General features: G+C 39.2%; 3 protein-coding genes across 4 annotated transcripts; 1 reads left to right on the top strand and 2 right to left on the bottom strand.

Moving 5' to 3' along the window:
- Positions 1-329: 329 nt before the first annotated feature.
- On the bottom strand, positions 330-5,219 carry tent5aa (terminal nucleotidyltransferase 5Aa). Its single transcript, XM_038288639.1, has 2 exons — positions 4,090-5,219; positions 330-3,433 (listed from the first exon to the last, which is right to left on the bottom strand). Exons 1-2 carry the CDS (start codon positions 4,513-4,515, stop codon positions 2,654-2,656), a joined length of 1,206 nt encoding a protein of 401 aa, XP_038144567.1. The 5' UTR covers positions 4,516-5,219; the 3' UTR covers positions 330-2,653.
- Positions 5,220-30,125: 24,906 nt separating this feature from the next.
- On the bottom strand, positions 30,126-57,552 carry ibtk (inhibitor of Bruton agammaglobulinemia tyrosine kinase). Of its 2 annotated transcripts, none has more exons than XM_038288603.1 (30): positions 57,388-57,552; positions 56,273-56,683; positions 55,795-56,238; positions 55,087-55,183; positions 54,741-54,865; positions 51,896-52,006; positions 50,260-50,430; positions 50,021-50,138; positions 48,505-48,685; positions 47,937-48,060; positions 47,547-47,724; positions 46,811-46,964; positions 44,637-45,021; positions 44,201-44,457; positions 44,036-44,122; positions 43,855-43,937; positions 42,958-42,995; positions 42,770-42,866; positions 42,587-42,688; positions 41,006-41,123; positions 40,714-40,774; positions 40,322-40,449; positions 37,963-38,075; positions 37,659-37,804; positions 36,591-36,721; positions 36,338-36,433; positions 36,064-36,219; positions 34,510-34,701; positions 31,705-31,837; positions 30,126-31,365 (listed from the first exon to the last, which is right to left on the bottom strand). In XM_038288603.1, the coding sequence occupies exons 3-30, from the start codon at positions 56,116-56,118 to the stop codon at positions 31,240-31,242; spliced, it is 4,032 nt and encodes a 1,343-aa protein (XP_038144531.1). In that variant the 5' UTR covers positions 56,119-56,238; positions 56,273-56,683; positions 57,388-57,552; the 3' UTR covers positions 30,126-31,239. The 2 variants fall into 2 exon arrangements, with proteins under 2 accessions (XP_038144531.1, XP_038144543.1); XM_038288615.1 differs by having other exon boundaries at positions 55,795-56,174; positions 56,582-56,683.
- A 3,889-nt stretch (positions 57,553-61,441) lies between these two features.
- Positions 61,442-63,500, top strand: tpbgb (trophoblast glycoprotein b). Its single transcript, XM_038288628.1, has one exon. The coding sequence runs from the start codon at positions 61,877-61,879 to the stop codon at positions 62,969-62,971; it is 1,095 nt and encodes a 364-aa protein (XP_038144556.1). The 5' UTR covers positions 61,442-61,876; the 3' UTR covers positions 62,972-63,500.
- Positions 63,501-72,089: the final 8,589 nt, after the last annotated feature.

Genomic DNA, 72,089 nt, shown 5'->3' with positions numbered 1-72,089 from the left:
TGCTGCCGGTAAATGCTGGGTGGCTGGCTGTTAAAAGAGAATTTGAAGTTCTTTTTTTTTTTTTTTTTGGGTGCATGCAAATCCCCGCATTCAACAACTGCTGTTTCTGGACAGCGTTCTGGCTGGACCTCCTGGACCCAGAGACTTGCTGTGTGGATTTGCTTCCCATGGCAGAAAACCCACCTCAACAATCATTGCACAATTTAAATCAGCAAAAAAATCAATCAATCAATCAAACAAAAAAAACAGCACAACGTCTGCTGTTAGGGAACAGTGTGGAATAAGCCAAATTTAGATCCAAACAGATGACTAATAAAAGACATGATGAATCAGGTTTTTAGATTTTTTTTTAATGAATAAAACATCTTGTACCTTTTGACCAATTGAGCACATGACATAACATAGCAAAAAAAAAAAAAAACCCAGCTATTTAGAACATATCCTTTGAAGCCCAATCACAGATTCAAAAGCACCGCAACATCAGCAGTGTCCGATACATTTATAAGAAGTACGATCATAAAAAATATACATACAGGACAGGGATCTTTCTGAACATGTGTTCTGTAAAAGTCTGCAAAAAATAAACAGAAACTTGAAACCCACAATCTTAAACACAAGTTAGCAACCGTTAGGTGGCAGGCAAACCGGAGCTAGCTAATTGGACTTCATTAAGTGCAGACTGACGAACATCGCCTTTACAATCTATCAACATGGGCAGCAACTGAGCGGAAGTAACTGAGATCAGAGCTGAAATGTAAACATAGAATAAATTGTGGTTTTAGAGGAAACAATTGATGCAAGTGGAATAAAACCTGCAACACTGTGGGTGATTTTTGCGGAATGTGAAAATCTGTTTTCACATTCCGCCATTTTGAGAAGTTGCGATACAGTTCCTCCTTTAACCTGAAGTGCCTTAGTTCCCTCGAAATATATATATATATATATATATATATATATATATATATATATATATATATATTGGAAGAATACTAAAATTAACATAAGGTTAGGTTGCAACTTGAGATCTCCTGTGGCTGGGGTGTTCTTCAGCCTCCATCATTGTTTTTTTATTTTGTTTTTTAACATTCATTATAGCAGATAAAATAATGTAAATAGACCATTTTAGTTTTGCCATGAAGTTTGCAAGCTGCTAGAAGCTAATGTGAGCGTGCAATGTAACAGGTTCTAAAGCAAAGCGCGGTAGCCCTAAAGAGATAAACCCCATCACCAGCTGCACCCATATCTCCAGAATGATCACTCCTTCCCCCCACCCCACCCCAACCCCGGGGGTTTCCACTCCTTCAATCGGGTCAGCACTCCCATCGGCGGTTTATCAAACTTTAGGGGTATAAATGAAATGTTTGGCACGTAGTTTCCTGAACCTGTGGGCCCCGACCCTGGCTGAGTTTTTTCCATCCCTCCAGCAGCAGCTGAGGAATTCCCTTGGAGGTTGTTACAGCAAACTGAATTTCTAGATCCAAGGTGCCTCTGGAAACGTCCTACTATTATAGGATGAAGCCTGGGGACCGCACACAGCAGGGTATCTGTCAAACCCTTCTGATCTGCTTTTATTTCTTAGACTAGGGTAAAGAGAAGCACCACTGTACGAGTTCACAGAAGATAAGATACTAGTTGGGAGTTGTTTAGTTGTTGCTGATGATCTGACCTTTCTCCCAACTGCTGCAACAGTACTCAGATAGGATATCGCTGGTTGGAGGATAACATTTCAATCTGAAGAATGTAAACATTACAAAATACCTCTCAATCAGATGCTTGGCAACCACTTTAATGAAAACAACCACACCAAAGCACTGGGCTCTTTTTTTTTTTTATCTCAACTCCGACTGTGTGATATCACATATACATTCAGAAGCATATGGGGGTGTTACCAGATTGGGGTCACATGGCTTGCTTACTGCTTTCCTTGTCCGCTCAGAGGCTAGAGGCACTTAGAAACTAATGTGTTCACATAAACAAACCAATATGACTATAGTTGTTTTCAGTTTTCCCAGGTCACAATCGGGGTTGTAACGTTTAGAAGCGGTCCATAAAGATTCTTTGGTTAGAAAGGTGCAAGGCGGACATAGTTAACCAGTCAAAAGGCAACCGGCTGCGGTTCAGATGATGTAAAACAGGACGGTTTTCATCCTGAAACTGTGTGTGAGTGTGTTAATTTGCACTGAGAAAGACCACCCATAAAAGCTTTTGCTGGAGTAGCTGTCAGCTTCAGGACTCTGATGCAGCCGCTCGATCTGCAGCCTAATTAGTTTGTGACAGATTCAATCAGTCTCTGTGACAGTTCTGCTACACACTTCGAGGCAGGCACTAATTTCCATTCAGCCGTCGCTTCCAATGCACCCAAAATTAACCACTTACAACCCCCCACCCCCCCAAAGTCTGGCCTCGGTAGGATGAGGCGAGGTTGGGGATTGAAAGTAATGTGAGATTCACTTTGAAACACGGCAGCTGTTTTTGGATGTATCATTCATACATTATGTATGAACTAAAACAGAAGCTTTGATGCAAAACATTAAACAGAGGACCTGATTCTGTCAGCTGTAAAATGCCGTGGACAGATCTGAGGCCGTAACAGTTGCGCTCGCTCCTGTTTAAAGAAATCAGACTCTTGCCCTCCTCCTTCCCTTTCAGGAACTCAGTTACAGGGCAGCCATGTGGAGTAGGCAGGCTGCTGGCAGGTAAACACCGGCTGCACCTGCGCTATGTAATAGTTACTGAAGTTACCGTCTGCTACATAAGGAGCAGGCTGATAGTAACATGTCACGTTAGCCACATTTGGGATGACGTTCTGATCTGCCAGGAATCGCACTGCCAGCATGCCTATGAGCCCGAGGGTCTGTCGCCTCTCATGTCCCATCAGGCACACGGTGCTTTCATTGACCACTCCATGGAGGGTCGTTAGGTAGTCATACTTGCGGTCCTCCAGGCCTACAAAGTGGTTCTGCAGGTAGGACTCCAGCTTCCGCTGCTGTTCTCCAATATCCGAAAAGTCAATGAAGAAGCGGGAGCACATGTAACGCTGCAGGGACTTCATCTCAGACTCCGAGGCTGGTCGGAAACCCCTCACCAGCAGGTGACAGTACTTCAGGAGGCCCCCGCCTCGGATCTCCTCAGGGTTCCTGGTGCAGATGATCTTGTGACGTAGGTGGTCCAAGGCCTCGCTGAAGTCGCCGTAGACGCTCTCGCCCACGATGGTGGGGTGGAAGGTCTCGGACATGGGGTTCTCGGAACATTCGTAGAACAGCAGCAAGGAGTCCAGTTTGATCTGGAAGGAGTCCACGCTGAACTCAAACTGCCGCCGGAGGGAGTCCACGAACTTCAGCTCCACATTCTTTCCTCGGTTGTTGGAGAGCGAGATAAGGCTCCAGCGGTCCGAGTCATTATTCACCTTCACCATCTTTTGCACGTAGGCTTCCTGCAGGTTTGTGTGACAGGATGAGAAAGAAGAAGGGAAATATTAACCATTATCACACAATCAAAATTCCATAAAACAATCCTAATCACCTCTCTATGTTTTATTGTAATAACTTTTTTATAATCATACACAAAATTGTGCCTTTACTGATAGGAAATCCCTTTCATATAACACACAGTACATGTGTTTCTGAGAGGTAGGGAGTTTATCTCTATCCTTTCAACTCTTATTTCACTACTACTTACAAACTCTCTGCACTCTTCATCCAACTAACATATTACAGCTTTTATAGACTAATTTCTATTAGATTATTTTAAAAGAAAAAAGACCAAATCCTACAAACCAGCTTGCACATATGCCTGTAGTGACATCACAGAAGTTAAATGCAGACTAGGTTTATCTTTTTATCTGTCAGTTAAAATTAGTTTCCTCATTAAAATATTCTCTCTGTGCAATTAAAAAACTTTTGAAGGCAGGAGGACTTTCTTTTCATTTTGGTGCCATTTAATTAAAAAAAATGTGAGATCCTGCTGGAGAATTTAACATTTAATTACACTGCTTTTTTATTACTTTTATTATATGTGGTAATATTATAGTGATATTTTTTTATTACCGCTTAAAAAGCAGGAAGCAGACACAGGTAAAGTGGGAAGTACCTTCAAAGTCAGAGGGGTTATTTTCTCTTTGTTGACACAGTCGGGTAAAAAATCCAAGAGGCAGTCCAACACTATGTCTTTAACTGTCTGAAATTCGCTCTCGCCTTTCATTTCAGCGCAGAATATCAGGTCCAGGTCCTTGTAGCCCAACCCGCTGTCCTCATGTAAGACATGGCTGGCAGCGGATCCGTTTAACCGGACGTCCCGGACGTGGATCTGCTTCTCCTCCATCCTGCTGCGCACCAGCTTAACGATCTGCTGCGGCTGCATCTCCAGCGTGGGGAAGTTCCCACGGCCGTGGATGGGGATGGTCTCCGTGAGGATGGCGTCCAGCCGCTGCACTTGCTCCCAGCTGAGGACGCTGACGCTGCTGTCCTCCGTGAGGCGCGCGCAGCCGCGGCTGGAGCGGCTGTCGTCATCGGACATGGTGCTGAAAAGAAAAATTTAAACTAAAAAAAAAAATCCTTAACGGGTTTTAGAAAAAAATTTAAGTTTTCCCAAGAAAAAAAAAAATAATAATCTTTAGGCGGAAAAACTTGTAAATAAAGGCATCGGTAGTATAAACTGCATCAGGGCTACTAGAAATGATCCAGAGTTGGTTTAAACATAAAAAAAAAAAAAAAATAATAAAAAAAAATGTTGATAAATGAAAGTGTTTAAGTTTTTAGTAGTGATCCAACTGAAGTGAAGCAGAGTTTTAGCAGGAATGTCTGCAGAAAGTCGCTTTAAACCATTCGCCCCTGCGTAGCCCTCAGTGCGTCCGTGAAACGCGCTTCACCGTCTTTGAATGTCGCGGATGATCCAACTGAGGGGCTTTTCCTTTCTGGCTGTGACTCCATCGCCCAAAGGCACGCCTATTATTTCACGAATTTGCATGAAAAAGCTTCTCCTGGAGTTTGGCCCAGTCCTTCATCCGTCGGTCAACCCCTCAAAGGAATCTTGTGGATTTTTACGCGCAGTCCATGCATCATTTTAATGTCTCCCCCGCTGTCAGGTAAAATAATCCCTGTTATACAACTCGTGTGCGCTCCGTCTGCTGCAGTCTGCTCTCCTCGAACTGTAATCAGTCTAACCCCCTTTTTTTCTCGCCCACAGTCTCGCTTGACGCTCAGCAGCGCTCTGGAGGTGCTGGGTCTGAAGGCTGAGGATATGAGCTGCGCCTCTGCCCGCCCCAGTCTCCACATCATAATACCTGATAAGCAGCTGCAGGATTTAATGCTTTTTATTAATACAACGAAGGCTCACTCAGAAAGAGGGGGCATTACAGAGTCCCCTCTGTCTAAACAATTCAAGGAAAATCACATAAAACATTTCCTACGTTTTCATTCTGATATAGCCCAATAAAATAAAGTTATGTATATTTTTTTAAATAAAAAAACTCTCCAAATGTTTGAACCTAATCTGTGTTGCTTTTTCTACAGTCTAAGCCATGTTCTTATGTCGCCCCCTGTGGGCTTGCTTTGGTCTTGAAATAAGGCATTACTACCACCATACTCTACGATGTAACAGATTAGGTGTATAGTCACAAAGTCTGGAAAAAAAGAACTAATACATTTTACCATTTCAGTCAGGTTGTGCTTTTGATATACAAGTCTAAAACAGAGCACAAAATCAGATAATCAAGTCTAAAATCTACTTTTCTATTTAGGAAAGATAAAACTAAATAGAAAATTCATATGTAGAAAAATCTACTGCAACGTTCCTACTTCAGCAGCAGCATTTGCTAATTAAAAAAAGATTGATTGATTGATTGATTGAACAGGTGAAAGTGAAAAAGTTGGGTGTCTGAGTAGTTTGTTGGTCTGCAGCATTAGCCATTTTCATGGCACCATCTAAAGGCACTACGGGCACCAACCTCAGTTCAGGATTAATCTACAGCAGGGCTAACCGATTAAAAATTAGTGGGGTCTGAATAAAGGAAATCATCAACCAGTTAAGATCCAGAGACATTTTTAACCATAATCTGTTACTTTAAACAGAATTAAACACAGAAATAAAATGAGGTTTTTCTGCATCCATGTCATACATTGACTTAAAAAAAAAAAATAATTTATATATATATATATATATATATATATATATATATATATAAAATAATATTTTTCCATTTTAAAATCTAAAGTGTTTTTGAACTAGAAAACAATAATTCAGTTTGGTATATAGACAATTTCCTGATTCACAGATTTTTTAAAACACCTCAATTGACCGTTTGTTTGTTTTTCTTTCTTTTTTCTGTCTTAATGAGAGCAGTGGGCTTTAGGCTGCCCTGCAAGGCTTTAAAGGAATAGTACACCCAAAACATGATTAGCCTTCATTTTCTACTCACCCCCATGCTGAACAACACTCTGGAGAACTTTTTTGATATCACAAATGCATCTGGAGATCTGGGAGGCTTCTTGCTGTCTGCTGACATTCAAATAATGGAGGTCTATTGTGCCCGAGGCAGAAAGGTCCATAAAAGTCCACAAAAACGTGTCAATATTCCTCCATACTGCTCGTCCAATGTATTCCAAGTGTCCTGAGTGGGTAGCATCCAGAATTTACTCGAAACGAAGTCATTTAGAATGTTTTTAGAGCATAAACAGTAGTGTATAGGATTTCCTGAAAGCGCGCACACGCGCGCTCACGACGCTACGGAAGCCGGCAGACCAAACCAGCGCATTCAGCTCGGCAAAGAACTCATGTTCTTCCTCAACACTGAAGTCCTCAGACATTTTTCTTTCGTTGTTTCTTTCTTTGCACAGGTAAACAGCACATTTCTTCTTCTACGCTTGCATTATTGGCAGAGCAGACGCTGAATGCGCACTTTCGTCTGGTTTGGTCTTCCGTAGCGTCGTGAGCGCGCATGTGCGCGCTTTCAGGAAATCCTATACACTACTGTTTATGCTCTAAAAACATTCTAAATGACTTTGTTTCGAGTAAATTCTGGACGCTACCCACTCAGGACACTTGGAATACATTGGACGAGCAGTATGGAGGAATATTGACACGTTTTTGTGGACTTTTATGGACCTTTTTGCCTCGGGCACAATAGACCTCCATTATTTGAATGTCAGCAGACAGCAAGAAGCCTCCCAGATCTCCAGATGCATTTGAAATATCAAAAAAGTACTCCAGAGTGTTGTTCAGCATGGGGGTGAGTAGAAAATGAAGGCTAATCATGTTTTGGGTGTACTATTCCTTTAAACCTGGGTTTGAATGGAGACAAAGCCATTCTCAAGCACATATCAAGCTCATTTTGGGCTTGGATCCATATTTATTTTTGATTCTGTTCATGGTGGAGAATCCTGCGTCACAGCAGCAGGCTGAGCCAAACATACTCAAAATGTGTAGGGTCATCTTTGAGCATTTCACTTTTCTTTCACCAGTTCACCACACTTCTTCCAGCAGTCCACACTTTCTTTCACTTTTTTCTCATCGTCTTCTCCTTCTTTCCCATCGCCCGGTTTGCCACAGGTTTGCCTGCTGTGTTTAAAAGTAGCAGCAGCAGCAACCCAGACTGACAGCAGCTCATTGGCTAATTTGTATCACGTGCAGCCTGGTGCGGTACGCTCCGGAGGACTTTACCGTATTAACAGGAAAAGCGGCACAGGTGAAGTTAGACCCTGGACAACATGCAGCAATTTATAAATGTTTTGAATCAGATTGGGTCCGGATCGGGACCACGGTCCGCTGATCCGTGACCTCTGATCTACACTGTACCAACAAGAAAATTAACCAGCACTTCTGTATTATCTGTATTTTCTAAATAAGTGACAGAAGAAAGACCAGCTTTCCTCAAGGCCCTTGCTAATAAACACATAGTCACACATTATGCTATCTGAATTAAAGATATAGTAGATGATCTTCTTTAGGCTTCGAGTTCCATGGGAGGATTATCTTATAAAAACATGCACTAATGCTTGCTGTAAATGCTAACTTCTAGAGTTTATTTATCCAATTAGGTTTGATTGTGGAGTGATTGTGGTCCCAGAAGATATAAGTTTAAGTCCAGAGTTTATTTGGGAAAACTACTTTATGACGGAGATGAAATATGAGAGTCCTAGACATGCATCTTAAAGTCTAAATAAAAACTTACAAATGCATGAATTTCCACTTGATGGTATCACTGCTGCCACCCTCTGGTTTAGAGGGGAGCTGCCTGTTCAGAAGGCGGTGAATTAGGGGTGGCGCCAGGGGTGGCCAGTGAGTGGCTAAGGGTCTTAGCTAGACGTCCCCCCGTCAAGCTAAGCTCCTGGCATGCATGTGTGTATTAACCAGCATGAGCACAATGCCAGGATGGAAAGACATTAGCAGTGCTCAAAGTTATTGTTCTGTTCTATTCTGTTTGTTGTACATCAGCAGGTGTCATATCATAGCTAACCAACAAGTATGGTAAACTGATATGGAGTTGCTGTTCAGTTGATCATTCATTCAGAGCTGCCACAAAGTTTTCTCTAAAAAGATACATCAAGTCACTGGATGTCACACTGCAGACATCCATCCTCCGAAGCAAGCATGCAATGACAGTGGACAGGAACAGCTGGTTGCCAATGCAGCTTGAGGTTATCAGTCCATTTCCAAACAATGTAACATACAGAGGCAAAGAATAATCACTATCTAAACATTCAAATCAGATTGGATCTCCTTACAAATAAACGTCCTGCAAATTCTCCACAAAGTCAGAACCTACAAATCTCAGAGAAAGTTTTTAAATAAGCCAACGGTTACCTCTGAAGCTCCATCCTCGGTTAGCATATTAGATATTAAAGTTTACAGCAAACAGACAAATGTGGCTTGTTTTGAAATTTTCCTTTTTCCACTAAAAGATTAAAGCTGAAGTCTGTAAGTTTTTAAAAATCACTTTTTTTGTCATATTGGCTAAAACTGTCCCTATGTCCAGACAGCAGTACATGTGATATGTAACCTGTAAAAAAAAAATGCTTCAATTGGTCCCGCCTACTGCCTGTATTGCAATCTGGAAAGAATATTTCGGGACGAGCCAAAACAACCAATCACAGCCAGAGGAGCGTCTGATGGAGTGTCAATCACAGCTCACACACGCTGAATTCCGCCCCCTCCCTCTCACCGCTGAACCTGCCGCTGCCACCCGGCTGCCGCAGTCAGGAGGACGCGCGTGGAAGTCATGGCGGAGCGACAGCCACCAGCGAAAGAGAAACTGCCCTTACTGCCCCTGCCGACAACTGCTTATACGGCAAACAGACTGCAGACTGCAGACATTGAGAGAAGACATAGAGAGAAGTCTGCTGAGACTTCGAGAGCAGACTTCGACAGAAAATTTGAAGAAAAACAGGTTTCACGCCACTCCCCCGCCCTCTCTGCTTCACTCATGCCCCACCTCCAAGCTCCACCCCTCTCACAGCATCTGCGCGGCTACCGCATGCGACCAGAAGCGTCCAAGCAGAGTACGCGGCATGGAGTGTGAACCGGTAAGAGCGATGTGGCTGTGATTGGTTGTTTTGGCTCGTCCCGAATTATTCTTTCCAGATTGAAATACAGGCAGTATGCGGGACCAATTGAAGCAGTTTTTTTCACAGGTTACATATCACATGTACTGCTGTCTGGGCATAGGGACAGTTTTAGCCAATATGACAAAAAAGTGATTTTTAAAAACTTACAGACTTCAGCTTTAAGGAAGGAGAAATTTGGAAAGTTTGGTTTAAATGAACCAAAACAAAAAACAAAATAAATACTAAAAAAAAACAAAAAAAAACAAACAAAGCACATTGGCTCAAAAAGATCAATGAACTGAAGAACTGTGAAGATGACCTCCCCTGTGCAACAAGGTGCCTGAAAGTTTGGCCCAAACTGGCTGATTGAAGACAATGTACACCAGATCTGTGACAAAGATTAATATAAACCTCTCCAAACCCACCTGATCGCCGGCGACCGTTTTTATAGCATTTACAATTAATAACTCAGAAGATTTTTATGATTATGATTAAGATTATTATGGTTGTGATATATTTTTATCTAATTTTAGGTTTAGTAATGTTACATTTTGTGATATACACTGATTCTAAAAAAAGTGGAAAAATACTTGCTTCATACATTTTCTGTGGCCATCAAAATGCTTCAAAATGTTATTCTATGGGTCAAATAGTAATGAGTAAAGCATTCGGCACAATCTGGCACATTTGGAGAGGTTTGGAGATGCAGGTGACTCCAAAAGTTCAAAGCCCCACAGCTCTGGAACTGTTGTAGCTAGAAGTCTGAAATATTCTGCATTTACGGTTGACATGATGTAGAATAAATGTAATTCAATGAGACATGCTGATTCTCAAGCATGTCTTTATTACTGCTGTTCAAAATAGACCTATTATTTTCAAGAGAAAAAAACAACAACTTTGAGTCACTTTTTTATTTATATTTGCTTGTCCTTTCAAATGATATATCACACATATAATTTGGGTTACAGTTCCTCGCTTATTTGCTTTTCCATTTGGGTATGCAAAATAGGCGAGGAGTACTTGAAATTAGGTGGGTTTTAAGAGGATAAGGATCAATTAAGAAACGATCTAGTTTTGATAAACAATTTATCTGTCATGATGTGTTTAAGAGGTCTGACCCAAAATGCAGAGAACCACTCAGAGAGCAAGGCAAAAGGTTAAACAGGTTTATTGAGGTAAGGGTAGAGGGGGTTGGATCTGGAACTCAGAGGGCTGCTGAACAGGAACTAGAAAGTCTGAGAGGATATCACAAAGATTAGTTCAGGGACCGTGGGAATCTTGGATGCCGCAAGGTTAATGCTAGTGAGGGACTCCCGTCTGGGGGGGTTCTTCTCTCGCTTTGAAATCCAGTCAGTGTGGGTTGATCCAGAGAAGAGGGGACTCATTGGAGAGTGGACAGGTAGACATTTGTTGGACCCGGAGGAGATATAGAGCGGATTGCCACTTGGAATTCCAAGAGAACTTGAATGAGATGTGTGGAGGTTAATCCCCTGCTCAGTGTGAAACACAAAACAATCCCTCCAGGGGAAGAAGGCCAAACATCCAGGTTGCAGGATGGCTTCGCAAAACTGCCAAACACTCTGGCCACAAGGTAGTGACAGTCCATGGCTTAAGTACTCCTCCAGATAATGATCCAAGGAGATGCAGGTGTGCAGGGAGGACCAACGAGGACGGGGCGCCACCTGGTGGTGGAGGGAGAGACTAACACAAACAACAGACAACCCAAACTGGATTCCTGACATTATCAAAACTAGATATGGGAACTAATACAATTATAAAGCTTTATGTTGTATTATTTCATGTATCTATTTAGGTTTTCACATCTAGGTTGTGTTTTCAAATAAATGTGTTCTCTGATTGAACCAAATAAAAGCCTGGTTAAAAAAAACCCGACAATTTAACTTATAAAATAGAACTTTAGAGTCATAAAAAGTGTTTTTTTCATGACTGTAGTTATCTAACAATCTGCTTTAGTTGAAATCAGCTTGAAATCCTGGGGTTTGATGACATTTAACCTCTGGGATTTATCTCACTAACAGGAGGGAATTCTCGCTGCACCCAGAGGATCAATAAGTGTCCAAAAATAGCTAAGATGTAAACAAACATGAGATATAATTCCAAACAAAAATCTCCTCTAAGTTTATACATTTAAAAACACAGAACCAAGGAAGTAGTGACTGAGACATGAAGGCTTCTGTATCATAAAGAGGAAACAAAGCAGCCAGCTTTCTGAAGATCTCATCAGTGGGAAAATAGTTTCATGGGTGCTGTATGTCATTAAAGCTTAGACTTGTGAGATACTTTTTCCATCAGCTGGATTAATTAAAACCTTGCTTTTCCAGAGTCATTCCTTTGGGGGTTGGTCCTCCTGCATGTTTTAGTTGTTTCCTTCATCTAACGTGCATTAAGTCTGATGAGCAGTTAAGCAAAAGCCTTTATCAACCATCAGTGGAAACCAGTTGTGCTGCAGCTGGGACAAATCTAAAATTAGGACACCAGAGTTGAACACCCCTGTAATAAAGCTTTCCAGACAGACTTCAAGTCAAGTTAACTTTTAGCCTTGCTAGTGAGATTTAGGCTTAGGTGACAACCGGATGATCAAACATCCTAATCCCAAGATTTACTTCTTGGGAACAAAATAAAAAAATTAATCTCATTGCATTCCCTCTACGACTCTTTCTGCACTTCCCTCCGTCTCTCTTTGCTGTCACCACTGATTCTGACTAGGGATTTTCCTCTACAGAACTTATTGTCATATTGATGTAAAATTGTGTCTACTTATTAACATATAGTGAGTCAGCGTAGTCTCAGGGCAGCAAAGCCCAGCCAGCCCACCACCCTGTGCTCACCATGTTTGACAGTTACCGGTAGATTGTTTTTTTTCCTCTAAAATATTTTGAGTTTGCAGTGACAAACACACTTTTTTAAAGGTTCTGCTTTTGACTTGTACATTTTTCCTAAAGTCTTGCTTTCTGTTTTGATCAGCAGTGTTTTTTTGGTGACGCTTTCTTTTACAGTACATCAATAACCATGTAATAACATGGCAATAACATAGCATGTCACACTATATTACTAGGTAACAATAAAAACTTATTTTGGGGCTAATTACCCCAAAATTAAGGTAAATAATTTCAAAATAATAATCTGCATATAATTCTTACAATTGTATGTGACTTTGTAACAATGGAGTCTTTTGGTGCATAATTACCTTTAGGTTACCACAGTTTCTGTTATTGGCCACAACCTACCAAAGGCTTACCAAGTAATTTGGAACTTATGATCAGGTGAATAAAGCATTAAAAAACTGAACTTAAGTTACATAAGAATAAGAGTTTAGTTTAGAAGACTGGATTGCTGTATTCTAGGTTTTTGTTTTCTGTTACATAAAAAGTAATGGATATGAGTTAGCTGGTAATAATGGTTTGAAATGTAAGACATCCAACTTTACCTTGCCTGCCTAAAATTTGGGGCACAGTGTTTACCAAAATTTTCCTTATAGTTTTTCTTGTTACCTAGTAATGTAGTATAAATTCATATGTTATTAACATGTTATTACATAGTTATTGACCTACTGTAACAGAAAGGGTTACCTGTTTTTTTTTTTTTGGATTCCCAATAGATAATATTCCCTTTCTTTATTATACACTAATGACATTGTGAAGTTTGCAGACGACAGCACGGAGGTGGGCCTAATCAGAGACGACAACAACCAGAACTACAGAGAAGAGGTGGAGAAGCTGGTGAAATGGTGCAAAGACAACAGCCTGATCCTGAATGTGGAGAAGACGAAGGAGATAATCATCGACTCTAGGAAGAACCGGCCAAACCACGCTCCACTGGTCATCAACACTTTAGCTGTAGAGGTGGTCATCAGCACCAAATTCCTGGGGGTGCACATCACAGACACCCTCCCCTGGACTGTAAACACCACCTCACCTGGTCAAAAGGACACAGAAGCTCATGTACTTCTTGCGGAGGATGAGCAGAGCCCACCTGCCCCCACCCATCCTCACCACCTTCTACAGAAGCTCCATAGAGAGCATTCTGACCAGCTGTCTCACTGTGTGATGTGGAGGCTGCAGCGACTCAGACTGGAAGAATGTTAGAAGAGTGGTGAGAACAGCAGAGAGGATCATTAGGGCTCCTCTTCCCTCCATTAAAGACATGTTATCCCAGCGCTGCGTGTCCCGAGCCCGTAACATTATAAATGACCCCTCACACCCCCACCATGGACTGTTCTCCCTGCTGCCATCTGGAAAGAGGCTTCTCAGCATCCAATGAAGGACCAGCAGATTCTGCAGCAACTTCTTTTCCACCGCCATCAGACTGTTGAACTGTTGAAAAAACTCTAAATCATGTCACAGACTGTATCACACTGACAACACCAAACCAAATATTCTGCATATTTGTACCATATATATATTTATTACTCTGAACTCCCATACCAATTTGCTTTTTTTTTTGCACCATGATTTTTTTTTTCTAACACTGTTTACATTTGATCACTGTCTAAGTCATTTTTTCATAAAGAATCAGGCTTTTAAGGCCTTCAGGCAGCAGTTAAGATATGCTCTGGGTTCTTTGTGGAGGAGTGGTTAATGTTCCCTTGAGGTGATGTTGAACCTGGGTAGGTTCATGTTCTCACTGTGGATAACATATCTTACTGCAGTTTGAAGAACCCACTAAGCTTCAGAGATGGTTTTGTAACAAAGAAGATGAATATCTGCAACTTTTTAATTTGTTCCTGTTGTACTTTAGCCTAATTTATTGATTTATTCGAGTGATTTCTTGATTCTACGGGTCAGACAGTGATCAGGGCTGTGACTAATGAGATTGACAGTGAAAATCTTTCACAGGATCCTCCTTTTCTTGAGATCTGTATTTTTTTTCTGACTTTATCTTGGCTTGTGTAGGACAGGTTGAAAATAGGTCTCTGAAACTGAATCCCACATCTGGAAATGTACGTGGAACTATTAGTCTGATACATTGGACCTAAAGGAGGCTCATCAATGTGTTTCCCAGGTGTGGAGGCACGGCTGCTCTGGATTGCACCCAATCCCACAGCTACCATCAGCTCAGAGCCAATAAACAGTCACAACCAGAGACGCAGAGCAGGTACACAGGCAGAGCCCCACTGCTGAGATGTTTTCCGTAAACACAACTTGACACCTCATTACTTATTGTGAAATGGGTGCTTCATGTCTTGCTTATTGTTGATAGACAGGAATGAGATGATGTTGTCTGGAGATGAAATGAAATCCTCACTTTTTCCTCTCTGCCAATATATAAGCAAATGAGTTTGTGTTTTTCTACAAGAGAAAAGATGGAAAGACAACATCAAAAAAGAGAATAACTTTCCAAAGCTAAAGTCAGTTTTATTTTCCCTTTGTAGTGAGCATTGCATTATTCCTCGTAAAACATTTACAGTTAGACAAGATTTGTCCCCTGAGTCTAATATTGTCTGGACAGTTTAGTCCAGCAACATTGAAAAGAGGAAAAATAAAAATCTATCTTCTTATTTAAGTTACAGTTGTTGACCTTGAATTTCTGTGTCCTGCTTATTTGAAGTTTTTTCTACAGATCAGATCTGCTTCCCTATTATTGATGAACAAAAGTCTTTGATCACTTTGTCCATTCGCTGCCAGTACTCTGGTAAAATTAATGTTAAAAGTCATTTTTCACTCTAAAATGTTCCCATTTTCTTTGAAAAACATTTTTTGTACTTTGCATAAAATAAAGAACAGGGTTCCTGTTAGGAATCGAGCTTGTGTAGGTTGTGTTTTTGTGTCTTTCTCTTCCTCCGCCACCAGGTGGTTCCCTGTTCTCGTTGGTCCTCTCACACACCTGCGGCTGGTTGGCTCATGACTGAGGACTGCTTAAGCGGTGGACTGTCACTACCTCGACGCCAGAGTGTTTGCCAGTTTTCGGTACCCTAGCCAAGCTGAGATTAGCTGAGTCTAACTGAGTCTTTGTTTCTCTGAGTCTAACTGTGTTTTTTGTCTTTGCCTTTTGGCAGGAAGCCATCCTGCAAGCTGGATGTTTTTGGCCTTCTTCCCCTGGAAGAATTGTTTGAGTCTCACACTGAGCAGGGGATTAACCTCCACAAGTTCCGTTCAAGACCTCCTGGATTTCAAGTGACAGTCCACTCCATAGTACCTCAGGAACCAACCAAGTCTAAACCTGTCCGCCCTCCAACGAGCTACTCCCTCTGGTTAACCCACACAACACTGAATTCTGGGAAGAAAGTTTTCTCCACTAACGTGAGTCCCGTTTTCTCTGTTTACCCAAAGTCATCGTTCAAAGTTCCCACGGACCCTGAACTAACCTCCGATACTTCCCTTCCCACTTCCAGTTCAGGTTCCAGTACCCTGAGTTTTCTGAATCCAACCCCGTTCACCTCCATGGTTCATTCAAATAAACTTGTTTAACTTTTCCCCGGTCTCTCTGAGTGGTTCTTTGCATTTTGGGTCAGATCTCTTAAAAACATCATGACAGTTCCCTCTCTTGGCTGCCACCTTAGAATGGGGAAGGGTTCGAGTGTCCCATTGATCCTAGGAACTATGCTGTCAATCGCTTTTATGCCTCAAGATGTTATGATCTGGCTCTCTGGGGTTTTTGGTTCTTTTTCGTTTTCATTTTTGGTTTTCAGTTAGGCTTGGATTTATGTTTTTCTCTTTTTACTGTTAAGAATTATATATTTATTTTGATTAATTGTTATTACTTATATTCCTGTTTTTTTTCCAGTTATCTTCTGTTTGGCAGTCCTTAGTTTTATTTAGTAATTTATTGTATAAAGTTATCTTTATTTCATGTTTCCCATTTAATCTTTATTGCCTCCTAGAGTCACCTTCCTTCCCATTTGGTTCTCTTCTAGCTCTTCCTGAGCACAACTTTTCCTACTCAGATCCTTATTCCAATCTTTGTCCTCCTCCTTAGTGTATCTAAACCCCTCCTTTGCAGCTGGATCGTTATCTTTATTTCATATCCTCATCAGCTCCTGCCTGTCACCTCCTGTTTACTCTATTCTGGTTCCTCTGTTTCTTGCCTGATTACATTTGGATTTATTGCTTTTATCATTAAATCTACAAGGAAACTATTTCTTCCTCTCCATTTTGGGTCCAGCTACAACCTTTTCAATTTACTGACACTGAAACACTGATCTCTGTGTATTCACTGGATTGCTGATTGCCCGTTGGCAGGGGCGTGCACACATAGACACTAGGTGGTGCTAAAGCACTAGGAAGTTTGCCCTCTATCAAAGAAAATGCCCTTTTGAAACTCGTTTTTTTTTTTATTATTATTAATATTATTAAGATTTTACTGAGGTCGGTTTTGAAATGATCCTTTGAAAACCTGAGCCATTAAAAACGACTGAAACAATGCCCCGAAATGACCGACCTACTTGCGCACAAACGACCAGCCTCTCTCTCTTCCTTTGTCACGTGAACTCGCTCGGTCGCCCGCAGGGCATGCCAGATGCGCAGCATCATAGCAGTTTTCAGATAGCAGGAACGGTCGCTGACAGGCTGCTTCTCCCGTGCCCCATTAGCCAGGTAATATACAGATCAAGCAGAATCATTTTGTTGTGCATTAAAATGTCTCATTCAGCAGCACCAAACACGCATTTTGCCGACTGGTCACCTGATAAACTAGTTGTCTCCTTGTAAGATGCTATTTTACTTTTTATATTTTGTATCCATATTTTTTATCTTAAGTGTATACATTAGTCTATTTTATTGCATGACGTATACCCACAGTTTTTAGATATTTTTATAATTTTATTTACCTATTCCATATTATATGTTTCATGTTGCACGAATGTACCATAAAAAATTCCTAGTTTGTGAACTCCTTCACTAAATAAATAAACCTGATTCCGATTCTGAAAGTTTTACACTGTAGCCCAAGTCAATGACAGATAACGTGAGGACGACCACATAGGCCACAAATAATTTTGGTACACTGTAAAAACGAAAAAGTTAGTTCAACTCAAAATTTCAAGGCAACCGGCTGCACAGAATTTTTGAGTTGAAGGCATCAACTTAATTTTTTAAGTTTTGTAGAACTACACTTATTAAGTTGTGTCAGCTAAGTTTTTCAAGTTCTGCCAACTAAGTTTTTTTAATTCAAGTTACTGGAACTTTCAAGTCTGTAAAAACTTATTATTTTAAGTTGAGATTATCTGTAAAACGTTATTTTAAATTCAGATTACCATCCCCTGTAATAACTTACATTTTTGAGTTTAGTCCCCCCCCCCCCATTAAATCATCCACCCTTTTCCTTTCACGCTTGTCCCAAGTGGGGCAGGGTACACCCTGGACAGGTCACCAGACACACAGGACTAACAACCATTCATGCACACACTCAACAATTTAGAGAAGCCAATCAACCTAACAGTCATGTTTTTGGAGGAGCCCGGAGTACCCAGAGTCACCTAGTTACCCAGAGAGAACCCACACATGCTCAGGGAGAACATGCAAACTCCATGCAGAAAGACCCCAGGCCAGGAATCGAACCCAGAACCTTTTTGCTGCAAGGCAGCAGAGCTACCCATTCTGACTTTTTTCCCATGTTAAACTGAAATAAAATTTAAAAATCAGTTAACTTTTTTTTTTTTCAGTGGCCCTAATCCTCTTCTGTACAAATCTATGTGTTAAGACAAACGTTTTCTGTTGTATAGGTTTTGTTAGGCAACATAAATTAACACATTTTGGTCTCTTTATTGTCTTAATTGTATATTGATTTAGTAATTGCAGCACAATGCCAAGAAAGGAGGGTTAATCATATTGAAAAATCTTAAAAGCTGTTCATATTTTATTTTTAAGTGGTTTGTGCAGCAGGTATTAAAATAGCTATTATTTTGTAGGCTACCATAAGTCATATCCACGTGACAAGACTTCCAGTCATGTTGCCCTAATAGCCCATTATTTAAACTAATGTGGCATATTTGTTAAAGCTATTATTATTATTATTATTATTATTATTATTATTATTATCATTATTATTGTCATGATGGTTATTATTAATATATTGTAGCCAGTCACAGCAGGGAAGCTGTATACCATCAACATATAACAGGACAGGAGATGAGGAAGAGTTCAGGGAAGAGACAGAGACAGAAAAAGACCAGGATGGGGGAGAGCAGATGGGTGAGGGAAAACAGGGAGATGAGCCAGATGAAAGAAGTATGCTTTAGTCTGTTCTGTTGGTGATGTGACTTTTTTCCATTGAAAACTCACGTTTAGAGAATGTTACAAATAAAAGTCAAATTTCATTCAACATGCGTTTATTTTTTTTTATAATTAAGTGTTACACGTGCGCTAAAAAGTGCCCCCCCCCCCCCCACCCCTCCCCCCACCCCTCCTGAGCACCCCCCAAAATGTCTGTGCACGCCTCTGCTTCTACTCTGGAGTTGCCACTTAGTGAGAGGTGCAGAGCAAGTGTGGGCATACTTGTTGCTCCTTATCTTAGCGCCTCCCTCCAACCAGTGTGGGAGGATGGCTTCTGACTGTTTGGGCTTACTGAATGCACCAAGCAGCAATTCAGATGACTTGCCTTTCTTAGAGTCTTTACCTAAAGGTGAGCCTGGACCCCATTCAGATTCATCTACAAGCATCTAATTCTTTACGTTGATGAAAATTTTCATAAAAAAAAAAAAAAGTTGTTCATACAGTTATAAAAAATAGGAAACATTATTTTTGTTTAAGAAAAATGTATTTCCTCTAGTAGGCATGGCTTTTGTTTTTCAAAAAAAAAAAAAAAAAGAAAACAAGACAAGACAAGGAGCCACTGTATAGCACCAAGATGCATTTTTAATAATCTTTACATCCATTGTGATGGCAGCTTAAAGCTATGTGGCTTTTTTACAGCTTTTGGTACAAAGATTCATTCTTCGGCTGTTCGGGGTTTTGACGAAAGAATATCGTAGAGAATGCTTGAGGGATAATGAGGAAAATTCCACAGGCAGTTTGGCTTTAAGAAAGGGTGACATCTTCTGCAAGAATGCATTGAATCAAAGAATGAAACGTGTTTCAATAACATTCCAGAGGGACATTGAAGGATTCTGCAGAAACTCGAAAGACATGAGCTGAAATGTGACATTTGCCTACAATCAAATGTCAATTTGAACTTTTTACTTCCATCCCCTGCCCTCTGTTTTTTTTTTTTTTTTTTTTTTTCAATAAATAGATAATCAAGATTTTGGGTTTTTTTTGCTTTGTTTTGGGGTTTTAGTTTAAGATTATTATTTTAAAAAAGTTTTTATGGGGAAACTTAAAATTGTGTTTACTTTTTGTTTACTCTTTTAGGTTATTTCAACAACTTCAGTAAACAGCAAAAAAAAAAAAAAGTTATTCCTAGGTTAAAAAAAATCTTAGTGAAACCTTTTGCTGCACAATCCGGTTTTATACAGTTTATGTCACCCAATTAACTGCACAGAAGAGATTATATAAATATAAAAAAAAGACATTTAATAAAATTTACTGAATTTGTTCTTGATTTTTTTCAATATTTATATCATCATGTATTATTTTTTTCAACAGTTTGTTCTGCAACTGAATGAGTTCCTTAGAAGTTAAAACATGAATTGGTTTATTTTTATTTCATTATACTATAATAAACTTATACAACTCACAGCTCTTTTTGTTCTCATTACAAAGCAACCATGATGAGTATTATGTCAGCAGGTTTCCATACCACAGCAGTCAGTTTAAGCTTTGATGTAGAACAGAAAACAACATTAGCATATTAGTTATGATTATCAGCAGTTTGCAAGGGTGTAGGGTCATGGTACAATTCCCAAATAACTTCACCTTGTTCACCTAGTTCTGTAAAAAAAAAAAAAAAAAAAAATGATCACAAGGAGCTGCTTATGCCAAGGCTCTGAAGGAATCACATGTAACTGACTGTGTTTTTTTCTAAACAGCACTTTAAAAAAACTCACAGCTTCCCTTTTTCTTTTTTTCAATAACCAGCCTATGTGCAATTTGGAGTTGTGTGTGTGTATTTAGGCATGAAAACTGATTCCTTACAGTTAAGGTGCCACATTGCGATTTAGATCAATTTGAAAGGAGCGGGTGATTGCTGAGATAATCAATCTTTTTTGTTTTTTGTAGTTGGATGAGTTGCAGGACTCAGTGCTCATAGTAGCCACAGTCTCTCGGATCAATTTACTGGTGTGTGAAGGAGGCTTAGCTTGATATTTTATATGTATCCCTTTTTTTATTGACAATATTTCAGTACTTGGTAAAGATCCGTCCTTTTGTATATATATTCATATAAAGGGAATCCTATATTATTAAATGTTGGTATTTAATTCTTGCTATCTTTAATGAATGTTGGAGTCTACCTTTGAACACAATCTACCAATTTAGAAAATAAGTTAGTGTTGCATTTAGGTAACAAACCAATAATCAGATAAGCAGTTAGAGAAAATAATGTGGCATAATAATGTTATGAGATTTACAATTAAAATATTACAGTAGATTTTAGTTGTCAGATGGTCAACACATAGAAATCCAATCATCTGTTAATGATGACACACGACAATCCAACAAAAAAAGCAACAACTTTGCTGTAAAAGTTATGTGAAACAGCTCAACATATAAATAGTTTCAACTTTTCTTACATAAAACAAAATAATTTGTTTATATCTGATTTGGTTTGTTTAGGTTTTGCATCATAAAGGCACAATGAAAAAAAAAATCTGTGTTTAAGTGGGTATTTTTCCACCGGAGCAATGTTTCAGGTAAAGTATGAGAGGTTATTCAGCCCCCAGAGTGGAGAGGCAGACTTTTACCTCCGCTGCTTTCTTTCCAAAGTGATGATGTGTGTGTAGAGCTTGGTTTCAAACCATGTCGGCAGATTGATGCTTTAAGTTACAGAATGGGCCCAAATATCACAAGAAGATAGTGAGGCCCATCTCACCTAATCTTCCTCATTATAGGGCCGTTGTGATCTCTCAGGCTTCAGAGCCAGGGCCAGTAAAAGAGTTAAATGGTGCTGCTAAAGCACTTGAGCAACTAATAGATGCTACAGACATTGAACTTTTCAGTGCTTTGTCTCCTGAATTACCTAGCAGTCATGACAGCACTTCTTCCAAAGCAGAGACGTTGCTGGAAGACGTCCGCAGCAAAGAGCCACACCCGTATCAGTGACTTATTGATGATGTTTTTCCAATCTGTGTGAACTGTTATATGAAGCACATGGGTCATAGGTATGCTAACATTTCAAGAAGATGAATACTCATAGGTGAATGGTAAAAGTGACTTAAAACAACAGGTTGAAAGGGGAGCATCACTTTTGGAAGGTTTTTTTTTTCTGATGCTTTCACCTATAAGTCATTTCTCTGGTTATTTTAGAGGAGTCTTTGGTGATTAATAACAGTTAGTGGAGAAAAGGGATCCAGAAATTTAATAAATAGTTTATGAAAGTACTTCTTGCGGAGGATGAGGAGAGCCCACCTGCCCCCACCCATCCTCACCACCTTCTACAGAAGAACCATAGAGAGCGTTCTGACCAGCTGTCTCACTGTGTGGTGTGGAGGCTGCAGCTCCTCAGAAGGTGAGGAGAGTGCTGCCCTCTGGGAAGAGACTTCGCAGCATTGGATGCAGGTCCAGCAAATTCCACAACTGTTTCTTCCCCACTGCCATTGGACTGCTGAATGTTTTGTAAAATGGGTTATTGTATTGTATTTTATTATATTGTATCATTATATTAAAAAATAAATAAATAAAAAAGTTAGAACTGTAAACTTACAGTCATATGTCTATATTACTGTTTTTATATATTTATTATTACTTTTATTTTTTTACTATTTTTCAAGGCTGCACTTTAAAAAAGATAAAATTGTCCAGAGAGCTGTTCCAAACTAAATTTCTTTTTGTTTTACACTTCTGTAAACAAAATGACAAATAAAATCTAAGTCTAAGTCTGAAAGAAGCATTTACATTGAGCATAATTCCTATAAAACTAAATAAAATCCATTGCAACCAACTGATTACAGAAACCAACTAATTAGTAAATAAAGGCAGCCTGTGTGTAGGGCTGCAACTAACGATTATTTTGCAAATCCATTAATCTGTCGATTATTTTTTTTAATGAATCAATTAATAATCGGATAGCCAAAGGTTCCTTAAAGATGACTTTTTAAGAAATTGAAACTAAAACTTTACCACCTGATTTCTAGATAGAGCATATTGACAGATGAAAGTTTTTTATTTATTCATTTTTTATCTTAAATGAAAAATATTTTAATACATGTTTTTTTTACAATTTTAATATAAATACTGCTATTAGTCGCTCTGTCCGCTAAAGGCCTGTTTTACAGTCTCTATGCTCCAGTTAATGATTAATCGATTACTAAAGTAGTTGACGATTATTTAAATAATGCGATTCATTTATTCGGCCCTACCTGTGTGTAATCTCACTATAAGGCCATCTGTTCAGTAGAGTCAGTCCCCACCACCCCTTGCCAATTAGTGTCAACATTATATATCTCTACTTTTTACAAACCTTCTATTTCATTTCTATAAACAAAACATTTTGTCCTTAAGCTGCACCCTATAGATTTATCTGCTGTGGTAACGACTTTACTATAAAACGGCTTTTTTCCTTTTTAGCTCTGACTTATTTTAAGCAGCCGATAAATTAAGATTATGACCCAAATCTAACAAATATAACTGAGCAGCAAAGAATTATATTTATTTGTCTTAAATACACATTACTTTACAGTAGAATATTAAATAATAGAAAATAACTGTTTGATGCCAAATGTAACTCCTTAGTGTTCATAAATTTGTAGATTTGCTGAATTAAGTGTTTTGGTGAACGGTCACTGCGAAACCCAGCAAAGGGGTCAGGGATCATACCGAGGTTTAAAGCAGAGCTATGAAATTATTAGCAAGACATCTCAAGTAGAGCGGTTCAATCCAGTATCAGAAGAATCTGATCAGGTTTTCCTCTCCTGGCTCTTCAGTGTAAATCAAAGAATCAGCCTGGATGCCTTTGGTAACTAAAAGGTCTCACTGTGTCCCTTCCACATCCAAAACATGTGGAGAGGAAGACTAACACCGCACATGAAATGTTGCTGAATGCTTTACTTTAGCAGAGACAGAGGAGCTGATTGGAGATGACAGAAAGATAATGGAAGTTAAAAGTTGCAGTCCAGAGTGCAGAGTTATTCTTTGCCTTTTTTTAAAATTGTCATTGATGTCACAAGTACAGAGCAATGAAATTAACTCTCTGCATTTAAGCCATCCCCTTGGGGAGCAGTGGGCTGCCATTTTGCGGCACCCGGGGAGCAGTGTGGAGCTAATGGTCTTACTTGGTGACTCCAAGTGGCAGTCAAACTTGGTCGGTCTTGCCTAAGTGTGGTAATGTGGCCTTTTTAAGTTTATTGCATGTATTCTAATTTTTGATTTTCTTTATTTTTGAACTTGTTTGCTTGTTTTTTAATTGTGTGTATTGCATGTTTTTTTTTTTGGATTTTGTTTGGAGGCCACATTGCCACTCACACCTGGACACGCCCACAGCAACGGCACAGGTGTTCCCAATCAACCAAGCAGCGTGCCGACTGGGACGCTGATTAAAAAGGCAGCTGTTTGGTTGGAGAGACAGAGACCGGACATGAGAAGGTTTGGTTGGGGAGACAGACCGGACATGGGAAGGCCGATCTGGGAGGGAGCCGGACGGAGCGGGTGAGAGAGAAGCAGCGGGAGAGGTTTGGGGACTGACGGCAGGAGGCCGCTGGAGCGAGGTGCAGAGACGCACGCCGGAGCGAGGTGCAGAGACGCGCGCCGGAGCGAGGTGCAGAGACGCGCGCCGGAGCGAGGTGCAGAGACGCGCGCCGGAGCGAGGTGCAGAGACGCACGCCGGAGCGAGGTGCAGAGACGCACACCGGAGCGAGGTGCCGAGACGCACACCGGAGCGAGGTGCAGGGACGCGCACCGGAGCGAGGTGCAGAGACGCGCACCGGAGCGGGGTGCAGAGAGGCCCGTCATGGAGCGAGGCGCAGAGGCACGCTGGCGAGAGGCGCGTGTTGGAGGTGACCTCGCAGGCCAGCTACGCTGGAGAGGCCCACACGCGCAGCGTGCCGGAACGAGGATCCAGCGCTGGGGTGGAGGCGCGTGTTGGAGGCGACCTCGCTAAGGCCAGCTATGCTGGAGAGGCCCACACGCGCAGCGTGCCGGAACAAGGATCCAGCGCTGGGGTGGACGGTGCCCTCCATTATACCTGCCGAGTGCGCGTCTTTTAACAGACTGGGCCATATGACTCTGCTGCTCTTCACCATCCGTATTTTTATTTCTTTTTAATCTTTTTCCTTTTAACTTGTCTTTTTATTTTTTTTATTGGACTTTAATCTATTAAACTTTTTAAAGCTCTGCTCACCATCGCCGCAGTCTGTTTGGTTTTATATGGTTTTATTTAAGACGATTGCACCTCTCGGGTGCCACATAAGGACCAAAACTGGCAGCTCAATCCTCTCAGCTGATACGAACTAGTGTTTCACCAATGCCATTTTTTGGCCCCGATACCGATACCTGTTAGCTGGCTGTGCAGTATTTACCAATACCATCTGTTTGAAATTGATGTGTGTGTATATATGAAGAACTGCATACTACTTGGATGTACAATAATTGCCATCATGGCTTTGTCAAGCTGCTGCCTACCTTTGTGAAGCAAAAGGAAAAAGACTAAAACAAAGTGAGTCAAGTAAAACGTTTTGCCTACCTGGAATGGGTGACAATAGTTGAATAAACTTTTTGCTCTCAAAATGGTATCGGTGCCCTATTTGTTGGTACTTGCCGATACCAATACCACCATTTTAGTGCTGGATTGGGGCTCTATACTGGTATCGATATCAGTGCAACATTAATACGAACCCAGGCTCCTGTTTGCAGGACAGGTGACCACATGAGCTCGCTGTTATCCATTGATTGATAGCTGAATAGCAAAAGATTAATTAATGAATTTTTACACAGCTGAGAAGCTGTGAGGCTGGCCAGTAGGTAAACAGCAGGTGATTTGGTAAAAACACACAAGCCTCATGGATCTTCAGTTGGCCTGTAGAGTTAGAAATGTACAGAGATCAGTTCATCCAGTGTTCCCACTGGGGAAGTCCCTGATGCCAGCCTACAAAGTGCTTCAGGGAACGGGCCCCGTCTACCTGAACCCTCTCGCAAAGGCTTATTTCACAACTCAGTCACTCCAGTCAACAATGGATTGTCGTCTACAGTGCCTACACCAGGCTTAAGACCATCCATACTGTTTTCATGAGTTGTTCCAAGGTGGTGGAATGACCTACAAAGCGCCACAAGAACAGCAGCGTCCCTTTCTATCTTTAAAGACCAACGTCTTCAAAGAGCATCTCTTATCCTAACGCTTACCCATAGCTCTGTACCCCTCTACTACTCTTTCGCTCCCTTTACCATCACCACTGATTCTGACAAAGGATTTTCCTCTAGAGAACTTTTTGTCATATTGATAACTGTAAAACTGTGTCTACTTTCTAAGTCGCTTTGGATAAAAGCATCTGCTAAATGCATAAACTTAAGTCCCCTAAATAAACAAGGAAAGGTGGGACATTATCAGTTTAAATCTATACTTTAAACTCTAAAGTTCTTAAAGAAAACTTCCTTGTATAATAAAACAATTGACATTTTAGCAGGAAGACCAACCCTGTACCACTCCAGTATTACATCGTATGTATTCGCTTTATACCTGCAAAGCTTTGAGCTTAATTCTTACCATGAAACTTGTCTTAAACCTCTGAATCATAGACTTTTTGCAGTACTTAAGGGGGTCTAGGCTACATTCTCCCATTTTATTCCCCCCTTAATCCCATCCGTCATTCTGTGCACCACCAAAATAAATATATTTAAAGCGCACTAAGGACAGTTATTGTTCAGATTCCTTTTTTTTTAGGTTATGTAGTTTATGTTAACAAGATATGAAATGCTAACCTGAAATCCACATCGTCAGTTGCTGATAATCCTCAGATAAATATTCAGATCATTTCAGGACTGAGCTTTCTAAGGTATGTTTTTTATATGAAAATTATATGTTATTACAGGTGCTGGTCATAAAATTAGAATATCATGAAAAAGTAGATTGATTTCAGTAATTCCATTTAAAAAGTGAAACTTGTATATTATATTCATACATTACATACAAACTCATATATTTCAGATGTTTATTTTGTTTAATTTTGATGATTACAAATGACAACAAATGAAAATCTCAAATTCATCATATCAGAAAATTAGAATATTACTGAAGACCAATAAAAACAAAGGATTTATAGAAATGTTGGCCAACTGAAAAGTATGAACATGAAAAGTATGAGCATGTACAGCAATCAGTATTTAGTTGGGCCTCCTTTGGCCTGTATTACTGCAGCAATGCGGCGTGGCATGGAGTCGATCAGTCTGTGGCACTGCTCAGGTGTTATGATAGCCCAGGTTGCTCTAATAGTGGCTTTTAGCTCTTCTGAATTGTTGGGTCTGGTGTATTGCATCTTCTTCTTCACAATACCCCATAGATTTTCTATGGGGTTAAGGTCAGGAGAGTTTGCTGGCCAATTAAGAACAGGGATACCATGGTCCTTCAACCAGGTACTGGTAGCTTTGGCACTGTGTGCAGGTGCCAAGTCCTGTTGGAAAATGAAATCTGCATCTCCAAAAAGTTGGTCAGCTGCAGGAAGCATGAAGTGCTCTAAAACTTCCTGGTATGTGGCTGCGTTGACCCTGGACCTCAGAAAACACAATGGACCAACACCAGCAGATGACATGGCACCCCAAACCATCACTGACTGTGGAAACTTTACACTGGACTTCAAGCAACGTGGATGAAGTGCCTCTCTTCTTTTCCTCCAGACTCTGGGACCTTGATTTCCAAAGGAAATGCAAAATTTACTTTCATCAGAGAACATGACTTTGGACCACTCACCAGCAGTCCAGTCCTGTTTCTCTTTAGCCCAGGCAAGACGCTTCTGACGCTGTCTGTGGTTCAAGAGTGGCTTGACACAAGGAATGCGACAGCAGAAAGCCATGTCTTTCATACGTCTGTGTGTGGTGGTTCTTGAAGCACTCACTCCAGCTGCAGTCCACTCTTTGTGAATCTCCCCCACATTTTTGAATGGGTTTTGTTTCACAATCCTCTCCAGGGTGCGGTTATCTCTCTTGCTTGTACACTTTTTTCGACCACATCTTTTCCTTCCCTTCGCCTCTCTATTAATGTGCTTGGACACTGAGCTCTGTGAACAGCCAGCCTCTTTAGCGATTACCTTTTGTGTCTTGCCCTCCTTGTGCAAGGTGTCGATGGTCGTCTTTTGGACAACTGTCAAGTCAGCAGTCTTCCCCATGATTGTGTAGCCTATAGAACTAGACTGAAAGACCATTTAAAGGCTTTTGCAGGTGGTTTGAGTTAATTAGCTGATTAGAGTGTGGCACCAGGGGCCATCAATTTTGAACCTTTTCACAATATTCTAATTTTCTGATATGATGAATTTGAGATTTTCATTTGTTGTCATTTGTAATCATCAAAATTAAACAAAATAAACATCTGAAATATATGAGTTTGTATGTAATGTATGAATATAATATACAAGTTTCACTTTTTAAATGGAATTACTGAAATCAATCTACTTTTTCATGATATTCTAATTTTATGACCAGCACCTGTAGGTGTGGTTATTTGTAGCAAGGAGGAAAGAGTGATTTCAGAAAGGTGTGTAAAATTATACCTAGAAGACAAAATGTCAACTGTGATTCATTCAAATATCCTGAGGCAGGAGGTTTCATTTAAGAGCACAAGTTGGAGATTCACTTAAGAACTGTTTATAATTATTAGACTAAATGTTCTATACTGAGAGCTACCTGATAAGTGATGGCTGAGTAAGTAATGCTTTGATCTTGTTGATTTACTTCCCTCTGGCTCTATGCAGTCAGAGCAGGTTGGAAATGTGGCAGCTGTCCCAAGGGGCGTCTGGAGCATCACTTTTTCTCCATAAACAAATTAATCCCGGAGTTATCCGCACCATCTGGATGACAGCCCTATGACTTTCCCATGTGCCTGGAAGGAAAGCTGAACAGCCAGGGTTTATCCTCCTACTTTTAAAAGGGAGGAGCTTGCTTTTCTCAAATACTGCGTAATGCTCGATTGATCTCTGAGAGTTTTTACGTGATGAAATCTACAGCAGGGATTCCCACCAGGGTTCTCAAATTCAATTACAGCTCAACGGGAAAATAACGGAAAGTAGGATTGGACAGATACTCTGCAAAGGAAAGACATTAATATAATAACTAGATCAAGGTTTAGATTTAAGTTAGATTTAGTATTTGGAAATCATGCAGTATTTTACAATAAAAGGGGGAAAAAAACAGTGGAAACTGGAAAGCAAAGAGGAAATGAAAGGAAGAAAATCCCCAAAGATTGAAGTGCTTTGCTACATTTGTCCTCTTTAGCCAAAGGTAGCATTGTTAGAATATTCTTAATGTGGGTAAATATATAATTTTTAAAATGACAGCAAAAAAAATAACATGGACAAAGTTATCTTAAAAACAGAATAAAAATACATGATTGACAGTTGCTAAAATAGCAATAAATTGGATCAATATCCATAAACATGCAAACACTGAGTGCCATTAGGAAGCTTCACTCACCTCAGCATGACAAATGCTTGGAGTGGCTTTAGCTAAGCCCAACTTGCTGGATTTTATGGTAATTATTAACTAACCCTGCTTCATTCATTTATACATAGAGACTATGGAACTTTAATAAATAATTTATTAAGATGGGAATAAAGTGAGATCGAAATGGGGAAAATAGTCTGATCCATTCTGAGGCAGCCAGTTATATTTATACACCTTCGTATCAGGAAGCACTATAAAAATAGGCGTCATTAGTGAGTCGTACAGCATAGAAATACCAGGACTTAATGCGTTTGATTTCTTTACACAAACCTCTTTAGATCCACATTAGATGCATTTTAAAGACACCTGTACAAGTCGAGGGACAGCAACTTACATTAGCAACAAAAAAACTACAGAATGAAAGTGGCCCTCAACATTGAAAAGTCCTTAATTGTGCTCAATAAACCAATTTTCATTCACTTTGTACACAGACTAGATTTTTATTCTGAGCACAAACACAATGAGCAGTCCATTTGAAAAATGATAAATCAGCCACATCACATTAGCGCGAGGTCAAAAGGAAGACGTTTTTCCTCCAGTTAATGTGTCATCTCTGCCCTAGCTAATACATCCTAATCCGTCATTAACATTTTTCCCCATGAGTCGTCTCTCTCCGACTTCCGACGTGACGCTCTGTGTTCAATTACAGCCAATAAAATCCCTCAATCGCCATCCTCTCTGCTGAGATCAGGGTCATCACAGTTAATCACAGACTGGGGCTTGATAATGGTCCTCCTCTCATTCAGGGCCGATGGGGCATGATCAGATGTGGGGAATAAACGTTATTTTTATTTGATACTAAAAAGGACATTAAATGGACGTTTTGACGTAAGCGACTGGAACGTTAAAACTGGCAAACTGAGACAAATCAATGAAATCCAACATTACACACGAGTTTATTGCACAGATGAGATCCTTTATTGTTATGCATGCCAGTTTGTTTTCACATCTTTCATTTATAGACACACAAAAATAAAACAAAAAAAAGACATCTGGTATGTCATAATGAGAATATGCTGTTTAAAGATGAGGTAAAAAAAAACACTTAACACTGGCTACAGGGGAAGAGCCAAAAGGGAACCAAAAAGCAGAACTTAGCTGAAGAAAAGTGAAATCAGTGTTAATAACCAACTTCACAATATTCCTTCCATCTTGAGCCTCGGCTCAAAGTTTGCTGTAACCACATCAAATGATGCATTTTCACTATTTACCATCTAAAGATGCTGACCTAGTGATCACTACGTCGCCGGTTATATAACAGCTGAGGAAATCTGTCAACAAAAAAACATTTGTAATGATCAACCGGACGAGATCAGAACTGACTAGATCTACTGGCTCAGCAGGTCAAACACTGAAAAATCTTTTTTATTGTTATTATTCTAATGAATTAAACTACCAACTCCCACCGTGTCCACCTTATAAATCCATTAAATGTAGTAACATCTAAATGATTGCTGATAAAGGTGAGGAATTTGTGCTTTGATGTCAACAAGCATAACCTTCCATATCCTTGCTTTTTTTTTGGGTTGGATTCTAATCCTACTGAGGAACATGGAGCTTTTCTTTTTATTGTTATAAAACCCTTATTAGCAGATTAAGTTCAAAGGAACACCAGATGGGTGATCCTGTATGAAGCAGCCCAGTAATTAGAGCTGACGCTATGCCGGCCCGAGTTTGGCACTCATGGGTTTCTTATTCGGACACATGCACGAGCTCTTTATTTAGTTTGGACCCGCATTGCAGCTTAAAGTTCTCCAACTAATTTCAATTCTTTGGCAACTTCAACAAGACAAACAAGCGAAATAAAGGACATTTGTTTTCCTTTTGTTTTGCTGAGTAATATGAGAGCAAATAGTATCCAGAAAGTTCCTATTAGGAGCACTTTGTGACATACAAAGAAGCCATTCTCTCGCATTTCAAAAAGACGCACCAGAATCTTAGAAGAACATTTTAAAAGCGGGATGTGGATTCCACCTCCTCCCTCTGATGGTACGTCGATAACGGCTGTCTCAGTGTTTGTGCCAGGTTGGGGCTGCCATGGGGCCTCTGGCTGTTGTCTCCACCACTATCAGCTCATCTGGGTTGTTCCGTGCCTTGTAGTGGAGCAGCAGGTCCTGTATGGCTCTCTCTTCAATCTAAAGAAGAAAGAAACCAAACAGATTCAGAAGATGATGCGATGGGATAATGTGTTCAGTAAAAGATGATTTGACTCGTGGGTGAAAACAGGAAATGCTGATGGTGGAGACTTTAATGACAACCAGAGAGCCGCATGGAGGGAAAAGCGTTTAGTGAAGGCAGCGGCAGAAGTTTGGCAGCAGCTGGAGGGGAGCATCCAGAGCAGCACTGCATTGAGGCTGATGTTAAACAGATAATCAGCCAGACGACAGAAGGAGCAGACATTCCACCCCCATGCTGTTTACCTCCAGCTCTGCATTCAGTCACAACCAGAGCGAGTGTGTGCATGTGCCCTCTACCTGGATGAGCGCCAGCGGCTTCTCTCTGCTGCGGATCAGCGCTGCTTCCTGTTGCTTCTCCTCCTCCACGATGGAGGCGAAGGTCACCAGGGAGGAGAGAGGAGGGCTGCCCACTGCGGCCAGCACCCAGGGTCTGAGGGAAGGAGGAGTTGGGGTTAGATCCAGAAATGCTGCAGGTTAAATTCTTTAAGTTCGATTTTTGCTCAACTCACTTCCAGACATGCAGGAAGCCTCATTACTCCCGACTGATTCATTTCCCTTCATTCATAGACCAGAAAACTAAGTATCCCCCGCCATCAGTCATTTTCTGCCTGACTCACATTAGGCATTTCTGTCCCAATATTCTTTCCAGCCTCGCTTTAGTTGTTTAGAACACTGATGAACAGCTCTCTAGAACATCTGAATCAGCTTAAGTGCGGCTTTAATAAGAGCTTGGAAAAGCATTGACTTTGCTCTTCGGTTTCCCTTCCAGCAGATTTCCTGCAGGGCGTCAGATGACCAACTATGATGTCAGGCAGTAATGCCAGCCCAAATAATCAACACTCCACCGCCATACTTTGGTCTGATGTTTTGTAAATAAATAGCCAAACATTTCTAAGGTCTCACATCCAGACAACAGATTGATCCAGAAGTCTTGTGGTTCATTCAGGTAAACAGTACAAATAACTTTTTTCCTTCTAGACAAGCTTAACTTTTATTCTAGTTGACCCAACTTGATCACTAGCATGCAAGCTGAGGCTGCTAAACAAAGAGCCGACCATCTCAGACTTTTCTATAAACATTCTCTCTATAAAGAGATGTGCTTCAATGTTCCCTCTGAGGAACAGAAGGAACAGGAGGGCTGGATGCTCCAGACCAGCTAATGGCTACAGCTAGTTCTCCTACAGTTAAGGGCTTCAAACCTATTCATTAAAAAAATGTATTCTTAAATCAGGATGAGGAAGTACATTTTATTTTAACATGAACAACAAAGGGGAACAGAGAGAACCACATGTTGCTGTATGGGATATTTAATTCCTTGGCTTTTTTTTTTAACAAATTGCTCTAGGTGTTGATAGGAAGTATCATCTGTAGCGGTCCATCTTTTACCGGATCTGAGAGATCTCTTACTGAAGACACTGTTTTCATGTTTAATAATCATGTTGCTGTGGAAAGAGCTCAGGGGACATTTCATGAAGCAGGTGTAACAAAGTCAGATTAAAATCCTCAACTCTAAATTGATCTAGCCAAAAAGTCGGGAAGTCTGAGTGTTCGATTCCAAAGCGGCTGTTATCGGTTAGTTAAATCAGTTTTAACCAGGTCCACAAAGAGCTAAGCAAATAGGAAAAGCCATTATTAGTGGAGCACCGATTTGACGTATTTTCCGTAAACCTGCTTCGTGAAACGGAGCCCAGGTAAGCTCGTCTCGCTGCCGAAACGAACACTGCATTGTTCAGAACGCCACCTCCACAATGAGCCATGGTGGTGGGAGCATCATGCTGTGGGGAGGCATGGTTAGAACGGAAGATAAATGGGGTAGAGGTTCACCTTCCAGGAAGGCACAACTAAATGAGTTTCCATTTGTTAGAAGGGCCCGGCTGAAGGCCAGCTGAAAACCAATATTAAATCCATATTAAATATTGGATTTAAGGGGATTTGGCACTAATTTGCGTTGCCTATTCATGAAACATCCAAATAAAATCCATTAACGGCTCTAAAGTCACAATAATGTTAAAAACTTTAAGCGGTATGAAAACTTTTGCCAAGAACTATAAACGTGTCTAAAAGCATTCAGTTCATATGGATCCTGGAACCAGGCCAGTGTAACGATACGGCCAGCAGTTTCCTCTGGAAATACTCGCTGAAGACATAAGACGGAAAAAATGTCCGACATTCTATCAAATCAAAGATTAGAGGCTTCTTTCATAATTCCGACTCGGGAAAGAAGGTCCAGAATTTACTGACCGAGGCTTTAATGCGTCTGTCTCCTGAACGGCCTTATCATTCCTGATTTAAACTCCTTCACATCACCGCATCCTGCGGCCGTTTAATATCCACACATCTGCTGGTTACATTACAGGAGGAAGTTGGATAAATCCTGTAATAAACCATAATCAGCTGCATACTTTGCAGAACAGAGCATCACTTCCACAGGCCGGGATACTGTGTGTGAATACAGTGTTTGTCCAGCTGTCAAGAGAGGCAGTAAAGGTCAGAGTGACTCGGTCTCTGCAGGCAGGTCAACCCAGCTGCATCGGGTCACTCTAAGCTGTCCACATCAGAGTATTCAGGCACCCCAGCAGATAACCGCAGAGAAACCCAGAACTGTGGGATAACCACTTAACCAGTAAGATTAAACAAAAAACATTAAATTCTTATTTCCCCTTCTTGTAAAAACGAATCAAACATTTTTATGTTAATTTTAGTTTCTCATCTTTAAAAGTAATGATAAAGTTTGCAAACATGATCGCTTTTATTTGCATCTAAAGGTTACCTTAGATAAAGTAAAAAGCAATAATATAATAGAGAAATGTGATACTGTGAAATGAGCAAACAAAAAGGAAACCATGATGACGGCACAATAAATACCTCAACAGTGCCTTCAAGTGGAAATCAGCAGAACAGACCAGAAGACTCTGAATGTTTACTCTGTTTCAGGCTTAATTACCTTCCAGGCAGAAAGAAGCTCATACTTTCTGATCAGCTCTAAAATCCTTGTGTTGTTGATCATTTAATTCTTTTGCTTTATGACCTGCAAATTGCAAACCTTTTCCTACCCTGACCGCACCTCATTTTCCTTGAAGCAGCTCCAAACACTCTGCTCACCCGTTGGGCTTCTCTGGCTCGCCGCTCTCGCAGCTTTTGAAGGTCACCCTCCTGGCTGCAGGTGCAACGTTGACAGAGGATCCCTGGACCCTCTGTGGTCCTGCTTGACCCGCTCTGGTTAAACGGCTTTCTTCCTCCTTTATGAGAGCCCGAAAAGAACATGAAGAGGGAAGAGACTGGATCGCTGTTGCCCTGCAGAAAGCAAACATACGGAAAATCTGTACACAACTGTTCAAATGTAAAATGAGATTTCTTACCGATCTCTGTTCATTTTAAATGTTTTTCAAGCATATTTAAACATTTTGCTTCATTAATGAACAATAGTGCTAAAAAACCAGTGATACTGGCTTAACAAGCTCTAACCGTACGTATAGAACACAAATGATCCAATCTGATTCTAAGCAGCGACTCACTCGATGCCATGAGGGCTTAATGACACCACTCCTCAGTGTGCAAGCAGTGATAGCAGGAAGATGACTCGATTTGGGCTACTCTTAGTTTTTACAAGCCATATTAGACAGGGGAAGCAAAAAGTTTTCTACTTCATTTGTAGAAACAGCTTGAGACAGTCGGTTCAATCAAACTGTATAAGAGCGAGTGAGAGCAATACTTTCAGCAGAAAACAGGAAGGCTGAACAGTCTGCTGCAAAGTTACTGTTTTAACAATCTGCCTTTAAACCCGTCCACCATATTGGGCTAGTAAAGGTTTTGGATACCTCAGCCTTTGGTCAGAACAGAATGTTCATTTTGTAATGCTAGCCATGCAAAAAGCTAATTACTAGGAGTGTATATCACCGGGTTTGTCACAACTTCGCTTTTTCAAAAGATGAGTAGTTTACTGATTTTATAAGTCTGTCAGGATATGATAGTACAATTCTTAACTTTGTAATTGATAAGATGTGATATCATCCTCCTATCTAATTTACATTGATTTCAACGTATTTAAAAACGTACTACTTTATTAATAATTTACTAATTATTTAAGCATCTTACTTTAAAGCTCCAACAGATATTGAAATCAGAAACAGCCTCTATTCTTTATTATAAAAAATAAATAAATAATATGATAAAATAAATAATAATATATCACTTGTCCACTCCAGTCTTGGAATTTTCAAATTATATTGAAAAAGTGGATCCACTCTTCATTTTACACTGACGAGCAATAATGCATTCCAATGTATTTTTATACAACCAATAATTAGGATGCTTTTTATTATATAAAAAAAAATTCTCTTTCATATAGCCAAAAGATGCCAGTTCTCTTCCCAATAGAAACTCCTTCAAACCAGGACAAAACAGGAAATCAGGAGTTATTTGAAATTGGTATTACATTTTTACCAAAAGCTCTTCATCATTTTTTGATGAGTGCATCCCTAAATATCATCATTTGTATTTGATCCCTGCTAAGTGCTAAAAACTGAGCGAGCAGAAACTGGCTTAAATCAATAATGCAGAAAAAAAATAAGCTTTTATTTCCAATAATTTCTGGCACAATCCAGAATTTTAAAAAGACCTTATAATGCCTACTGGTTTATTTCTGAGCTGCCTCACCAGGCCTTATCGCTGCTTTTAGACGGAGTCACTATTGGAGCTGATTTGGATGGGGACGTTTCCACAGCCGTCTCTCTATTGGCCAAGGCTAACATCTTCCTCTGCTTCTGGGACAGTTTGGAGGAAACAGGCGAGGGTTTGATGTTGGGGATGATCCTGCACATAGAGAGGAAAAACCCACACATCCAAAGTGGTAGAATGCAGTTTACTTTTAGCACAAACACTCTTACCAAGCTCAAGAATCAGCATGTCTAATATGTTTTCATTTTCTCACATTCCAGGGCTTTTAGGAGTTGCACCAAGAGTCTGCAGAGAGCTGGCCTCCATGTCCATGATGGTTCTCAGATCCAAGACTGGAGGTGGATGAGGACTGCAGATTGGAAAACCAGGGTATTATTCAGACACTGATTGCGGCTTATAGAAGGACAGTTTGAAGAATGCATTTTTCCCGCTAAAACTTCAGTAATTACCATAAAGTTCTACTTATTCTTGATTAATAAGTGATGAATAGAGAAAATATTCCCAACCATGAAGCAGACTTGAGGATGTTTCTTGGATTGGAGCTGGGGGGAGTTGGGAAAAGAGCAGGAGGGTTGGTTCTCAGGGAAGTTGGAGTGCTGGGTGGGGTCTTCAGCCTCTGACTGAAGGCTCGCTCATCCTGCAGGAGGAATAAAAAGAAGACGTCTTCAATACAACTATACCTTTAGCTATTTGCACCACAGCTGGGCAGTTATGCATCAAAGCATCAGTCACTGAATATATTAAGCCAAGAAAACATCAAGCCCAGTGCTAGCTCAGGGTGAGCTATGAGCAGAACTTAACGTGTTAAGGCCAGAACACACAGAATCAGATTTTGCATCTGATTCAACAAAAAAAATCATGTCGGATGAGGTCATGGTGTTTAGCGCTCATTGAGAAACAACGTCCCCATTGATCACAACCGACAGGATTTTACACAAGGGTGCTGCGTTGGTCTGACTGAGAGCTCAGGTCTATTGTAGCAGCAATTCAGCTGCAATTTCATTGGTCTGACAGGAAGAGAGAGACACGGTTAAAAGTAAACACATCGGCTACAACATTGAATGAAAGATTGTAAAAAAAATTAATAAAATCGAAAAAAATTAAGAATACTTTACATAAGATAAAAATTCAGCATGTAAGAAAACAGATAAAGTAGTGATCTTCATTTGATCCTCACAAAAAACAAAATATCGAGGGGCAAAGAGAGCAGGTAAGATCTGCGTATCCTCTCTCTTCTTTGTGAAAAAATAAAGAAAGAAAAACTTCGATAAACTCACAGATCTCCCTCTTAGAATCATCTCTCACTGCCTCAGTCAGCATATAAACTGTCCCACAGTGTTTATTGCTGTGTTTTTCTTTTGTTTAGAAATAGACCTCATGTTTTTTTTTTATATAGGCATATGAACATTTCTATCTTTTCTGGTTTAGAATGAAAAAAAAATCAGATCGGAGATTAAAAAGTCATGCACAACCGGTGTGTTGAGGCTCTTACCTGGTAGAACTGTGGACTAATTCATTATTTAGACCACAACTTTAATTATCAAACATATTCCATATGATTAAATGGAAAGTACCTCAGTTTTGTCATGGAAGACAGGAGACTGGATATCTCTGGGACTGCTGGCTCCCAGGTAGCTGCCCTCTGAGTCAGATGTGAGGACCTCCTGTAGAGACTCTGTTGAGTTGGCCTTTCCCGACTTCACCAGGATAGGAGACACTACTGGAAGGAACCATGGCACACCACGGTAAGACCGAAAGCCGACCCAAACAATAAACTACTTCTAGACAAGCACTGAAGTGGATTTCTTTAACAAAATGCAGAGCTGAGGGATCTGAAGATGCTAGGACATTGTTTTTTGTCTGTGTGCATTTTAGTACCTGCAACAGGAGGACTTTGAATGACATCAGAGAGCGTATAGCCTCCTGAGCTGTCAGAGCGTCTCCTTGGTTTCTTCTTTGCCTTCACCTTTGCCTTCTTTAAAAGGATTTCTCTGAGGATGAGCATTGAACAAACAGAAGAATATTTATATATATTTATACATACACATACACTCACTCAGAATCCAGTTTCTGCCCCACCTTGTTTTTTTTATTTCGTTTTCAGTGAAGCTTTTCACCGTTTACATAAAACAATCACTTCTCAAAACACTTTGTAGCCATAGACAAGCTTGTAGCAAAAATACTTGCTATGAGAAGAATAAAACTAAAATCTCTAACTTTAATGGAGGAATGTAGGTGTACCAATAGAGGCACTGAGACAGCACTGAAAATACGGCAATGACAAACAGCACGGTTAAAACGAAAGAAAAACTGAACAGTTCTAAAAACAGCTTGCCTCGATTCTTAGAAATGTGCAGCAAAAGTAATGACTGTGCCTGGAGCACGTGAGCAAAGATAAGATTATTTACAAGAATATGAAAAAACTTTGCAAATAATAACAGGAATGTAAACAACTTGCTGGGTTTGTTAGGAGCAGAGATGATTATAAAGGTTATAGAGTCTAAAAGTTGCTGACAGGAGAAACCTACAATGAGGCCTGGTAGAATACACTTAGAGACAATATCTGAACCAGTTTGTTTCCTGGTATAAAACTACATTTAAGGAAACACGATAAACGTTCCAACATTCAGAGCTTAGTAGTGGCTGATAACGAAAGATCAGGTCGTATATCATAACAAATAAAAATAAGTGTTAACCAACAGGAAAAGATGTTTGTTGGAGAAAACTAAGATTGATCCGTTTAGAATGAAGATAACAGGAAAATTCCATACATAAAAATCATGTTTATTAACATGAAAAACACCTTTTTCAATCTCAACATGGAAACTTCATTCTCCACAGATTCTATTAGTTAAATAAGTTATTTAACTAATAATAGATGAAAATAAACTTAAATATAACAATCTGACAATATTTTAAGGTTATTTAAGGTTCTGTTGTTTTAATGTGCAAATAATGTTTGCTTCTGTCTCCCTGAACTCTAGTCAGCCTCGGCAGATGGCCGCTCACACTAAGCCTGGTTCTGCTGGAGGTTTCTTCCTGTTAAACGGGAGATTTTCCTCTCAATTGTCGCTTGCATGTTTGGTGTGAGGGATTGCCTTAGGGTTAATGAGTCGATGCAATCAGCTGGTTTTCCTCAAATGGAAAACTTTGAACCAATCAGACTGTATGATTTGGTTGAATTGTCTCTGTAAAGTGCATTGAGATGACATGTGTTGTGATTAGTGCTATATAAATGAACTGAAATAGTCTAGAAATCTAAAATTAACTATTGAAAAAAACCCTGCAAACAGCACTTTTATTTATACCACCTAATTAATAGTGTATCCAGATACAGCTTTGATGTATCGATATAATAAGGCTGCTTCATCTCCTAAGCATAGAGATGATGGCATTATACGGAGGGAATGTTCTGCTGGGACAAAGACTGTCATTCAAACAGAGCAGAGATCCTTTAAGCCCACAATCAAGATAAATCTGTGTTTTGCATGGTCCAACATTGTGTCACGAACCTAAAAAAAAAAATTACCAGTTTAATAATGGAGAAACTATTAGTAAGCTTTATACCATTTATATATATATAAAAACTATTTATTTTCTGAGAATGCGTTTATTTAAGCGCAACTATGCACATTAACAAACATCTGGAAAAACGGACACTACATTGTATTATTTTCCATGTGAATCCCAGATTGTTCATTCTTCTCCCTCTTCTCCCCCCCACATCTTCAACCCGAAAATTGGTCATTAGAAATCAAATATGCATCTTGCACATCTAAGAAATACGTATTGATATATTTCACAATATTTTAAATTTTAATATAAAATGTATTTGTAAAAAAAATTATAATAATAATAAATATATAATAAATATATAATAAATATATAATAAATATATAATAAATATATATATATATATATATATATATATATATATATATATATATATATGTTTTTTTGTTTTTGTTTTTTTTTTATGTCTTAATCAGGGTCATTGGGTGTGTGGGGTGGCGCCCTAGCGCCCTCTTTTGGCCAGATGCCACTGTAGACATGCATGTTTGTGTGAAAAAAAGAGATAATCCGTAATGAAATTAACTCCTGCATGTACAGGTTAATAATAAAGCTTTTGAACCCGTCTTAAAATACAAACCTCATTACACCTGTTCCCATGGTTAGGGTATGTAAACCTCTGACTGGAGCAATTGTTTTTAAAGAGTAAACTTATTCTTTTGTATACCTGCAAGACTGATCCAGTTCTCCGTCTGGTTTGGCGCTGAACGCAGAGTCTAGATCCTCCTCCTCGTATGCACTGAGGTCTGGAGCACCAGGATAGGGGGTGATAATCCGCTTCTGCATTGCTGGGATCTAAAAACAATCAGATAACATGCAACCAATACATGTCAAAGTATGTGATTGATAAAAATGATTAAATGCTTTTCCTGTATTGTGTTTATCAGTGCAGTTCAATGTTTTCAGCAAACTACAAAACTTCTAATTTGAGGAAAAGAGTCAAATGATTCAGCCTCCCAGCTTCCCAAACCCTGGTCCAAACGGTTATCTGCACCATAACAGGCTCTATGAACAAACATGGAAGTCATGACGAGCATGGAGCGCTGCTCTGTGACTCACCGTCCTCCTGTAGGCTGCAGAGAGCTCCACCAGGACTTCATCACTAAGAATATCCAGAGCCCTGAGGAAAACACAATCAGATAAAGAACACACACAAACATAGATTTTTTTCTAACATCACAGAGATGAGAGTTAAAAAGAAAGTTTTCTGAATATAAACAGAACCTAAAGCAAAAACACCACATCTCTACTGAACTGATTTAAATACTAGATATAACTAGATCAAATATGTTTATACTTGGTTTGATTTGCTATTAAAACAAAACCAAAACATTATGAGTTCAACTCTCACTTTGACTCCAACAAGGCAGCCATGTTGAGGACGATGAACTGCAGGCAGGACAGTTTCAGCTGCTCGGCGTTGTACATGGCAGCGAATTCCAGCAGTTCTGCTGCGTTCTTCAGGGTCACTGAGTGAGCAGAATATTCATCAAATCAACAACTGGGTGTATGTTTCCTCCTCAACAGCCTCCACTCACTAAATCTATCATACGATATCTATAGAGCTAAAAGATGCATTAAAAAGTAAACACCCAACTTTCTAACAAGGCTTCAGACTTATATTCAAACCAAAATCTATAAGCAGTTTAAAAAAAAAAAAAAAAAACATAGGAAAGAAGAAGATGATTGATTGCTGAGCTGAAAAATTTGAGTTAATATTAAGTTAGGGAAGCAAACAAGCATTGATCTGAGAGTAGCATTTCTTGCACTAGCAAGCAACCCTTTTCCCAGAAATCAAAGTAAGGCAGGCAATATGGTAAAACCTCACTTTATGTGGTCGTTACAGGCCTCCATTCAGGAGGGAGAAATTAAGTAAACATCAGGACAACATATCTGCACATGGGAGATACAGAGGAAAAACTAAAGAACCAAATTAGCATGTGGATAAGTAGCAAACGTTAAACACAATCTGAACTAATTCTCAACTTTGCCTTTTTATGGTTCCCTTTTATTATTGCGCTCATTAGGATTAGGAAAAGTTTTTCCATTTCCTGATGCGCAATCGCAGCTGTGCCCACAGTTTGTAGGCTATTGCTTTGAGCCCACGTATTATTTTTCAGGAATGCACAGTTTTAATACCAGAGGTGTCAGGTAACAAAGTGCAAATACTTAACTTTTTTTAGTTTCCTTATTTAAGTAGAAATTTTCGCTATCTATCTATTCTTTTTGTTTTATTTAAGCTCAATATCGTTATAGCCAGTTAGTAGAAAAAAATTAAAAATTTTAAAATAATTAGTTTCCTCCAGACCACTCATTTCTTTGTGGTTGGACTAAGTACTGCAACAACTGGTTTGTCAAAATAATAAAATAAATAGTTGTTCAAGATGATGCGCAGTTAAACTTGAGACTGTTGCCATTAGTTATAAAAGAAAATTAAATATAAGGAACTTATCATCCAGGGTTGTAGAAAATGTTCCTTTAATGAGCATTAAAGCATCTGTCCTTAACATTTTTCCTGCATTACTTTTACACTTCAAGTAGTTTTAGAAATGGTACTTTTACACTTTTACCTGAGTAAAAGTTTAAGTTAATAGTCTAACTTCTACAATAGTGTTTTAGGATTTATATTACTACTTCTACTTGAGTAGAAAACATTAATACACCTCTGTTTAATACATTTGCACTTGTCTTATAAAGAATGTTTAATTGCCTTCTTGTGCTGCGTCAGAACATTTTCTTAACTCAAGAGGCATTTCCTAGAAACATGTAGGCAAACTGCTATCAGAGCCATGGTTGATTACAGCTCAAATTAATTCAGCCTTAAACATCAATTCCTGTTCCTTAAACACAACCAGGCCAACGCTGGGCCACCAGGAAGTACAGTAGAGTCCTTCCTGTTGGTAGAGAAAGGAGGAAGAAAAATACAACGTACAGTTCTCAGTGATGACGACCTCGCACATCTCCTTCAGCCGTGTGATGAGCAGCTGGTCGGCTACAACCAGCACGTTGCAGACAAACTCTACATTAGGAGATTCTGTGGAGATAAAAACATTCTGAGTTCATCCCTTCTTCCTAATCCGGTGATCGTGAAATTGTCCTGAATGAATGATTGTACCTTTAATGGTGGGAGACTCATCTGTATAAATATACTCCAGAATAACCTGGAGGATCTCGGAGCTGGTGGGCAGCTCCAGTGCAGAGCAAGACGTGGCCTGAAGGATGGAAGGCGACAAACAGGCTGATTAGCTGACGGTTTAAAGTAGACATGTTGGCTTCTTTACATGTAATTATATATTGGCATACCTCAATCCAGGGGTTTCCAAGCATACTGTTGAAATATTCTGAAAAAAATAATAATATTTTTTTAGATTTCCTTTAGGATCATAATATTTACAGAAACTCAAAACTGTTCATAAATTAAGCTGCTGATTTTCTTTTATCAATTCATCTATAGAGATGCTTTTAGTAAATAAACCTACCTGAATAAACAAATGTTTTGAACTTGGAGAAATCATTTATTTTGCATTTTATAATTAACTGTAAACGCCAAAAACATGGAAAAATACCACAATTAGTGCTCAAAATATCTGGAATAAATACGATGATTTTGGTTCATTTGACTACTTTTTTTGATTAGCAGATTAAAAATCCCACAACAAAGGTGCTCTATAGGAAGTTTTCTGTTCTATGGAATTTGAACTACACAACAATGACAAAGGATGGAGCATATTTATAGATGTTTCTTAAGTGGAAATTTTTTTAATATCTTTCCATTTAGCTATGGATTCATTTCTGCACAGAGTGGATTTGTCTTTTAGCAGATTGGATGTTAAAAATACAATTACTCAGCTTATATATAATTAACAAATAATCATAAGCAATTTATAAAGCTGCTGAAAATGTCTGAACATTCTTATTGTTAGGAAAAAATAAACGATTTTATAGCAATTTCATAAAAAGAATAAATTAGTGCTTGCATTTATATCCAAATTAACTAAAATCTGTGTTTCTAAAGGGGCTGGAGTTCTTTGCGATATATGTTGCTACAAAAGAATATAATTTACACCATTACACATATCATATTAATAATTGAATAATTTATAATCCACGCCAAGTGATAGTTTAGTCATACAAAACAAAATGCAGTAACAGTTTGTGCACGAAACGACATGTCGGCAAGTTCTGGATTAAGTCTCTCACCTAATCTTGCACAGAGGACACTTTTGTGACATGGAAACTCTTTGCCATCATCAGATTTCAGAGTGACGTCACAGAGATAGGAGCTGTGCACAAAAATAGACCAGAAAGGCTTCATTCATTGTCATATTGATTAGTTTGTTGTTGTTTTTTTACTAAGACAGAACTGAAGCTGCATTTATACCATTTTTTCTGGAAGAATTTGGGTTTACTTCCAGTCTTCTTCTGCACCACGTTGATCTTTCCATTTTCATACTTCACACCATCCAGTCTTGAAGGGGTTGGAATAACAGAAAAGTTAATATAACTGATACTGCGTTTTGCTGTAGAGCAGAGAACAGCTTCTCACCGTGCCGACAAGCTGCCCAGGCCGAGCTTCTTGGCAACAGCCTGTAAGGTTTTCACAGGATTGGCCCCTCCTTCATTGACTCTGGCCTTGTCACCTTTGCCTCCCTTCCCCTTTTTGCTCGACTTGGAGCCCTTGTTCTTTGCCTTGTCGTTGTTAGCTTTGGCTGAGGGAGAAAGCGAATTGTACACCTCGAGCGCTGAGCAACCTCTCAGACCCAGGTCCTGCAGACTGCTGATAAGCCGCTCGTGTTCTGAGTCCTGGCCAACAGAGACAGAGAAACAAAGTCTAAATGGCAAAGGCCTGCCTGAATGAAAGAAAACTGTTTGTCCTGATGAATCTAAAGACGGATTGAAGGAAAATGGCTGTATAGGCTTGAATAAACATAGATGAACTCTAAAAATAGACAAACCCCCCCTGCTTTTACCGGCCAACCCACCTGGTTTTGGTCTGCTGACAACCCTGAGCCTCTAGGCCGAGTCCCGTGCACAAGAAGCTCACAAGAGTCCGTGTAGATGAAGTGCAGAGCATATTCCAGCATGTCCGCTGGGATCTTCTCAAAAATGAGCAAGTCGCATCCGACAGCATCTTCGCTCCTCCTCACTTCCTTATCCAGCTCCTCGTTAACCCCGCAGCGCTCGGGCATGAGCTGCTTTCGGAAGAACTCAGACCTCATGGACAGGATGTATTTGTGAGCGGGGAAGTTGCGCTCGCCGGCCTGAAGCGTCACATCGTGGATACTGTCCGTTTCATCCGCCTCTTCCAGAAGCCTCCGGAAGTGATGGGTGACGGAGGACGGAGAGATGCTGGGGACCTCATACAGGCTGGAAGACATACATTAGAAAACATGCATTTCAGACTTGGTCAGACTGTAATCCAGCTCAAATATTTGAAACAATAATTAATTATATCTGCCCTGGATAAGCTACTAGCACAGTTTAGCAGGAAAATATATCTCTAATATTAACCCCAAGTGCAGTGATTTTCTATTCAATTACCGTGTATTTATGACCTCTACGCCTTCACTTTTGATTAATCGATTATTGAAATATTCGTCATCTAATTCAGTAAGATTAATCGTTAACTGTAATATAGAGACTCTAGCTGCCTTTAGCAAGTGACAAGTGACCCACTTAGAGCAGTAATTACATCAAAATTGTAAAATACAATTTATAAACATTTTGCATTAGGGTAAAAAAAAAAAAAAAAATTATATATATATATATTTTTTTTTTATCTGTCAATCTGCTCTATCAAGAACTCCTTAATAAGACAAGTTTTAGCTTCACCTGGTTTAATATTGTAAAAAAATCTTCTTAAAGGAACCTTTGGCAATCCCATTATTAATCGATTAATCAAAAAAATTATTGACAGATTAGTCAATTTGCAAAATAATTGTTAGTTGCAGCGCTATACTGCAGCATACAAAGTTCCAGAATGTAAAGTGGTCCTTTATATAGGTAAATCACTAATAATCTTTAATCAAAACTAGGATTTCAGCCATTTTTCTTCGTTTTTCCAAAAACTAGAGGAACCCAAAAAGACAGATATTTGCAGCTTTTAATAAGTTCATATATCATGACTCTTATTGTGACATGTATACACACACACACACACTCTTTTATTGTTTTTTGTTTTATTTATTTATTTTTAAATCAACTGCATTGAGAAATACAGGTCTCAGTTTCCACCCCTAGGTGGCGTACTTAACGGTGAGAAACTTTATGACAATCCCGTTGGTATAGATTAGACTTCACACATCCTCATCTGTTCCATCTACAAAGATCCAAAACATGTTTTTGTTTCTGGATCCAATACTTATAAATTTTATCACTTTTCTCATTTTAATATCAAACCAATTTATTTAGAAATTTGCTCTTATGAGATTATCTATCCAGAAATGTAAAAAATCTAAACAAAATTAATAAAAACCATTTAGACTATTTAATCTGTTAAATTTAATGATTAATTGGTTTGTAAACCAAAATAAAAACTCATTTTTCTAAGAGTTTTTTTTGTCCTTCACTTTTTTTGTTTTTTAAAATTTACCCAGTTTCAGATAAGAAATAATTTTTCTTTCCATTTAAGCAACTCCATTATATCAAGAAATTTGGGGAAAAGTAATAATAGAAAATAAAAAGATGAAGGGAAAGTTTTTAGAAAACGCTCTATTTGTCAACCACAAGATCATTTTAAAAATAGAAACAAAACAGTGGAATAATGACATTTTTTTTTAAGTTATAAGGTGCTGCTTTTAACCTTCTGACAAATTCATTAATCAGACCATAACTAAACTACCAGTGGAAATTTCTGCAGGTTTTTTTTAAAAGACAATTATTTAATTTGACGTCTTATTTTAAATCTGAAACCAAAGGAAATAAGAGAGATAAAAAATAAGAACATGAAGTCCTTTCATTGACCGAAATGCTTTCTAAATGACTTGTCCAAGTAGCCGCCTCTAACCGATACAACAGCTGAACGCATTCATTACATTCTTTCTAGTAGAAATCCAATATTCTTTAGAAGATTATTCTCAAATCTGTCACAGAATTCCCAGAAATGTGCAGCATTTAGATTTTAATCTGAATGATGCTTCTAAAGCTGGTCCCGCACCTGGTTTTGGGGTCAGCTTGAAGCACGCCAAAGTTCAGCCCTTTGGAGTCCATAGTGATGCTGACCGCTCTGTGGACAAAAGGGAGCTTCTCTAGGCGGATTCTCTCGTACATGGTGCCGGCATCCGAAGGACCGCAAACCTCCACGCTCATCTCTGAGGAACCAGAAACTAGGTTACAAATAAAAGTCTTTGACTGACATTCTCAAAGGATACCTTCACTCATTTATGCCACTTCTCTTAACTCTAAATATTGAGTCTGTTCTTATTGACACCAGTTTTATATATTTTCAGAGGATCTTTGAAGGAAAAGAAAAGGAGGATTTAAATTAAGATAAAGTAAAGTCCTACATTTTAAGGCTGGAAAGGAAAAAAAATGTAACTCTTTTGGTTATGCTTTATCTGTGTGGATCATTCTGCTTATATCATGTTAAATTCTGTAGATTTTCAAGTAATGCAGAAAAAGGCAGATTTAAGTTTAAACTGAGTAAACTGCTTTACTTCCACTATCATGGCTTCTTTATTCATTTTTTTTTTCTATCCCCAGAAAGTTTTTGTTGATGCTTAATGAAAACAAAATAATAAAAAAAAACATCAGCAGGTTAGAAACATGAACTCTCCAACAGGTGCATCTTTACCCCAACAGCAATCAAAAGAACAAATAACTTAAATGCAACGATAAAACCTCTTCAGTGGATTTTAAATTTAATGGGAAGGAACAGGCGGGTTATTCCTCACCTTTTTTCTCTCCGTACTTCTTATACTCCCCGGCCCAAACACCGCTGAAGCCTTCCCCATCAGGAGTCACAAACATCAAGCCGTTTTTGCTGAGAGCGATGTCTGACATAAAAACCTGACGCGGATACGCCCACCTGCACTGCCTCACCGAGCTGCCAGAGGAACGCCAGCAGAACACCTGATGGAGACATGAACGCCGTACGGAGAGTTACACAACTCTTAGTCATCTAGAAAACACTATAGGGAATGACCTCTTCCTGTTAGCTGTATACACAGGGTTGGATAACAGTAAAAGTGAGGCAGGGATGAAAATATAACTTGGATCCATTTTGTTTGCAGCTTCGGGTTTTTCTGGGTTTATGCATCATAAGGATTAAATGTTTAACTTACCCTTCCTGCTTCATCCAGCGCTAAGATGGCTATCTTTTCCCCACCGCAGTCATTCAGGATCTGGGGAAGCACCCGATGATCCAAACTGCCACCACTGACCAGGACCTTTTTGATGTTCAACTGTCTGAAAAGAGAAAAAAAGAAGATAATTTAGAGTTTTTTTAAGATTTATTTATTTTTTTTCTATCGAAGGCTGGGTGACAAATGAACTTTATTGAATTATTCCAATCCAACTAGGAAGGGCTTCACTAACGCTTCGTGCTCATGCAGACAGGTCCCTCTATCGGACCAAAGATTCTGTTGGATACTTCCAGAACCCAGCTTCATGTGGACATGGTATCGTTACATTAACCCCTCCGAAGACAGATGATTAACCGGAATATTCTCACTGGTAATTTCTGTCATTTGTTCTTATAAAATAATCAGGAAACAAATAATAAATGTAATAATATCTTGTCTAAACAACAAAAATCCACCATTATGAAGCCATATCCTGCAGCTCCATGTCTAGGATGTTAACGTTAAACTGCTCCCTATCAAAACGTTGCTTCCAACCCCTTTTAATCACCTTGAAGCCATTTTCTTGCACTGGTAATCAGTCAGCAGATAAACATCCCCTTTTTCAGTCACAACCACTGTGGCTCCATCACTAGCTGCTGCCATGGCGATGCCAACATCCTTGTGGTGCAGAGCCGACACCTGGCGAGGCGTTGTCACACATTTCTCCCCATTTGGGTCGAGCAGATAACCTGAAGATAAAACACAGAGGAGTGAAGCATTCCACCTATCCTTATAGTTAACATGTCATGTTCTTCTCCAGGGCTGAAATAAATACACTGAACAAAAGCTCAAAAAGCTAAAAAAAAAAAAAAAAAGATCAGCTGAAGATTATTTGCATAACATTATAGGCTCTGTTCGAAAACCTAGGAAGGGTCCTCCAAGGACGCAGTCTACCTAGACTGGATCCTTCGAAGTCCTTGAAAATAAGGAGACCGGAAGAGTTTTGGCTATGAATTTCGACCAGGTCTACCCTTCGGCGGGTTTTACCGCTGTAAGCTCTGTTGCTTAGCAACCGTGAAAGTTGACACACAAAGCAGGAAAGGAATGAATACCGAAGTTTTCAAAACTGTTTGTTTATTAATTTCTTTTTTTATTGTAAAGTGAACAAAGACTACATTAACAAGAATCCAGAGTGGAATAAAGGTTCCAAATTTATATTTCAACTCTTCCCTATTATGTTATTCTTATACATTTTTCTAAGGTCCACTTTTGTGTGACCATTTTCAATAATCTTTCTGCTGCAGTAAATTTGCATTGTGGGACAATAAAGGGATTTTCTATTCTATTCTATAAAAGGGATAGAAATATATAGGTAAATCTAAACAATGTATGTATAAAAAATATATCTGAAAAATCTCTAATATTCAACAACAAAAAATACTTAGTTAAGCATATTGTGCAAAACAGCAATAAAAACATAAAAATCCTATCAGATTTATAGTTCCCACTCTGCAGATATATTAGAATCTGTCCTTAAATTACAGCCAAACCCATTTACACAGTAACAGATAAAAACCTTTAGATAAACCAAACATTACCGCCACATATCTGACTCAATAACCATTAAAACAACTATTTTCATTAATCTCAGAAGGAACATGTATCATATTAAACTGAACTTCCAATTTTCACCACTGTTCGGCGCCAAGTAATCTTTGCTCTGATCACGGATTCCATGGTCTCGCAATGAATCCTGGGTAAACCAAGGATACCGAGGATACATCGGACCCGTCCTTCAAATCAGGGAAAAAGACGGACGCATTTTAAGGCCGCATAACAAGAAGTCTTGGAATCCGAACCAGACTTCGGCGCCGCGCTATGACGTAATCGCCTTTCGAATTCGGCCTTCTAAGGACGCGTCCTAGGTTTTTGAACAGAGCAATAGTCCGTAGGAATTTTGATGCTTTAACAAGCTAAAACTCTCATCTTCCTCCAGCTGAACCAGGCGGTTCAGTAACATTGTGCATCTGAAACTCGAGGCGGTTGTTCTCCTCCCTTGTTTCAGTGGTTTTACGGAGCCTTACCCAGCTGCCCTCCATTCAGTCCCACTGTATACACCGCCTCTCTGGTCCACAGCACTGTGTGGAACCTCCCTGCAGCTACTCCAATCACTGCTCTACCTTTCAGCATTTTGGAGAACACCTGATTCAAAACAGGAGACGTATGATGATGTGATTCATTAAAAAAAAATAAAATAACTGATCCCATTTTTTTTATTTTTTTTTTTATATATATTCTAATGGAAGCCCAGGAACCTCCCCACCTGTTTGGGAGCATTTGCTGAGGCAGGAGGAGGAGTCAGGCCCAGCTGGTGGAAGGTGTTGAGACCAAACGTATAAACGTAGCCTTCCTCGGTCAGCACCACTGTGTGGTCTTTAGCTGCTGCCACCTGGGAGCAGTGGTGGGACATCAGACCCTCCACCATCCGAGGAACCTAGCACAGGAAGATGAAAAAAAATTTTTTTAATTGTTTTTCTTCCAAACTTGGCATAAGTTCACATACAGAATCCCTTCACAAATATTCAAACCCATTAAAATGTTAACTATTTTATAGGGATTTGAACCGACACATAGTAAAGTGTAAAATTAAGGGAAAAAGCGTAAATTGGAACAGTACTAGGGCTGAGGGTGATGACGTTTCACGAGCAGATGAGAACGCACAAGTGCACTTATATGGGAACGGTCTGATTCTTTTTGGGAAACCTCCATCCTCTGCATATCTAGAGATCAAGGTTTCATCCAATTCACTGCAAAACAGCTAGAACGCAGCCAGACCGGATGGAAAGCATTCATCACATCTTTCCACAGATTTTAAGCTGGGCTTCAGTCTTTGAATAGACCAGTCCAACACAAATACACCTTATAAATCCCCTAACCCAGGGATGCTCAAGTCCAATCCTCAGGAGCTCCAATCCTGTAACTTTTAGACGCATCTCTTCTCTAACACACCTGTATTGAAAGATTCAATCCCATCATTTAGCCCAGAAGAGGCGTGGTAACGATGTAATTTCCTTACTTAAAAATAAGTGTTTCCACAGCATGATGCTGCCGCCGCCTCATCAGACCAGAGCACCTTCTTCTTATCTGTGTTTCTCTAAGGCCTTATTGGCAACTAAAAATAACTGGCTTCTAACTGCTTTCATTATCAACCTTCCTCATGCCATCCTTTAGTAAAAGAATAATCTCTGCAGGCCGAATATTCAAAATTTGGAAATTTGAAAGTATAACTCTTGTTTTAAACCTCTACACATCTTTATCCCTGAACTGACTGTAGAGTTGCTTAAGCTTGATGATCATGCTCTTTTTTTAGCTTCACCACAGAGAGACAAATAAAATGGATTCTTTTATTCTAACAAACATCTGAGGCCTTCCCAGAACAGCTGCAATTATACATGGGTTAAATTACACTTGGCTGGAATCCATTCACTTTTAAGAGGACGATTAAAGGTAAATGACTGCAATGGACTTTATTTAAGATGGTCAGATTGGTGAGGAGGGGACAGAAATGCACAAAAATGTCTCCTTTCCTTCCAGCTGAAGAATCAGCCCCAGTTCCTTATGTTTAAAACATACTATCCCGTAAAAACTGCAGCTTCACATCAGTTCTTCATTCCTAACTTGTTTAGTCTTTTGCTTCAGGTCCTTTGATACTTGATATTAAAGGGTGTAAATGAGAGGCAATACTTTATCTACAGTCTGCCTTTAAGGAATCTTAAATTTCATAAAAATCTATATCTTCACCCTCCTTATGTGCCTAGAAGTCAGGCAGGGGACGAGTGTCGGCCTCTTTGGTTGCTGCTGACGCTTTTATGTGACTCACTGCTGAGTCATTGAGAGTTAAGCAGTGGAAGGGAAAATATGACACAGCAAAATAAGGCAAAGAAAAGAAAGAACCTCACCAGATAGGTCTGTTCATCTCCGTGACCAAGTCTTCCTCCTTGTCCATGTCCACAGGTAAACACCTGACCTTTCTGGGACAGGAACACGGAGTGGAACTTACACAGCACCACCTACAGGGAAAAAGGGCCAGATGGAAAATCCTAATTCAATGTGAGTTTTAACAACAAGTATAGAACTTTGACCTCAGAGCTGAGGCTGTGATGAATCTCCTGCCAAGCTCTCTTGTAGCGACATTAAAACACTGCGCCAATAAAAGGCCAGGGCACAAGTGGAAAAGCAAACATCATTATTAATACATTGCGCCCTCAAGCCTTCAACAGAGCGCAGACATGTTTCCTGAAGAATCTCATTGATGTGGAAATTCACACACATGCACCCACAACAGTGGAGCTCATTTAATTAAAAGCATGTCATTGTGGAATTAATATTTAACCTCTAGCACCTGCTGGATTAGGATGGGGAGACAAAGCCTACACTCAGTGTCGCCAGGTCATTGTGTGGTCATGATACCGGATCTACCCGACCAACAGCGATATTATGAAATGAACTTTGCAGGTTGGAAAAAAAAAAAAAAAACTGAGAAAAACAACTTGCACAAAAAACTTTCTACTGAAAGAATATGAGAAAAGATTATTTATCAGGTGCAGAAAGAACAATTCATGACATAATAGAACCTAGTTAATGGCTTCTAAAGAAGCAAGCTACTGAAGAAAAATAAAGGTTATATCTATTCTAAATGGTAATCTGCAATGGCTAAAAGAATAGAAAATCTGAAAAGTTGTTTTTTGTTTATTTTTAGTTTCACATCTTTTTTTTCGTGAAAATAAGAAAAAAGAAAAAAAAAACAATTGCATCGTCTTATTTCAAGTGCATATTATACTAATTATCTTATTTTAAGGGTAAAAATACTCATTCCAATGGCTAATCGTCTTATTTACCTACTTAAACTAAGGGTAAATACAGTTTATCTAAGAAATCTTGACTTATTTTTAGATCGTTTTTGCAGTAAAAAGCAATTTCCCTGTTTTAATTTATTTTAAAATTTTGCCTCCTGCAGCGGTGCCAATGAAGCGTAGGGATATTCGTGAATCGCGAATGAACTTTGCAGGTTGGAAAAAAAAAACAGAAAAACAACTTGCACAAAAAAGTTTCTACTGAAAGAATATGAGAAAAGGTTATTTATCAGGTACAGAAAGAACAATTCATGACATAATAGAACCTAGTTAATGGCTTCTAAAGAAGCAAGCTACTGAAAAAAAATACAGGTTGTATCTATTCTAAATGGTAATCTGCAATGGCTAAAAGAATAGAAAATCTGTGACGTTTTTTGGGTGTTTTCTTTTTAGTTTCACATCTTTTTTTTTATGTGTACTGAAAAAAAAAAATCGAAATAAGTCATGTTTTTCTTAAAATAAGTGCATTTGTTGTTGAACTGAGAAGATAAGTGAGAAGCTTTGCCAATAGAACAATTTACATTAAAAAAAAATTGCATTGCCTTATTTCAAGTGCATATTATACTAATTATCTTATTTTAAGGTTAAAAATACTCATTCCATTGGCAAATCGTCTTATTTACCTACTTAAACTAAGGGTAAATACAGCTAATCTAAGAAATCTTGACTTATTTTTAGATCGTTTTTGCATTAAAAAACAATTTCCCTGTTTCAATTTATTTTAAAAATTTTGCCTCCTGCGGCGGTGCCAATGAAGCGTAGGGATATTCGCATTTCTAGTGCTGGCCATAATTTACTCTCTCCACAGTAATTGACATAAAATAAGCGGGAAATAAACCTTCTCTTTACTCGGTGTACTAAACACAATGAAGAATGAAAGTTCTGAAAATATTTGGATGCAAAAACAAATAAAGCGAGGCAGTTTCAGCCACTCTTTCATGTTTCTTTCCCTATTCCAATTGTTTTGATTCGGCATCGGTCACTGGCTTTCGCTACATTTTCTGCACACGCTTGAGCAGCTTAGAGGCTTCAAAGCAGAATAGAGAATTCAGTGACTGAAACTAACGGCAGCAAGAAGAGTCATGAGGCTGAGCTAGAAGCGGTAGAAATCCAAGGTTTAGTGACCACCCTCAGGAATTTTAGCCTCTCACTTGGTCTGGGATACACTGTTCTTTTGTTATTAAGAGAAATATCTGCTGAAATAAATCGAAGGATTTCTTTAGGCTGAATATATTCAACTCAAAATCTGCTATTTTGTCATTTAGAGAAAAAAAGGGAATAGATTCTTCAAACTCAACTTTTTCTAAACCTCAAATTTATTTTTCCAAACGTTTCAAGTTCTGAGCACAGACAAATGCAGGCTCAGCACCTTTTAGCCATTTAAAGTGTCATTTAAACTGCAGCCTGGACAGCAGAGGTGCTGATTACAATGCGAGCCAAACCTAACATTTCATAAAATAAGATCAGGCTAGAGGAGACCACAACAACACATTGAAACATTTTTATCTAGATAGAACCAATTCATCAGGTTTACTACGAGTCTAAACAAACAGAAAAAATTAAAACCTTGAAAAACTGAATCCTTTATCCTACATTGGTTGTAAATTCAAAAGAAAATGCCAGAATGAGTCAATCCTGAGGGAGAAAACACACGGATGAGCCCTGAGGAGAAGGTTGTGTAATGCAGGGCTCACGAGACGGGAGTGGCTGCTTTGCCTCAATTAACTTATCTCTTTGGCACAAGTGCACTTTTTTTCTAACACTGATGTAACATATGTTGGCAATGTGTTGATAAATGAGGTGCAATAGAAGGCACTTCCAGTGCATTCTGGAGGAAATGATTAGTCCATCTCCCCTCAAGGATGACACAACCAGATCGAGTGCTTCTTACCTGCTTGATGTAAACTCCAGTCCTGGCGAATACATCCACAAGTTCAGGGTGCTGCCTGCTCTCCTGGTTGCCATGGCCCAGACTAAAATTAGTATTGCTTCCCCACATGTAAACTTCTGTTGGGTCTGCGTTAAAAGGAAATCTTGTCACACGAACAGTTTCAATGCTGCCTCAAAAGGTGGGTTTTACTCATTATTATTATTAGTATATTATTATAAAGTCTAATGTGTGTATTAGATGTACACATACGCTTCATTTTTAAATGTTATTTATAAATAAAGCAGATTTTCATGCCCGAAAAAGGAAACTGGGTGAGGCAAAAGTGATGAACATTTTCAGATCTTACCAGTGTTTTTGAAGACAACATGTGCCGGTCTGTCTTTCATGGTCAGGTCCAGGACAGACAGTCCTTCCTTGTCCTGGGTGGACAAAAGCCCACCATGCTGCACAATAACAACAAAAAAACATTAACTAATGACTCTGTTCGCTTTTGGAGAAATCAGTCCACAAAAACATTTTTTTTGCATTAAAATTATTTTCTGGATTTTGCAGTGGTTCATGTTCTCATTTAACAACATAATGCTTCACATATTTATTTACCACCAATTAACCAAAGTATTTCATTGGGATCTGATGTGTTAAATCAGTAAAAAGCAGCATAGAAATAAGAAAAAGGGAAAAATCATACATGCTTTTTATTTCTTTCTTCACAAACAATGTTTGGAAGAGTGAGACTGGCACCAAATGTGAGCTATAGATATGTTTGTACGGTATTCATCAGAGGTGGGGGATCTGGAGTCAACAAGTCATCTCTATGTCACGTAGTTGTTCTGCCCAGCCACTGAACCAGGTAAGTCCAATCTGCACAGGTTAAACCAGATTTGACTCAACTGGTTCAGTGGCTAGGAAGAACAAATACATTAAATAGAGATGATTGTTTGACTCCAGATCCCCTATCTTTGGTATCCATTCCTCAATTTGGGTGTATACATCCCTGCTAACATTATTAAAGTTAAACAGGCAGAAAATAAAAAAAGGATCCATGAACACATACCTTAACTAATGATATGAGACAGTGGATCTGTCCATAGAAGGCACTGCGGTGCAGGGCATTCCAGCCAGATTCTTTATCCTTCAACATCAGATCAGCCCCTTTACTTTCCAGCAGCCACTCCAGCAGAGCCTTCTTTCCCAGCGAAGCCGCCAGGTGAAGGGCTGTGCGACCATGGGCATCACGCAAACTGGTTGCATTGTGGCAGTGAGAAGTCAGGAAAGCACGGAGCTTCCCTTCAGATCCACTAGTTAGCGCCGCAACCACCTGGTCTGCGTGCTGCTGGGACCGGCATTTTGGGGTGCAGTCTGGAGATGCCAGGCTCATCCTGACCGCTTCACAATCTTCACTGGAGTTTCCTGTACTTCCGTCACAGAGTCTCTCTGACACCCACAATTGTAAACAATCTCAAAAACGTGTGGATGTGTTGTAACAAAATAATAACACTGCAATTTCAATTTTGCAGGACAAAAAAAAAAAAACAAAAAAACTCTCCAAAGAAAGTACCAAGAAAAAAAGGTAGAGGTGGGATGGAGTGCTAGAATTGTGCTTGTGTTGAGGTTCCACTGCACCCTAGCGACCCCAGAGCCTTTTCGTGACTCGCTTCAATCCACCATTTCGACCAAGCTCTGAACACAGACTAAGCTGCTCGCAGCATATAATGGCATCATGAATTCAAACAATACAAAAACTTAACAGGCTTGTCATACAAAATAGTGCATCTCAAGGTTTGCAAAAATATCTTTCTATTCAATCATTTACAAAAGGCAACAATTTTAAAAACCCTGACCTTCTCTTCCAGCAGCCCAACCATCCAACTTGAGGGGAAAGGCCACCTTTCCCCCCAAAACTCACGATTTCGTTTTTAAATCTCCATAATTGTAGGGTGAACCTAAGTAGAACAACAACAACATTAGAAATAAAATGCAACAAACACTGAGAACTTGTGTGAATGGAAACAATTTCTGCAGCAATGCTGCTTTAACACCCTCCTATACACAAGTAAGTATTCCCAGGGTGCATTTAGAGTAATAACACAGGAGGAATGAGGTGCCAGGACGTTATGGTAGCAAAGATGTCAAAATGACTCAGGTAATCACAACTTGGACTTTAAAAGCTCACATCTACTGAGTGTACACGTATGATGGGCACCAATGCTAGCAGAACTCCAGCATTATGTAACAGGCTAAATTAGCCGGCTAACATTAACTTCAAGATTTTCAGTATCCTCCAAACTTTTAATTGCGTCAATACTTTATTCCGCGTTAAGGAAATTAATATTTAAAGACATTTATTGAAAAAAAATATGAAAATTATATGAAAAACTCAAAATAGCTGTCCACTCATAGCGCAAGCTAATAGCTTCTAGCATATGTTGCTCAGATAGCTCAGAATGTTGTCCAATTTAACATGCAGAAGCAAATTAGACAATCGTTTAAGAAAAAGCAGGACTCCCATCTAAGTGTCGGAACTGCTGTTTTTGTAATACCTCCATTTAGTAACATCGCTGTGTTAGGTTGACTTAACAGAATATTGCTAGCTAGCCTGATGCTATTGCGCTAAAATACATTTATTAAAATCATCGTATTATCTTACCTTCCGCTAGATGAAGAAAAAGGAAGAGACTAAGAAAGTAGCTCTAGCGACGTACATTCTGTGTGCCATAACTAATAAATAGGGAACTTTAACGGCTCTTCATCTGTGGCAGATTTTGACAGGGCTAAATCCTGCAGGTTAGGTAACAACACCCACTTAACATCGAGACTTCTGATTGGTTAAAGCGGCTACACGCTAATATCTGATTGGTCTATTTTTGGGGCACGTCAGTGAAGTCAGTGGCACTGTTGCTAGATGACATCACATACATTTTTTTTTTCTTAATCTTGAGCAACCCTTTGGAGTTGAAGAAGAAGAGGAATCGGGTTTAAATTCTAAAAAGAAGAAGAAGAGAAATGATTACAGTAAATGTGGACTTCATGTTTTAGGATTAACTAAAATTAAATACACTTTTAAAACCGGATATTTCTTTTTCCCCTTACATCTGGTATTTGACATTACCTTTCTCTAGAGGTTAAATATTGTAAAAGAAAATATCTTTAAAATTTACTTTCATTAATGACAAATTCTTAACATTAAGGTTCTTGGATTTATTAAACAAAACAGATTTGCATTATATATGAAATAGCATATACTGATGAATCTTGGTAAAACAGAAGGTCGCCAAAAAAATTAAACAACAAAAAACATAATTCAGCTTCTCATAAAACAAATATTTTCCATAAAATAGATGGAACAAAACTGATATTCCACGATATATATGTCAACGTCATGTGCTAGCTTTCTGGTTTATGCATAAAACTGTTATTAACAGTTGTCCAGTGCTCAAAAAAGGTAACTGATTAAGAGGCTTATTGTCTACCTTTAATTCTGCGTAATTTATTTATTTTAGACGCTCCCCGCCAGAAAAATGTTACTTGTATGTTAACATATTTGGGGAAAGTTAATGTTAAAGGAAAAATTGTGATAGACAAAGGTGCGCAAAGCTCAAAAAAATAACTTCAACCTAATGAGGTTTTGATTTCAGGAAGATTCATGAGGCCTGAAATGTGGCTGGAGGAGTCAGCGCTTTAAGATCCACCATTCACCAATCTGTCCATTATGTTTACTGCATTCCTATATTAAGTTATTTATGAACCAGAAACCATTCAATCGTCCCTTTATGGTGTGTTTTTTGTGCTCTGAAGATAATTACACAGCGCCTTGAAAGATTACTCGCACACCTCAACCTTTTTTGTCATTATACAACCAAACATCCATGTAGTCTATTCCTTTTGTAGTTTGTGTGCAAGACCAACACAAATAATTAAGTATTGATAATGATCTCCAAAAATCCAGAAATATTAAGTCAGATAAAAGAGGTCCAGTTTCAAATTTTCCTCACAGGCATTGTGGTGTACAGCTGTACTATGTGACCTTTTTAGTCTAGATAAGAAACTCAAGTTGTGAATGCAGCCTTTCTACTGTGAACCAGTTGGTTAATAGCGTGGGAGGCTGATGTTGATCCTGTTTGGCGTCTATGGCAGCTTCTTCTTAGTGAAGTTGATGACCTGATTTATGTGTGTATGTTTAAAAGAGGGGGAAAAAAATAAACAGACATGCACTCTATTCTCTAGTCTGTTAGTGGAGGTGTGTGAAACAGCCAATCAGAAGTCAGGGTCTCTACGAGCCACCCTAATCCCTCCCACTGAAGTTCTGCATGGATGTCATGGAATTAATAAACACAAATTATGCAATAAACAAAGATAACAAGCACATTTTTTTTATTATTATTTGTCAAAAAATAAAGCAGAAAATAATACAAACATATCCTTATGCTTCCATTTTGGCATAAAGGTTGCAAAATACTGTAGGAAAAGTCAAGAAACTTCAGATTCTATTGTTAAACTTCTTTGAATATAGGTCTTACCTCCATTTTTTCATTTACTTGCTTCTTCAGAAAGTTTTAATATAATTATTATTAATATAATCATATCTCTTTCTATTTAATCTATGCTATCACATAAAAAAACATTATTGAATTCAAGATACAGCTGATAAATCCTACTTTATTTAGTGTTTGTAGAAAAATGCATTACCGTGTTTAAATTTGAATCATTTTTTTATATTGACCATAAAACATTACCTTAAGAGTGTACTTTTAAACTTCGGGATTAAATTGGTTTATTTCCTAAAAATGAAACTCTGGAGCACATCAACCTTAGTGTGAACAAGAGAAGTGAGTGTCAAAAGTTTATACATCCACTTGGAAAACATCTTGTCAGCTATGAAGGCTGACAGACTCTGACCAGGGTATCAGTTTCAACCTCAATCCAGGTGTGATGGAATTACTCTGATGGTTGTCCCATTGACCCAGGGCTAAGAATATGAGAGGGGCCAGACAGAGGTAAAAAGGTAGAGTTACACTACATAAGGTACTCCTAAATTTGACATATTAAGGAGCGAGCCCTCCTTTGATATTCCAACCCCAATCCATCCACAGCTGTTTTCTTCACAGAGGTATAATCCTGCATAATCCAGGAGAGCATTGTTACAAAAATCAATGGTTTTGTCCAGAAGTTGATGAAAAAACAAAATACTGCAGTTGAGTTTTTTTCTGATTTGTTGCTTTATGTCAAAATGTTAAAATTCTCGACATTAATACTACCATTAAAATCTAACAGCAGTCTTCATCATGGTGTTGCAGCTCTAACCACATTTATGCCAACTAGTAAGACAATGAAGTCTTATTTTTATAATATTTTACACCAGTACTTCCTTGTTTTACTGAAGGTGTTCTTTATTGTTATTTAATGGAGGCTTGTTTGAGTAAATAACTAAATAGTAATAAAAAATAAATAAATAAAAACAAGACTGGGGTAAACTACAGTAACTCGACACGTTTAAGTTGGCAGGAACTGTACTCAGTCTAGTTAATAACTTTAAACTTTTTGGTTTGCAGAATTTATGTGTTAAGTAATCAGGCTACTGTTTGGAAAACAAGCCAACAAAAAAGTATTTCTTTGCCACTTTCAACATGGTAATGTTGGCCTAATCCATCCCTGGCTGCCAATTCAAACCAGTCAGTCCTTGTGAAATAATTCAAATTCAAGTGTTACCCAGGAGTGGAGCTAGATGGGGGGACAGCTAATCATTGGCCACCCCTACTATTTCCCCCCCCTAATACAGACGGTGGCAGCAGTAATACTCTCAAGTGGAATATTCAAAACATTTAATTTTTTCAGATATTAACAATTACTTGACAACAAAAAAAATGTGGTTAATTATGCACATCAATATACTAACATTAAAGATGATAATTCATGCTCTATTCAGAACTAGATTTTGTGTTATATGGGGTAAAGATACAGTTTGAAAGCCATCTAGGAGTCATCAGTGAAATCATAAATAAATAACTATTTTAATAAAAACTTAAATAATCAATTTATGTATATATTAGAACTTGTAAATATCACTTTTATGTAGAATAATTTTTTATAAAAGTAGGCAAATAATGACAAAGGAAGAGATGTTTGCACCAGAACTCAAACCTGAAATAATTGTATCCACTATACCTTTTATCTAGAAAGCACAGATGTTTAAATATATGCGTCTATTTGGTACCGAAGGCTGTAGGAAAGTATAGTTAGTCTTTATTTAGAAAATATGGATGTTGTCCTTGTTAATTTTCCTCTTGCAATAGTTTAGATTGAGGTTCTGGCGCCTATCCACTTTCGGCCACCCCTCAGTGTACATTGGTTATTGCCTGGCCCCCCTTATAAAAATGTTCTAGCTACGCCTCTGGTGTTACAACCCTGCAGTTTTTTCAGTGTATTAAGTTCATTTAATTTATATATAAAAAAGTTTATATGAATAGCAATACTCAAAAGTCTCAATGGTTGTGAATCAGATTATTTTATTTTTTGATGGCTCTTATTGTTTTTCCTGTTAACCTAAATGGCTTTATACAAAGGATAGAAGTAAAAACTTGTACGTTTTATGAGGAAAACTTGTTCAAATGACTAATTCTGGGTTGAATTAAAGTCCCTTTGCTCCCCTCCTGTTGTTCTGTAATGGTACGCTCCCTCCCTGTGATGTAGTGCTCTGAATGCTGCTGCTGGGCGGTCAGAAGGCTGGAGGAGCGCCTCAGAGAGAAGGAGGATCTTTGTCTGGGAGGAGGGTGGCTTTGTCTGGAAACCTGCTGCCACAGTGAGTTTGTAGGACCGTTTTTTCATTCTGCGTTTGATTCAGTTTTTCCCCAAAACTGAGCGTGGATGATCCCCTCACAGCTTTAAAAAGAGAAAAGCAGATGTTTCAGAAAAGAGGAGATCGGAGCTTTTTGCGCGTTTCGTGAAAATGTAGAGTATTTAATCCCATTTTGTTTTTTTTTTGTTTTTTACCTGCTATCAGTTATATGGAGGTGTTCCTGGGAGCTGATTTAAATCGGATTAAGGAGGAAACTTTGCTGAAAAACTTTGAGAGACGGGGCGGTGACTTGTTGAGAGGCAGCTTTTCCTCCTGCGCACACTGATTTGTGCGCCTCCCCAACATGCGCCCGCGCCAGGAGCCGGGGACACCTCACCGGTGCGTTATGACGCGGCTGCTTCTCCTCTTCGCGCTCGCGCTGTCCTGCCGCTGCTGTCCGGACAATTGCCTGTGCTCCCTAGAAACTGTGAAATGCCAAAACCTGGACTTGAACGCCATTCCACATTCCCTACCGGCCAATATTAAATCCCTGTTCATCACGGGAAACACCATCTCCCAAATTAACCAGACGTCTTTCCCTATGCGTCTGGAAAACTTGACAGATCTTTATTTGAGTGACAATGAGATGGAGCTTGTGGAGGCAGGTGCGTTTCAGAACTTGCCAAACCTTGAGCGGCTTGATCTGAGTAATAACCGAATCCTGACCTTTGACGAACATGCTTTACCTGATGACAATAAACTGAAGCTCCTAAACCTCAGCAGGTCTTTTCACAATGGTTCCCTGCTCGACTTCTTCCCCCGGGCAAACCTTCTCCAGCTCGCCACCCTGGATCTATCCAACAACAACCTGGAACATCACCGGCTGGACGGCACCTTCACAGCCATGTCCAGCCTGGTCACCCTCAGCCTCCGTAACACCCTCCTCTACACCATCGAGAACTGGAGCCTGCCTGCGCTGCGTGACCTCGACCTGAGGGACAACAACCTGAAGTTTCTGCCCTCCGCCACATTAGCGGAGTTCAGCATCAATCGCAGCCTCCGTATCCAGCTGCTTGGTAACCCCTGGAGATGCAACTGCATCATTGACGACCTGGTGGCGTGGCTGAAGAACTCCACTCAGGTGGTGGACTCTGACAACCTGACATGCTTCGACCCAGAGGCCATGAGGCACACACCTCTTCTACAGGTGCAGCAGTCTCAGCTGGAGTGCTCCAACAGGGACGGGGTCCTGGAGACGTCCTACGTGTTCCTGGGACTGGTGCTGGCCTTGATCGGGGTCATATTCCTGCTGGTGCTCTACTTGAACAGAAAAGGCATTAAGCGATGGATTTACAACATCAGGGACGCCTGCAGGGACCACATGGAGGGGTACCATTATCGGTATGAGATCAACTCTGACCCGCGTTTGGCCAACCTGAGCATCAACTCAGACGTTTGAGGGCGGTACAATTTAGGGACTTGGAAAAGATGCATTGAATGACTTTATGCATGATAAGTCTTCCTTCTTTTACCTTCAACGATGCCGTTCAGACGGTGCATCTGTTTAACTCTGCTGCATGTCCAGCACAACCGTTTGGCAGCTGTCAGGCCAACTGCGTTTTGCTCTCTGTTACATTGCATGGACGATGAATCAAAGCAGTTTTTTTTAAAGAAATATCTGCAAATTGTATTTTCACTTACCTCTAAACAGAACTGAATGGAGTGCTTCAACTTTTAAAAAATGAACAATTATACCAGCTGTTAATTGCATCCTTTACAATATGGCTCTGTAGAGGAGAAATGTCATACTGCTTGACTTATTTCTTTTTTTTTTTTAAGTATGTTAACATGTGACATGCAGTACAACCTATGCCTTTTTTGACTGGTTATAATGCACATAGCATATAGGTACTGTTTGGATATAGTAGACGTATGTGATTGCTCTTTTTCTGTAAGGATATTTAGCTAAATAAAAAAGCTGGATTGTTGATCTGTGTGTGAAGTGAAGCCTTAAGTCAGCAGGCTGAAAAGAGTGTGTTCCTAAAGGCATGAATCACATGACAAACACTGAATCTTACCCCCACAGACTGTCAACATGTTAAGCAACAGGGAAAATGTGCCACACTTTCATTTTCACGGTAACAGTTTTAGGTGTAATCTCTCTCTTTTTTTTTTTTTTTGTTAATGAGCAAGTTGCAGCTTCAGCCTGAACTCTCAGCCTGAACAGAGAAGCTAACTCTGCTATGGAGGAATTTAAATGAGCTTCTACCTGGATGTGCATGAGAGATGAGTGTAGCCAGCTGTTATCTCTCCCTCAATTTACTTCCTGCTGGGAGAATCTATTAAAAATAGGTATTTGCTTTCTGCAATTCCCTCCAGGATAATGTGTATAATATCCACACTGCTGCCAGTTTGCACGTTTCCCTGATATCTGATTTAAGTGATCAAATGCTGGTGAATACATTCAATCTGCTTTGTTACGTGAAGGAAAAAAAAAGAAAACAGGTGTGTGGTGTTCTGTGGCAGATGCAAATGAAGGCGAAACCGAACTGGAGGTTCTGGAGGGGAACAGAGTGGTTATAATAAAATGAGCTCAAACCGCTTGGCTTTTCATGTCGCATTGTTTTAGGGGAACGAGCCTGCATGATATGGAGTGGGGGGGGAGTCTCTTATTAGTGTTTTTACCCAACTGTCAGAGGCTGTTCTTTCATGCTGTCCAGTGCGATGGGGATTAATAATTAATGTGTGATATTCCTTTGAAGGTTGGGCCATGCATGTTGCTGTCTTGCAGACCAAATTAATGATGTTTGTTGGGTGGGAGGACTGTGAACTTCCTTAGCCTTTTTTTTTTTTTTTTTTTTTGCATAAGGCATGAATATATTAACTGTTGTCACAAACTGGCGGTGTCTCTTACATCTGGCCACACACAGGCCACCGCTGGATGTTAGGCTGCTTGGACCCACATCTGTATTTGGTGCCATCACAAAACTCCATGGTTTGCACAGGCTGTCTCACAGAGATATAATAGAGCTTTTGGTGTAGGTTTACACGATCGTGGGTGTTCTTCGGTGGCATAGTGGTTAGCACAGACGACCCATGTATGAAGGCCTTGGTCCTAGACGCGGTTGACCCGGGTTCGAATCCGACTTGTAGTCTTTTGCTGCATGTTTCCCCCCCTTTCCTGTCTGCCTACTGTCCATAAAAATGAGCCACTAGTGCCATAAAAAAATCAAAAAGAAAATATAGGTTTACACAATGCTGTTTCTAGATCAAATATACTACAAACGAATTGGGGCAATATTTAATCTGTAAAGGTCATAGCTACAACTTTTAACAAACAAATAAAAGATAATTTATCCAAGACCATCTATAGTGCTTCAGAATACAGGTATTCATTTTAATTTTTAAAAAGTATTATAATAATAGTCTTTTTAAATATTGACTGGCCCAAAATACATAAATATTCACTTCTTGCTCTGATGCTGATGTTGATGTGAAATGATTTTGCACCAATAGAAACAGTATGTTCAAGAAACATGAGTTCAGTTGTTGCCAGATCAAAGAGCGGAGAAATGGTTTCTTCTCAATATTACATTTCTCAGATTCAAGCTAAAAAAGAAGTAAGATGAGGACAAACGTCGACCAAGATTTAGAGCACCGATTCCCACTTAAGGAAGGAAGGGCTAGCATTCGTGCACCAGGATGGGTGAGTGTGAACCACGTAGTGAATTAACTCTGCAGGCTAAGGAGCTGCAGGTTACAGGCCCCTGATCTAGCAAATGGAAACAGATTCTATCTCAACTTGGTTCAAGCTTCAAGTAAAATGTGTTCATTTTTTTAATAATTTTTAAAGTAAAGCTGTAAAGGTAAGACATGAAACTGGTTCAAGGGACATGTCACTACAGTTAATGTGCCGGTGAGAATCATCATAAAGTGTATTTTAGTGCTATGTCTTCAGTAGAGGGGTCAGAACAGGGGCCACGACCAATTATAGACAAGGGGGCCACTTCTTGTCCACTTCTTTTAAAATTGTGTAATTGGTGTTAAATTAAAGAATTTAACACCAATTTTAAGTCCAAACTAATTTTTCTACACTTTGCAACAATAAACCCACCTTTATCACAGAATGTGGTTCTCTCAAACTTAATAGGAAAAAATATAAATGAGATTGGAGGTTTGGAGAATTTGACCTTAATGAATGGTGTATCAGTTTAATTTTGGTTTTATATCTATTTTTAATGAATTATGGAGCAAAAACAGTCGCAAATGTTACTATTCCATCAGACTGAATGATATTATGTAAAATTTGTGTTGTATGTTTTGGTTCTTATTCCCATGGGCCTGTTGAGTCCTATAAAACATGACCGATTAACCTACCAATCAGCAGTGGCCTCCCTGTGGTATATCACATATAAGGTCTAATAACCACATTGACTTCAAGCAAACTATAGGTTGAATGTATTTTTTTTTTAAGTTGAATGTTGTCAAATAAAAATGACAATGTGATCCAAAGAAACCTGTCATTTTCTAATTACGTCCAACAGATTTACTAAAATGAGCATCGATAAAACTGAACAAGCGACACAAAAAAACAGCAAGATACCAATTAACATTTAACAATTTACAATTTTACTTTTTTAATTTATTTCAAAAAAATCTGGGTGATTTTTGAACTGGTCTCGGGGGAATATGGTTCTCTTTCAGAAAAAGAAACATTGTTTATTTGTGTGAAGCACTTAACACCAATTTCCTAGCGATGTATTAGCATGTTAAGGGCAGATTAGACTTCTGCAACCTCACACATCAAATGTTGCTGGTATACTTCTGCTTGTTGATTAGGCCTAAAAATAATTCAATTAAAATACAAATACACGTAATAGTAAAATAAAAAAAAGCAAAGGCGAAGTACAATTTTGTAAATTATGAAAAGTACTTCAATGCATTTAAAAAAAAAAATCTCCCTCTAATGTTTTCCCAGCAGTTTATCTAATTGGGACAGTTTCTTTTTTAGTCATGCTAACAAAGCACTTCACATGTAGTTTCTATTCATAAAACAGTGAAATGAATTCAAAGGAAATCTCTTCATTTATAAAGTAGCTACAGATCTGAAGCTCCAAGATCCACATTCCTTCTTTTGCATTCCTATTATTAGGAACAGAAGGGCTTTCTGTCCCATCCGTCGGTTCAACTACTGGTGAGGCTCTGTGGCTTCCCTACAAAGACGTCAGCCGTTGCAACCTCAGCTTCACGGTAATAGATGCTTCTCCTGGAGAGGGAGAGAATTGCCTTTTCGTCGTCTCCACTCTCCTGTTGCCCTTTTACAGCTCGGCAGGTTAATCCGAGCTGTTAAATAATCCCAAGACAGAGGGTTGTTATATCAACATGGTTACCCTGGTTCCCTCATTATGGATTTTTAATTGTAGCAGGAACATTTCAAAAAGGTATGGCCTCACTTTACAGGCTCACTTTATTCCCCAAAGCGAGGCCTCCTTACCTCTTATTCCCAGGAGGGACATGGAGGTGCAGGCTGCTCTCAACCCACTGTTTCCACAGAGACGGCCAGCGATGAAGCCATCTCTTCATCATTTATTCTGCGCATTCATATTAACAAGTGATTTTTCACCCGGCCACGCCTCGAGCCACGCTTGGCAGAGCAGGTATAATTACAGGGAGAAAGAAGGGGGGGGGGGGGGGGGGGGGGGGGGGGGGGGGGGGGGGGGGGGGGGGGGAGATAGAGGGGTGGGGGGCAGGAATAAATGAGCGCAGAGAGAGCTTTGTTCTTCTGGCTCCATCAGCCGACTATTTCTGCGTCCCCAAACAGCTTGGATGTCTAAATAGCCTTGCTATAGTTGAGTCACGATGTCAGCGGAGGTCCAGGGAGGAGGGAGAGGGTCTCGGTCAGCTCTTCAGCTGTTGGGGTCATTCCCTAATAAGGTCTAAAGATCTCCAGACATGAGAAGGAACCATGTAGATATAACTGCATGAGGAAATCTGTTCGGATGGACGTTGGTGGTAAATTTTTCTCTTCAGACAACATGTAGATGAATATAACTTATATTTAGGATGACAAATCAGAAGTAATGGGTGGCAAAAAGCTAGTGTCAGTATGAGATTGTCACGGTGTCAGACCCTTCAGGAGAAATACTGTGGTTTTATATGGACGGGGTTTCATATAAATTTCAAAATGAAATGCGGAACATGGTTTGATGGCTTTTTAAAGCAGAGAAAGCAGCAACTGTATTTAAACCGTACTGATGTAATATTTTTTGCAGAAATGCGTCACAAAAACAGAGCATATAAATTGAAATATGATTAGGGAGACATTACTGCAATTGTTCATATTGAGATGTGGAGGGAAGGGGAGTGCTTGGATCTAAGGGTTTTTGGCCTCTGGAGTGTATGTTTATTTCAATTAGGTTTATTTATATAGCGCAATTCACAACACATGTCATCTCAAGGCACTTTGCAGTTCACCAGATCATACAGACAAATTGGTTCAGAGTTTTCTATCTAAGGAAAACCAGTTGATTGCATCGATTCATTGACTCAAATGCAATCCCTGTTAAAAGGAAAAACTGCCTTTTAACAGTAAGAAACCTCCAGCAGAACCAGGCTCAGTGTGAGCGGCCATCTGAGACCGACTGGAGTTCAAGGAGACAGAAGCAGAGATACAAAAAGCAACTATAAAAGGCGGCCCCGTCCAGGAAACACAAAGCAACGCAGATGAGCTCTGGGCCAGCTCCCATGTCAGAGGATGAAGAGAGCACATCCAGCCAGTCACAGACAGAGAAAAGCCACGATATGCAGGTAGGTTCCGATGACCTGTGGGGGTTACAGTGGGCACTGGTAGGTATTCCTCCCTCTTGACCTCTAGCTTAGCAAAGTGGATGGTATCTCATGTTTCATCAAACAAAGACACATAATGGTCACAGAAACTTGAATCTGACAAAAGTCATAATAATAATGATAAAAAAAATCAATGGAAGTGAACAAATAAAATGTCAGTGTTTCCTTTTCAACCACATGCAACTTTGTGAAGGATTGGTGGGGACTGTCCAAACCAATAATCTCAGCCTTTTCCCCCTTTCCGCTCATTTAATTTAGCCAAAGGTAACAGAGGTTGGGTGCAGCTAACTTTGTTCAGAGCGTTTGTTTTTATTTTCCTCTCTCCCGCTGCTCCCATGTCCCAACTCTCAGTAAAACCTCATCGGATCTGTCGCTTTGAGACATCTGATTTGAGGTTGAAACAGATTTACTGGGATATGCAACATGCAATTAAATATATCACCAAGTTTACCAGAAAGTTTACAAGAAAAAAATATGCTATGCTATATTTAAAATGCAGCATATCCATGTTTTTCTGGATAGATGAAAGAAATTGAAATTGTACATACTAGGGATGCATGATATATAAATTTATTCGTTATTGTTTTTGTGTAGGTTTACACAATTTAATGTTTATATTTATATATATATATATATATATATATATATATATATATATATATATATATATATATATATATATGTATATATATATATATATATATGTATATATATATATATATATATATGTATATATATATATATATATATGTATATATATATATATATATATATGTATATATATGTATATAATATATATATATATATAATATATAATATATATATAATATATAATATATAATATATATATACTTTAGGTGGCGGTAAACACAAAGTGGGTTTCTGCCACACAGAAGGAAAGAGAGAGTTGCGGCTTGCACAGAGATCCATAAATGTGTTTCGAACTTTTATATTTAAAAGGAACATTAAACTCCTGCATTAATGGACTCTGGAAAATCAAGTTTCCAAAGTCATGAAATCCGTGAAACCCTGTAGTGAAACATCTACATGCTAGTTGTTACTGCCATGAAAAATCTAAATAAAAACAAAACAAAATCACACGTAATTTTTGGCGAAATTTTCCAGCCCTATCAGATGTTTAAAATACCCTTAATGTTTGTTTTTCTCTCTAAATAATGTTCAATTAGTCAAACATTTCCTGTTTTAGATTATGTATGATCTTTTAACTCAGTGGTTCCCAAAGATTTTCTTCTGGGCCCCCCTTTGGATTACAATAAAATTTCCACGCCCCCCCCCCCCCCCCCCCCCCCCAAAAAAAAAAAAAAAAAAAATGAAATCAACTGGTCACACACATCGTTCCACCAGATATAATAAATCTATACACATATTTTGTTTTCAAACTCCACTGAAGTTTATTTCACACTTCAGGTTGCAACAAAACAAACTACACCATCTGTAGGAACACTTGTGTAACTGTATTTTTTTAATAGTTCTATACTGTAGATTAGAAGAGGATTCTTTGTTGTCTGTGTTATTTTAAACATATTTATTTTTTTAATTTGTAACAATATTTAACTTTGCTATCATCAATACATTAAAAAAGCCTCTGTGCAAAATGGAGTAAAAACATTGAACAGCTCCCTGAGTAGGGATGGGAATCGAAAACCGGTTCCTGTTCAGAACCGGTTCCGTATTTTCCGATTCCATGGCATCGTTTGGCAGCTCGCTGAACGATTCTTTTTTCGATTCCCGCAGCACCAGAGCCTAGAGCGCCGGCTCTGGGGAGCACGACTTACGTCACGTTTTTTACGTACGTTACGTAAGTTACGCAAGTTACGCAAGTTACGCAATTTGGAAATAACTATTCGAGGAGGAAGACAGCGAGCTGCGGTCACTTTTTGAATCAAAGCCCCGTCTTTCCTTAGCCCAGAGGGTAGATCAGGAAATCCAGCTCTATAAAAGCTTGCCCTCCATCCCCTGCAGGGATAGCGCCACACTGTGGTGGTGGAACAAGCAAGATACGCTGCCCTTGCTATCTGACTGGCTGAAAACTACCTCTGTGTGCAGGCTTCCTGCACCCCATCTGAGAGGGTGTTCTCCACGGCTGGAGACACCATAAGCCCTGAAAGATCCTGTATCCTTCCAGAAAAAGCAGATATGCTCATCTTTCTGCAAAAGAACTGTTAATTTTCCCTACTACTGTTTTATAATTAGTATTTTTTGTTATTTAAAATAGGTTATTATCCCATCATTTGTTATTAGACATTGTTGGTTATTAAGTTTGTTCTTGTATTCATTTTTCATTTAAACACAGATGTTACTCCAGTTTCACATTTCCTGTGGACATCTTGATCTTGTTGAGTTTGTAAGATTGTGCAATAGTTAAGTAAACAAAGTTGATTCTGATAATCAAACTGTTTGTTCTCCTTTTTCCCCCAAATTGGAATCGAAAAAAGAATCGATAAAGAATCGAATCGTTTCATAGAATCGAAAAGGGAATCGGAATCGTGAAAATCTTTTCAATTCCCAACCCTATCCCTGAGAGTTTTTTCTTTGTACTTTAATCCTCCCATCTTTTCAGTGGCTGTAGTGAGCCTGCTTGTTGCTGTAGATCTTCTCAAATCTGGGTTGCAGTGTCACAACTGTCCATTATGCTCAGTCAAGCAAGCGCTGTTTTTTCTTTTTTTTTTTTTTTTTTCTTCATTCATCCATACCGCTTCCCGCGCCCCCCTGCAATGGCATTGCGCCCCCCCTAGGGGGCGCGCCCCACACTTTGGGAACCACTGTTTTAACTAGACTATTAGCTAAATATTCCGCTCTAAAGCAGACTGAACTAATCGTAGCAAAAGAGGCGGGTCCATAATGCGACCAGCGGTTTTCTCTAACCATCAGTCAAGATTCTAGCAATGTTTTTAATTATACATTTCATGATGTCCCTTTAGAGCTGTTTATAATTTAAATTTCTAGAATTTCAGCAACTGGCTTCTTTAAGAGCTTTTCTTTAAAATAGAAATAAAGAAACATTGCATCACATTCATAGCACAGAAACTCAGAAACATTGACTTTGTTGTCTTTATGCTACCATTTGCTGCTATGCTTTGGAAAGAACTATTAGTGCCCAATATTAAATAGGGATTTCTTCAGATCTTTATTCAATATTTTCCACGTATTATTCCTGCTCATTGCTAATCCTATGCTCTATTATATCTTCGGTAGTGCCTCTTGCAGCAAAACAGTCACTCATCATGATGCTTCCACCCCAATACTTCATAGCTCGGATGATGTTCTCATTGTAGCAAGTTTAACTTTTTTTAATGTGGACTGGACCTGATCAGGTGAACAATAAATAATTATAAATAATTTAACAATATTTGAATGATTCAACCTCAGTTATTCTAAGTGCTTTAATTAGCCTACCTTTTGACATTGCTCTAATATGAGATGCAGCTGTCAGTCCTTTTCTGTTCTTACAAATCCACTTTCCTAAGCATCTCTAAATACCAGTCTGAAACATCAGCACTACTGCCTTTAAAGATCCGCCCTCCCTCCCCATGTGGGAACTCAAACTTCCTTGAGCCTCATACCTTCAGTGAGATGTGTTTCACATCCATCTCACAGAGCAGGGCTATAGCCAATTATGTTACTATCTGTCATGTAATCTGTGGCTTTAGCACTCCCAAGAGACGCCTAACCCCCCAGACTTTAGCCATCCTTTCAGACCAGTGGCTTAC

This window comes from Cyprinodon tularosa, unplaced genomic scaffold (genome assembly GCF_016077235.1).
Source record: "Cyprinodon tularosa strain WSP-4 unplaced genomic scaffold, ASM1607723v1 ctg107, whole genome shotgun sequence".
Lineage (NCBI taxonomy): Eukaryota > Metazoa > Chordata > Actinopteri > Cyprinodontiformes > Cyprinodontidae > Cyprinodon > Cyprinodon tularosa.
Note: the sequence above shows the minus strand (reverse complement) of the source record. Positions and strands in the feature narration are given on the sequence as shown.

Coding starts and splice junctions, on each gene's coding strand:
- tent5aa (XM_038288639.1), bottom strand. CDS start 4,515: ATGTCCGATGACGACAGCCGCTCCAGCCGCGGCTGCGCGCGCCTCACG. Junction 3,434..4,089: donor TAACCCCTCTGACTTTGAAG/GTACTTCCCACT, acceptor ACAAACCTGCAG/GAAGCCTACGTGCAAAAGAT.
- ibtk (XM_038288603.1), bottom strand. CDS start 56,118: ATGAGCCTGGCATCTCCAGACTGCACCCCAAAATGCCGGTCCCAGCAG. Junction 42,689..42,769: donor TGAGTCTCCCACCATTAAAG/GTACAATCATTC, acceptor TTATCTCCACAG/AATCTCCTAATGTAGAGTTT. Junction 31,838..34,509: donor GAGCCAGAGAAGCCCAACGG/GTGAGCAGAGTG, acceptor TCCTTCCCTCAG/ACCCTGGGTGCTGGCCGCAG.
- tpbgb (XM_038288628.1), top strand. CDS start 61,877: ATGCGCCCGCGCCAGGAGCCGGGGACACCTCACCGGTGCGTTATGACG.